Source organism: Paroedura picta, chromosome 2 (genome assembly GCF_049243985.1).
Source record: "Paroedura picta isolate Pp20150507F chromosome 2, Ppicta_v3.0, whole genome shotgun sequence".
Classification (NCBI taxonomy): Eukaryota; Metazoa; Chordata; class Lepidosauria; order Squamata; family Gekkonidae; genus Paroedura; species Paroedura picta.
Genome location: NC_135370.1, coordinates 40,107,991 through 40,161,358, shown reverse-complemented (window position 1 = coordinate 40,161,358; position 53,368 = coordinate 40,107,991). Strand labels below are relative to the sequence as shown.

Sequence of the window (53,368 nt, the reverse complement as noted above, 5' to 3'; positions counted from 1 at the left end):
GTTTTATACCCTGCTTGGGTTTTTTATACCCTGCTTTTCACTACTTGAAGAAGTTTCAAAGTGGCTTACAATTGTCTTCACTTCCTCTCCTCGCAACAGACACCCAGCAAAGTAGGTAGGTCAGAGAAAGCTCTATGAGAACAGCTCTAAGACTGGACACCAAAGTAAAATATGAGTCCTGCAAAGTCTCCTCCAATATGTGTTCCCTCAGTTAGTTAAGTATAAATCATCAATCAAAATTAAGGATCTTAAATCAGACAAAGTAAAATATTTGCCATGTGAATGTATAAACACAGATTTTCAGTTCCCATGCACACACATGGGCATTGAAGCCATTTTAAATTTGCTTAATCTCATTCAGCGTATAAATTTTGGCTCATTATGATTGAAGCCTTTTGCCAGTCCTTCAAGGAAAATTACAGTTTTGTGAGTGAACTGGGGTGTGAAACACACAGAGGTCATCTTTTTATCGAGCACCCTATGATGACAAACATGCCTTTTACTATTAACTAATGAGGGCTCTCTGAAAGTCATTATAGGCATTTGAACACATTCTGTGTCATATCTATGTATTAAATATCCTGCTTCTATTATTTTATCGTGGCAAGTGTTTCCACATGGCTCCCGTAAACTGTAATCGCCAGATATAAAAACTGGGAATATATTTTAACTTTTTGTACATTATGCATTAAAGCAGCCTTTCTTTTTTGCCATTGAGAAACCCCTGAAATATTCTTCAGGCTTCAAGAAAGCCCAGAAGTGGTGCAATCGTGCAGAACATGGTTGGGAAGCAGAGCCAGTCCAGTTTTAGAAGTCCAGGTTCAAGACCTTTTCTTTTCGAAAACAGGTCATAAAGTCCCAGCCCACAGAAGCTGTAATGCCAGCTTCCAATTTGCATTTAACCACACAACAGTCAGTGGTAAAATAAAAGACAAACAGCAATAAAGGGCAAATCTGGAATTAAAATATGCCAGATAATACAGCAGCCATCTAAAAATCACTGTTTTTTAAAAAGCAATAAATGGGTACAAAACAGGTTTTTAAAAGCTTAATGAAACATAAACATCAACCAAAAGCCTAGGCAAAGAGAAACATGCTTAAAACAAAGTCAACTAGGACCAGAATCTGTGTGGTGAGAGCATTAGGAAGGCCAGGGCAACTAAGGAGGAGGAAAGACTGAAGGAGACAAACTTCTGTGTGTGTGTGTGTGTGTGTGTGTGTTTGTGTCTGTGTGTCTGTGTGTGTGTCTGTGATTACTATGGGAAACCCTCGTTGTTGTTGTTAGGTGCGAAATCGTGTCCGACCCATCGCAACCCCAATGGGAAACCCTGGAATTGACCAAATCATGATAATCCCCCCCCCATATGAAGATTTAAGTCTGAGTGGTATAAAGGGAGGGCAAGATGGAATCTTCCCAGGATTTCCATCCTCCAGTTCTCTCAGAATTACAAGTTACATCCAGACTACATAGATCATGTCCCTGAGACAAATTGGCAGTTTAGGAGGGTAAACTCTATGGAATCACATTAACACTCAGCTTCTCCCTGCTGCCTTCAACTCAGGAATTTCTCAAGATAGAGTTGGCAACCCTCCTGGGAGCCCATAATGGTTCATGACAGCCTTGTGACAGAAGCAGCACGTTGACTCAGAATGAGAGTATTATGAATCTACAGCAGGTAAGATATTCCTGGAAAATCCAACTGGCGCAAAATACAGCCACTAGGGTTCTCATTGGAACACCCCAGAGATCCCATATCCAGCCAGTGCTGAGGAAGTTGCGTTGATTACTAGTTGAATACCGGATCAGGTTCAAGGTGCTGGTCTGGGCCCAATGTATATAAGGGACCATTTAGCCGCCCATGCCCCTGACAAGATCTTGTGCTTTGCAGGCAGAAACAGACTGGAGATTTCTGGCCCTCATGAGGTTTGCCTGGCCTCGACCAGGGCAGGGCCTGGTGGAATGAGCTCCTGGAAAAGCTGAAGGTCCTGATGGAACTTCTTCAGTTCCGCAGGATCTGCAAGATGGAACTCTTCCACTAGACGTTTGGTTGAGGCCAGGCCATGGAAGATCCAGCCCTCCTCTAGTGTCTTTGGGTACTTTGCCTGTTTTTGATCTTGCCAGACATATTTGGGGAGGCCACCCATAGATCTGGGCTGAGCAATCACCAATATGCAGATGACACTCAGCTCTATCTCATGCTACCAGCAGATCCCAAGAAGGCTGTGAAGAACATGAAATGATGCCTGGAAACAGGTTTTGGAATAAATGAGGGCTAACAAAATGAAATTTAATCAGGACAAAACAGAGGTGTTACTTGTGGGGGGGAGGGGAATGGGTTATCCCCTGTTCTTGATGAGGTTCACTTCCCTAAAGGAGCAGGTTCATAGTCTAGGAGTGCTCCTGACCTGGGCCTCCTGTTTGGTAAAGAGGTGGCAGTAGTCATAGAATTATAGAGTTGGAAGGGGCCATCTAGTCCAACCCCCTATTCAATGCAGGACCAGGGGTGCTTTTCGGCTGGTAAGCCAACTGTGGCCCTTCCTGGGAGAAAAGATATTTTCCTGGCAGAAAAGAAATCACCACGGTGGTGCATGCCCCGGTAACATCTAGATTAAATTACTGAAATGTTCAGTACATGGGGCTGCCCTTGAAGACTGTCTGGGAGCTACAGGCAGTACAGGACGCTACAACCAGACTGCTGACCGGAGGGACTCCAGTCTCGTTCTATCTATGCTAACTTCCTATTTGCTTCCAGGCTCAATTCAAGGTGCCGGGATTGACATTCAAAGCCCTATGCAGCCTGGGACCAACAAATAAATCAGGTATGTCACTGCCCATCACTTTAAGTACTTCCAGTTGAATACTTAGGCAATGCACACATGTTGCAATCATTGTGGAGTCTTATTTTCTATTACATTTGTATTCCACCTTCCTTTTATCATGGGATTCAAGTAATACCCCAGTCTTAGTACTGTGAAGACTCATTCCATTCAGCATGTTAAGAGTAGTTTGGGAGTTGCTGCCCCAGATTAAGCAGTACTTATATATGTCTATGGCTGGCCCAAGACTTTAACAATACCATTGAATTTTGCAGTACATCTAAGGTTTTCATGCACATTACCTTACACTTCCTTCTCCCCCAGTCTCCCTGGGTTTGTTGCCATGGCCACGGCGCCTGGCCTGTGCCAGTGATCTTCAACCTTTCAGCCCTCTGATCATGTGACCCACTGAGCTGCAAGCACATGACAGGAAATCATATGACAGGAAGAACAGACTCTGAGCTATGACCATACCAATAAAGGCCAAGAGCCTGGGCAGTAGGCCAAAATAACTGGAGACAGGAAACATAAAGCAAGCACCAGGAGCTGGACATCATAGCAAGGGACAGGGGCTATGGAGGAATTCTCTCCAACCCTGAATAGCCTCTTCAGCACTGAATGCTGCTCTTCTAAGCATGCATGTGAAGCCACACGGGATACTGCGCTCACACTGTCTCCCATCAGTCCTTGCAAAAGAAAGTTTTCTAAAGGCTCACAACTAGGGTTGCAAGCTCCGGGTTGGGAAATTCCTGAATATGCTGAGGGTGAAACCTAGGGAAGAGAAGGTTTGTGGATGGCAGAGATCGCTATAATGCCATGGAGTGCACCTTCTGAGGCAGCAGTTCAATGTGGGAGAACTGATCTTTGTTGTTTGGTGACATTATTACATATCTCAAGCCACCAGCTTCTGCAGTCCGCCTGAAGGTGGTAGCCCAGTGGTTGAAGTCTATACAGTGTGCTTCTGCTTAAGTTATTTGTGCATTTATTTGTTTCAATCCAGCCAGGTTTGATTCCCCATTCCTGCTCCACATGCAGCTACCTGGGACACCTCGGACCAATCTCAGTTCTTTCACAGCTCTCTCAGTCTCACCTACCTCACAGGGTGTCTGTTGTGAGGAGAGGAAGAGCAGGTGATTGTAGGCCGCTCTAAGACTCCTTTGGGTAGTGAAAAGCGAGGTACAAAAAAACAGCTCTTCTTATAGATGTATATACTGCATCTCCAGAGAACTGCTTGAAGTGGTTTACAATTGAGAAAACAAACCCAATGTCAACCAGGGCACAGCAACAGTCTAAAATTCACAGGATGTAGATGCAAGGTTGCCAACCTCCCGTCAGGGCCTGGAGCTCTCCAAGAACTAAAACTGGACTCCATATAATGGCTGCTTCGTTTGGGTGGACCCCATAGCAACACAGGCCTCCTGGAACCCCCCTCCCCACCACCATCTTCCTCAGCTTCCCCAGCAATCTCTCTGTCCAGAGTTGGCCAATAATTTGGGGTCCAGAAGTAATCTGGCAAGCTGGGTTTGATTTCCCGCTCCCCCACATGCAGCCAGTTGTGTGACCTTGGACTAGTCACAGTACTGATAAAGCTGTTCTGTCTGAGCAGTAATCAGGCCTCTCTCAGCCTCACCTCCCTCACAGGGTGTCTGTTGTGGGAAGACGAAAGGGAAGGTGACTGTAAGCCGCTTTGAGATTCCTTCAGGTAAAGTGGCATATAAGAACCAAATCTTCATCTTCAGTAATATCAGGGCTCTCTCAGCCTCACCTACCTCACAGGGTGTCTGTTGTGGGAAGACGAAAGGGAAGGTGACTGTAAGCCGCTTTGAGATTCCTTCAGGTAGAGAAAAATGGCATATAAGAACCAAATCTTCGTCTTCAGTAATATCAGGGCTCTCTCAGCCTCACCTGGCTCACAGGGTGTCTGTTGTAGGGAGAGGAAAGAGAAGGCAATTGTAAGCCTCTTTGAGACTCCTTCAGGTAGAGAAAAACGGCATATAAGAGCCAACTCTTCTAAACCATAAAAGATAAGCCCTTTTAGTTAACAGCCCCTAGGTTAAAAGGAATGTTTTTGCCTGGTAACCAAATGAAAGTAAGGTAGGCATCCTGTAAATCTTTTGACCACGAAGGAGCCCTTGAAATATTTTTCAGACTTCAGGGAGCCCTAGAACCTGGCTGGAAGTGATGTCAGCTGGCCATGCCTCCCTGCCATGCCTGAGGACAAGGGAAGTAGGCAGCTTGAGGCAGGAACATGTGCCGAGGTTTCGCCCCCTTTCCCAGGCACAGTAGCCACACGAGAACACCTCCCCCAGGGCAGTGGAAGTGGCTGGTTCCCTGCTTTCACGGCAATGCCGGAAATAGCTTGTGGCTGAGTCCATTAAGGCAGGATATAGGGGAAAGTTCAGGAACCCAAGGAGAGCTCTCACAGAGCCTGGGTTGGGAATCCCTGGATTCGTATAATGCTCATAATGCCTTTGCTAACGGTTCAGAAACTTCCATTGATCCCCAAGGTGGCAATGAGGCCATTGCCTGGGCGTTGGATATAGGCATCATATCACCCCCCACCCCCACCCCCACCAGAAAATCTGCACTCACTGACTGCCACTCTGTTTCTGGATGCAATGCAACGTGCTGGTCCCTACCTCTAAGACCATAAATGGCTTGTGACTTGGGCCTGGTAAAAGAGGGAAATGGAGCCTCCAGTGGCAGTGTAGGATTCAGAAGCATCCTGAGGCTCAACCTGTGCTCTGGAATAATGGTGGAAGGAGCCATTTCAATCCACTGTTAACTGGACTTGCATTGGTCTAGACCTTGGGGAAACCGTTCCCACAGGACAGATGGGGCCAAGCCTTTAAAACTTACAGCAAAAAAGAAAAAAAGTTATATACCCAAGGCGAGTCTATTTATGATGAGAAGCCTCTTAATTCAACCTAAAATTTTCCACAAAATTCCTCATTTAGAGTTCCTAATTTAAATTTCAGGAACTGCCAATGATCGCTGGCTCGTTTGCTGAGCTCTGGCTCGTCCACCTTGGCTTCCTTGCCTCGTTTCCATCCGTTAAATCCCATTAAATCAACCCAAATGTGTTCTGTATTTCCTTAACAGCGTTTTGTGGCACGAGGAAACTGCCTCACGGGCTTTCCTCTGATGGCCTTGCCAGTGAAAGGGAGGGCAGCGGTTTCAGTCTGAGACTAAACTAAAAATGGTGCAGAAAACACTCGTAATGAGAGAGTCACTCAGCATCTTTAGACCAACAATAACTAAAAACACGATTGTAAACTATATTTAATGGATTCCAATTTACAATAAGGAGTTGTTTCCTGAAACTGTTAAAGCTTGGCTTGATTTTCTGAGGGCAGCGTTTTATATATATGGCATTTCAGAGTTCCTGCTCTGAGTTCTCTCCATGTAGCGCTGCCAACATTTACTTCTGTATTAAATAAATTAGAATACGTCACTGTGCTCTCTTTGTTGTTCTAAAAGGGGGAGGGGGACAAGACTACAGCCCTATATTTTCCTTGAAATTATTCTTTTGTAAAATGAATGGCGCTCCTTTGCAAGTCAAACATATGCCGGGCAAGGGACAGCAGGTTCTGGGGCAGCTCAAATTTAAGAACCTGACACCAGTGAATGCCCTATGTGATGCCAGCATCTCAGTAAGTCAGTGTCTTATGTTTGCTCTGATGAGGGGAGACATGTGACAAACAAACCCATCAGTAAGATTGCACTAGAATCCAAACCAAGGGCCATTCCGCACAAAGGGCAATGTGGCTAAATCTGTGCGCTATTGAAAAGCGCTGCAGGCAAAAGCGGCAGATCGCGGTAACGCACACAGCCGTTTCTAGCGAAAAAAGGCTCTCCCACTAGCGCTGTTCTCATAACACACAAGTTTCCGGTCTCACCGAAATTGCAATAGGGGAGGCAATATTTTTCCACGCTTCCTCCCACCCTTTAAAAGCTAATTAACTGCTGTGTTCATGTTTCCCTTTAAGAACTTTTTTAAAAACCCGGGAACACCTGTAGCAACGCATATTTGTTCCTTCAGTGTATTAGAAAGGCCTTTTCCGCAGGCGTAGGAACTGGCGTTTACAGGCTCCTAAAGTTAACCCCCCCCCCCATGGGCGAGATTTGTGGCCGAAATTATGTGCAGTGTCAAACAAGGGGCTGTATTGTGCTTGGGAACTTTAAAGACACTTGCAGTAGGGAGTTTTGTTTAACTTTTAATCAGTTCTGTGGAGGAACTTTAGCCGGAGAAACCTCTGAGAAGCCTCGCTCATTCGTTGCTTTCCCCATCTAAGGAAAAAAAATGGCGATCGCTTCACCGGAAGTTCAGCGGCGAGAGCGGAGGAGGGACTTTCTACCGCTAGATTGAGAACACACATGCCTTTCGCTGATGTGTTGCAGCTTGTGCGCAGAAGTGTAGCGGTTTTCTCAGGGGGAATCCACTTTTCTGGATTTCCTGAAAAGCGCTACAATGAAGTCTTGCAGGAATGTTGCAGATTGGGTGTGATGTCATGCGGAACCTTGAATTAGTAGCGTTTACCAAAGGTAAGACTTCTGCTACATTTAAGTCATGCGGAATGGCCCCGACCTTGCCACAAACCACCATTTATGGGGTGATGTGCCAATAATGCCAGGCTAATAACCAGGCCACATCTGCTGATGTAGCCAGACTTCCCAATGTCAGGACTCTGCTGGCAATTCTAGCGGGAGAAGATCAGCAACACTCCTGGACCGTTTTCATACTGGGAACTTTGCTGCCCTGGCTTCCACGTCGGAGCACAAATCTGGGGTGGATGAGGTGCACCAGGCCAAATGCTCCCCTGTGCGGGAGCAGGAAGAGACAAGGCCAGCTCATACTCCAGGCTGCACGAAGGCTCTAGTTCCAAAACAGTCCTGGTGTGCACACGGAGGCATTTCAGATGCATGCACTGGCTTTCATCAGGTGTAGAAAGTTTTTCTTCTTCACATCAGTCCCCCTTTTCACCTGCTCATGACAACATGTGTTGAGTATTTGCATTGAATGGCTATTTTTAACTATTTCAGGACTGAAACCTGCTCCGCCTCTGGAGTCCAAACATTTCGAGGGCACTGCTAATAGTCTTTTACAGGCTTTGCCTTTATGCAATAATATTAAACTGATTTCCTGGTTGTCCACAGGAACACCCTGTATGTGGGAATCGGTCTGGTTTTTCTAAGCAGCAGGTTGTGGGCAGCACAGTGTATTGTTCAGCATTTAACTTCAGGATCTGGGATACCCAGGTTTGAATACAGTCTCTACCATGACCTTGAGCCAGTCATTCTCTCAGCCTTACTTAGCTCACAGGGCTAATTTTGTTGTGGAAAAGATTTGGTTTTATACCCCACTTTCCACTGCCCAAAGGCGTTTCAAAGCAGCTTACAACTGCCTTTCCTTCATCTCCCCACAACAGACACCCTGTGAAGTAAATGTAGTTGAGAGAGCTCTGAGAGAAACTGCTCTCGGAGAACAACTCTAACAGGACTGTGAGTAGCTCAAGGTCATCCAGCTGGCTGCATGTGGAGGAGCGGGGAATTAAACCCAGCTCTCCAGATTAGAGGGTGCTTCTCTTAACCACTACACCAAGTTGGCAAAGGGAAAAAATGGAGGAGGGGTGAATGATTGGCAAGCCGCTAAGGGTTTCCCACTGGGGAGAAAAATGGACAGGCAATATGCAAATGAAATGAAACCGTGTGATTCGAGACTACAGACGACATCTCAACACATCCTCACAGGTGGTACTTTTAGACAGTTGCCATGTGCTTCCTGGTTGCCTGAATCCATCCCATGGACTATTTAACTCATTTCAGTATACAAAAGTTTCTTATTTCTGTATACAAAAGAGAAAATCCCCCCAGATTTAATATTCCTTTTTGTAAAAGAATGACGACAACACACAAACTACAGTTTTACACACAGATGTAACCAACAAGTATTTTGTTGGCTGTCATTAAAAACAACATTCACAGTCCTTGCTCAGGAGGCTGTGCTTAAACCGAGGGCTGATGAGTTGGCTGGGAAGACGGAGGTGTGTTATTGTAGAGGGAAGAGTTGCCCGGGAAGCAGTACGGCATTTCTTTTCCGTGGCTGCACTCCTGGGGATGCAGGACTGTCATCACGAAGCCAACGATCATCACCAGCACACCTATGAGGAGGATCAGTGTGGAGAGCAGGCTATCGGGATGGGTCCATCGCTCTTCGGACAGCTTCAGGTAGCAGGCAGCTGGCAAGATGAAGACCAGCGGAGTAGCACTGAGGACTCCCTGCAGGTAGGAAGAGAAAGGCTGAAGGGAATTACGCAGCAAATCTGGAGGGTGCAGCAAGGATAAGCAAAATGTATCCAAGCCAGTGGAACTGGAAAGCAATGAGTAAGAACCTCCAGCAGATGGCTGCAAGAGAAACAGAAACAGCCTAGACCAGGATTTCTCAACCAGGGTTTTGTGAATTTTCTTGACATCCCTGGAATAGTTTCCTGAATGGGTGGGAGCTGATCCACCTGCCCCCCCCTCCCAAAATGGCTCATGCTGGGCCTGGAGGAGGTGGGAAGGGGAGCAACTCTGGGTGGGCATGTACACAGCTATGCTTCCCAACCATATCCTTCACAATTAGACCACTTCTGGGGTTTCTTGAAGCGTGAAGAATGCTCCACAGGTTCCTCAACAGTAAAAAAAAAAAAAAGGTGAGAAGGGTTGTTCTAGTTTTCCACATTCTCATTTTACTTGCTGGCAAGTTCCTGTTTCTTCAGGCAGGGGGTGTCTGTTCCACATGTGTTTTGCACCCTCTGTTGGTCGATTTGCTATAACACATTCCTCCCCCCCCCAGCATAAACACTAGGGGTGGAAATGGCAAATTTTTCCAGGTCTAATTGATCTAGAAGAAAAATACCAATTATTTTAAAGCCTGCAGTGCGGTTTAAACTGTGCCACAGGAAAAGCAGGCCCCAGGTCTCTCCCTGCCATACACAGGCCTGTCTGGCTGTCCCAGCAGATCTTGGCCTGGCTCCTCTTGCAGCTCACTTTAAACCAAGCTGCAAGTGGGGCCAGCCTCAGCTGATGTGGTGCAGAGCTCACAGCCCCAGCCATTCTAGCTCATTTTCAGTATAGCTGAATATCCTCGGAACCCCCCCCCCCAATACCAGAAGCCCAGGGGTGAACTGCTGCTGGCAGGGGGTCATGGCAATTATAGTCCATGGACATCTAGAGAGCCAGTATGGCCACTCCTGCAGTAGCCAATCAGGTTATCTGATCTGTAATCAGCTTAAATAAAAACCCCAAAATACCAGTAAGGTATATTTGGGGTATTTTTTTGGCTCGTTTTATGCTGAATTCACACCCCTAATAAAAACATGGAGTTTAAATCTGAAGAAGAAGAGTTGGTTCTTATATGCTACTTTTCTCTACACGAAGGAGTCTCAAAGCGGCTTACATTCGCCTTTCCTCTCCCCACAACAGACACTCTGTGAGGCAGGCAAGGCTGAGAGAGCCCCAATATTACTGAAGAAGAAGAATTAGTTCTTATATGCCGCTTTTCTCTACTCGAAGGAGGCTCAAAGCGGCTTACAATCACCTTCCCTTTCCTCACAACAGACACCCTGCGGGGTGGGTGAGGCTGAGAGAGCCCTGATATCACTGCTCGGTCAGAACAGCTTTATCAGTGCTATGGGGAGCCCAAGATCACCCAGCTGGCTGCATGTGGGGGAGCAGGGACCAGATTAGAAGTCAACACTCCTAATCACTACACCAAACTAGCTCTCTGCAGGGAGATATGCTGGGAAAAAACCCTGTATGATATTAAATTTACTAGGGAGGAAAAGACATGTGCAGAACAGGGGGAGGGGGGAAGCCCTGGAGAAACAAAAACTTACCAGTAAGTAAAATGATAATGTGGAAAAAACCTAGTAGGGAGGGAAATTAATTTTATCTTGCTGGAATGGGGAACAAAAACACCCGACAAGTACTTCCTTGAACTATATGCAGCAATTCTTACTTAAGAAGTATTCTATTTCAAAGAAATCACTTTTATCAGCAAAAGATTTACGAATATTTATATGCTTAATCTTCAGATTTAGTGCAGCCAACAGATTATGGTCTTAATTAGGATGTTCCTGGTTCTAGCCTTGCCAATTACAGACTCTGTTCATGCCTTGCCATTGCAGAGACCTGCCGTACAATGGGGTCGGATCCCCGTGGGTGGTAGTATTTTGCTGCTTACCTCCCTGGCCCACCACCTAGTAGTCCCTCTCCAGAAGGCAAGTTCCCAGGATAATAAAACCCAAATCACCCAGTTGGGTGGCAGCAGTGGGGAGAAGCAAAATCAGCCTCTTGTTTCTCTTCTGTCATCGTAGGGCTACGATGGATCCCAGCCCACAGGGATTTGCTATCAGAGCAAAAGGGAATTTGGTAAGCATCTGTGTTCCCTTCCACTGCTGAGAGTTACAATCCAACCCAAGGCTATCACAAGGATCCCCGAGATATTCTACGTGAAACATTTCTGTATACACAGAGAAGTGTATAAATATGAATGGTTACTATTGATTCATTACATTTGTAGCCTTGCCTTTTCTCCAAGGACCTCAGGGGGAGCACAGGCTACAAGGCTCTCCCCTTAGCTGTTATATAGAAGCAGTGAGGTACATAAGGCTGAGGACAGGGACACAAACACAATACTGATTCCCCCCTCCCCCCCTAAAGCATATTTAAGCACCCACTCAGCCATCCAATGGAGACCTGGGCCCATTCCGCACACAAAGGATAATGCACTTTTAGTGTGCTTTGGCAGCTGGATTTTCCTGTGCAGAACAGGAAAATCTACTTTTAAAGGGCATTATCTATTGTGTGTAGAATAGGCCCTGGTCGATATGGGTTCCCACTAGGGAGAAAATCAGGGCAAGAATTCTTGAAGTAAGAAAGCACCTTATGGAGTCAATTTCCAATTGAAGAAACAATGCAGGGAGAACAGTTAACGCCACCCTCCTTCTACAGTGCCATGACCCTGATTCAGATTGCTCCCCACCCAACAGGTGGTTTTCAGGGGCAAAAAGTATTTCTGGAACGCCACAAGCCTCCACCATTGTGTACCTCTTGACACTAGGAAATTGTCACTAGCCCATACCGAGCTTCAGAGCAGTGCTTGAACCTGGCCTGCCCTCAGCTGAACTCTTCAGCCCCTTTCTACACCACACTTGGCAAACGAAAGCAGGCTTCATTTATTCATAGAACTGAGTATCCCAAAGCTGGATGTAAACTGTATCCTTGGTCAATAAGGATCAGCTTTGCTTCAGCCAGCGTAGCAGAGTAGTCAAGGTCTCAAGATTACCCCCAGGGAGATCTGAGTTCAAATCCCCACTCTGCCACGGAAGCATCTTGAGTGATCTGGGGCCTTTTAAAGTCCCACAGAGGCGAAACGCTGTAAGGATAAAATGGAGGAGGGGAGAGAATACCATAAGACCCTTTGGGTCCCCACTGGAGAGAAATTCAGACAACTGGGTTCCCTGATTCAGCAACTGGCAAGGTAGCATGTGTCACCTTCCTTGGTCACAACATGACACATAAGCTGATGGGTTTCTCAAAAGCAATTTAGTAGTTAGGTAGTAGTAGTTAGCGCTTGGGACTACTTACATTCAGCTCCAAAACGATTCCCAGGCAGTCGTATGCTAAAGAAATGCTCGCCGCTACAGCCACCACCACGACTGTCAAGGTGGCATGCCGAGCCGTTGTGAGTTTCCCATTGAAAAACACATTGGCTATGACCTAAAACAGAAATGGAGTTTTCAACACTATCGTGACAGGCAACTTATTCTAATGAGTGGCATCTCTTAAGAACCCCGCATAGATAAGGGCAAGAGGAAGGAAAACTCAGAATGCAACTTAGAGACTTTAGGGGTGCTGAGACTTAGCATGTGCTGGGGCTCATGGGAACTGTAGTCCATGGACATCTGGAGAGCCACAGCTAGTGAAATGCTCCCCCCCCCCCATAACTGCTCATAGTGTTTCTTTGTCAAAGATTATTCTAGGGTTGCAAATAACCAGATCCGACTTGGCCAAGTCAGGAGTCTTTTTAGACATCTGGAGCAGAGATTGATAGTTCGACTTTAAACACAACGCTCATACTCCAGCAAGGTGTTAAGAACTATTTAAGCACCCACTCAGCCATCCAATGGAATATTAAGCCCACGGATTTCTATGGGCTTAACTATCCAGATCCAGGCCTCTGAAAGGATTACCAAGGGATTCCAACACAAGCGTCATTGTAGGGTGCCAAAGCAACCTTCAGATTTTCTGCCTGGTTCTTGCAGTGTGTAGTTTTGAAGTACCAGAGAGCGAAAGAAAGGCCCACTCCACACGGGTTGGATAACGCACTTTCAGTGTGCTTTTGCAGCCGGATTTTCCTTTGCAAAACAGAAAAATCTACTTCGAAAATGCATTGGAAGTGCATTATACAATGTGCGTGGAATGAGCCTCAACACTCAGTGTATTTATGCACATCCTAAGTGTTTCAAACAGGGCTCATTGGCAAGGATGACCGCACAGGCCTGTGACTTTAGTAGCAGGCCCTTGACTAAGGAATGCTCTACATTTTGTACTGAAGTGACGCAGTCTAAGCACGTTTGTCTTCCTGCTCCTCTGCCTTTGCTAAAATAAGTGTTTGGAGCTCTGTATTTGAAATGCCACGACTCAGTTTAAACACACAGGATATGGTTATTATACACAGCGAACAGGCTAGAGCAGGGGTGGCCAAACTGCTCTGGCAGGGACTCGTGGTAATTGTAGTCTATGAACATCTGGAGAGCCACAGTTTGGCCACCCCTGGGCTAGAGTAGTTGGTGTAGTACCTAGCTAGACTCCAAGAGATTAGAATCTGGAAGATTCCAATTGAGATCCTTAACCTACCAGGTAAGATTCCTGGGTAATCTTGGGTCAGTCACACGCTTTAACAGCCTAAACTACCTCACAGGGCTGCTGTGAAGATAAAAAGAGGGGAGAACAATGTTTTAAGCTGTTTTGGGGCCCTCAATGGGATATGGACATAAATATTAGCCTTGATTTTTTAAAAGTTTCCAGGAACATGGGAAGTTGCTTACAGGCCACTAAAAGTACCATACAGCTAGAGATGTCTTTGCAAATCTCACTGAGGTATTTTTTATTCCTAATGAGACAGTTTGGTGTAGTGGTTAGGAGTGCCGACTTCTAATCTGGCATGCCAGGTTCAATTCTGCACTCCCCCACATGCAACCAGCTGGATGGCCTTGGGCTTGCCACGGCACTGATAAAACTGTTCTGACTGAGCAGTGATATCAGGGCTCTCTCAGCCTCACCCACCCCACAGGGTGTCTGTTGTGGGGAGAGGAATGGGAAGGCGACTGTAAGCCGCTTTGAGCCTCCTTCGGGTAGGGAAAAGCGGCATATAAGAACCAACTCTTCTTCTTCTTCTTCCTCACAAAAGTACCTCTTTAGGCGTGAAACTCCAAAGCCCCAAAGGAGAGCTAGAACTTTTACAGATATGTAGACGGCTTTTTTGAATTGTACTAATTGCTTCAGACTAGGGTAGAAACACAAAACTGGCTTGGTCTATGCCTATTATAAATGTGGGTGGCATACAAGCTTTCTATAAGAGTATTGTCAACAAAACGGCAGCCATCACTAGCCTTGTGGGCCAGGGCAGAAAACATTAACTCCAGCTTCCTGCATCTATCACAATGTGCTGTGCTGGGATTTCACAAATTTTAGGAGATTAGGATTTTTGGAGAGCCACAGTGGTGTAGTATTTAAGAGCACTGGGCCAGCTTGTTGGGCTGGGGAAACCCAGGTTCTAATCCACCATCTGCCGGGGAAGCAGACCTTGGGCCCGTCTCACCCTTGCCTATTCACAGAGTTGTTGTGAGGGAAGAAATGGAGAAGAGGAGAATGATTTGTAAGCCACTTGGGGCCCCGGGGAGAAAGCTGAGGTACAAATGTATGAATGCATCAAATGTGGTACAGTGCATCCTAAGAATATAACTAGTTAATGCTCACCTCTCGGGTAACAAAACACTCTAATGGGAAAGTCAGAATGACCGTGACCCCGTAACAAAATCTTCCAAACGTAGCAAGGTCATCTTCTCTGCAATAATTTTCAAATATGTCTCCTGGGGAAGTGGAGGACAATAAGGTTAATTTCTTATGCGTGACAGACAGGTCGATGTGTGGTGGGGGGCGTGTGAAACCAGCTGTACTCTCCCCACATGCTTGGGTGCACCAACCCTGCCTGCAGAGCCAGTGGGTTCCCATGAGTCAGTCAATATGGTGGGGGTTGGCTTAAGCCCTAGGTGAAATGCAGAATTTCAACAGCATAAGGGACAGCCTGTGGGAAGTGGGGCAAGCATGCCAGGGAGGTGGAGCATTACCATGTTCCCTTCCACCCATCTCCCTGTAGACAAAGGGTTGATGCATTGCTCAAACTTGCCCATGGCTAACAAATGAACTGTATAAATTGGTGCATGGTTACTCAGAGGTAAACCCCATTTGGTTTAACAGGGTCACTCTCAGGTAAGTGTGTACAGGACTGTAGTTGACATTTCAAACAGGATATGGATCCAGGCATTCATGAGAATTGTGTAAGCAGTAGCAATAAAACTCATGCAAAAATATACAACACGCTATAACAGGGTGGCCAAACTGACTCTTCAGGTGTCCATGGACTACAATTCCTAGGAGCCCCTGCTAGCATGTGCTATATACAGACTATATATATGGACCATAGAAAACTGTTGTTGGTCTTTTAATTTTTCAAGACTCCTTCTCCCCCACCCGGCACTATTTCTGTCCCGCCAGAAATGCTAGGCTCACAGTGTTTGCCTGAAGGGAAGGGGAGCTTGTGTCACCAGGCTCTCAAATGCATGCGCATGATTCAGATGTTGCACGTGCAGGTGGTGGAGGGGCTACACTGAGGGACCCATGAGGAGATTGGGGGGGGGGTCAGGGAAGGCGGGAAAGTTGTGCATGCCCTTCATTTCTTTACCAGGCTGTGTTGTGCTTCTTCCTTTAAGAAGTGAGTCGTCGCTGACTCAATTACTAACTCAATTTTAGTGGTTCAATGTGTCTTGTGATGGGATAAAACCATAATAGTTATGAATACTAGGCAAAATAGGTTTTGCTATTTAAAAAAAGAATTATTTCAGAATCTGACGTTGTCGACAAACTGTGTTTTGCATTCTTCCTGCTAGGATAGTATTGTGAAAATATTTCTGGCGTTTGTTTTTAAGCCAGGGTGTGAGCCAGTTTAACATGAAAAACACATGGTCCAAACAAAAAGGGATTTCCTTTTTAATTGTTATTGTTAGGACAAGAACAATTGCTTAAGGAATGGCAGAGGCAGACGTCTGGGGAAACATGCTTCCTATGCAGCCGGATCAAAGCTGGACTGGAGGACTTCAGGTATGAATTAATCACAGGAGCCTTGGTAAATATATGATTGCAGAATGAATCATCAGATTGGATCCTGCCAATCACTTCCATGCAAGCGTGGGTGATTTTCTGATTCCTGTCTCCCATGCCAGACGGCCAACTCTCCCTTTGTGCTGCTTCTGGGGCTTCTCTGCATTTTGGGGAGACGTTTTGGGCTCCAGCAGCAAAGGCAGGGGAGACAAAGAAATCACGCTCCATGGATGAAATTCATACGATCAGTGGAGATTTTTTTATTAGCAGGAACCAAGACAAAGTCTTCATTGTAGGACACTATCCTGGGGACATTTGTAGCTGGACAAGTGAGAATGTGTTGTAGCTACAGCAAAAGGCCGGAGGTCCGTGCCGCTTAAGAGCTAGTTTTCTTAGAGCAGTCTGCACAAGCTGCTTGCTTTTCAAACATCCGCAACATTTTTCAAGAGGCAGGTAGCACATTCAGATCCCTGCGAGCATGAAAGCCGTTACATATGGGAAAGGCAGGTTCCAGATTATCCTTTTGCTTCATCTGAACGTAAGTATTAATAGCATATTTTTTTCCTTCCAAGCCAAATTTACTTACAGCAAATTTCTGCCTAGCAGCAAAAACCCAGAGATGGACTCGGACTCGGACGTCCCCTCCCCACCTCCCATCTGGTGCCTTCAAAAAGGAGGAAATGTAGACCCAACCAACCAGGTGGAAGGGGGAGCCCTACCCACTGAGACACATACAGAGATAGGAAGCTATGGGGTAATGTGTTTCTGAAACAATTCATTTCTGACACAGAGGCCTGAAGCAAGCTCTGTGTAGTGGTAAGAGTTTCATACTAGGAACTGGGAGACCTAGGTTCAAATCCCAATACTGGCAGGGTGATCTTGGGCCAGTCACAGAGTCCCAGCCCAACCTACTTCTCAGTGCTGTTGTGAGGGCAAAAGGGAGGAGGGAAATAAGCCACTTTGGGTCCCTGCAGGAGTCAGAAGTCAAGTACAAATGAAGTAAAAGAAAAATATACTTAAGTATTCATAAAGAACTAGAAGAGCCTTTTTGTACTCTGCTTTTTACTAGCTGAAGGTGTTTCAAAGCAGCTTACAATCACGTGCTCTTACTCTCCCTGCGACAGACACCCCTTGAGGTAGGTGGAGCTGAGAGAGCTCTGAGAGAACTGTGACTGGCTCAAGGTCATCCAGCTGGCTGCATGTGGAAGAATGGGGAATCAAACCCAGTTCTCTCTTAACCACTACACCAAACTGCCTCTCGAGAAGCTGGTTCTTTAAAATAAATAAGGGAAAAATTGGATTCTCCGTGTCACAGAGTTTTATTTTGTGTAAATTGGGCCAGCCTAAGTCCAGTTATGTTCCTGTAAGGACAGTGACTTCAACGGAAGAACACTGCTTCAGATGGCCCTGTAAATTCTGCGCCCAGAGGTAAACCCTACACCAGGGGTAGTCAAACTGCGGCCCTCCAGATGTCCATGAACTACAATTCCCAGAAGCCCCTGCCAGCATTCGCTGGCAGGGGCTTCTGGGAATTGTAGTTCATGGACATCTGGAGGGCCACAGTTTGACTACCCCTGCCCTACACATAGTCCAGGCGATTACTAGCAAAAAACCCCGGAATCCCCATACAAAAGGGTTAAACTGGGTGTTTGGAGTGGGAACCCAGGAGTCGAAGTAGATGAGAAACGAAACACCTGTCAGAGCAACTTACCTTCTGTGTACCCTCTAAATGTCATGTATCCAGAAATAGCAAACACCAAGCTGATGAACACAGCGAAGGAAACAGACGCATGTGTGACACGAGTCCAGTTGCTTAACGTGGGCTCTTTCAGAGAGCCAAAAATTAAAAAACTATTGTGGTGGCAGATGAATGCTGAAGAGAGACAAGACGGTTAAATGGTCATCATGCACCTAACACGTCTGGAGAAAAATAAAAGCAAGAACAAACCACCCAGAGCCATATGGGAGGGCGGTATAAAAATGTAAGAAAATTAATTAAGTAAATAAATACATTGCAGCGAGGCACAAAGACCAGTGCGAAAGCCTGAAGACCACAAGCACAATCCAAACCAGGACTGATTCCTGCTGATTACCATGGTAGACTTGATCCCATGTTTAATGGGCTCCAGATGCGACCATCCATGGGTCTTGGTGCTACTTCAACTGCTTCCCCCAAAGGACACTTAAGATCTAGTGATCAAAACCTGCTTAGGATCCCCGACCCTAATAAAATTAAACTGGCCTCAACCAGGGACAGGGCCTTTTCTGCCCTGGCCCCCGTCTGGTGGAACGTTCTTCCTGATAACATCAGAGCACTGCTGGACCTTGGACAGTTCCACAGGGCTTGTAAAACAGAACTGTTTGGTTGAAGCCCCCAAAATCAACATACTTAAAGGTAAAGGTAAAGGTATCCCCTGTGCAAGCACCGGGTCATGTCTGACCCTTGGGGTGAGGCCTTCCAGCGTTTTCATGGCAGACTTAATACGGGGTGGTTTGCCAGTGCCTTCCCCAGTCATCACCGTTTACCCCCCAGCAAGCTGGGTACTCATTTTACCGACCTCGGAAGGATGGAAGGCTGAGTCAACCCTGAGCCGGCTGCTGGGATCGAACTCCCAGCCTCACGGGCAGACAGCTTCAGATAGCATTTCTGCTGCCTTACCACTCTGCGCCACAAGAGGCTCAACATGCTTAGGGAGGCATAAATGGTTTTCTCCATGAGAGGTAGTTTAGGCTGAAAGGTTGTGACTGATGCAGGGATTGATCCAGTAGGGTTGCTGGGAGATGGGAAATTCCTGGGAGGGAATCTTCGTCCATGCATGATGATGCAACATTTGGTGCGACCTTTGAGTGACATTACTGTGCTGGCAACAACGTTCTAGCACTCATCTAAAACCTATTTATTGTATGCATTCGTTCAATTTATCTAACAGCCTGGATAAAGAGCTCCGTTTTACAGGCCCTACAGAACGCTTTGAGTTCCGATAGGGCCTTCATTTTGTCGGGGAGCTCATTCTGCCTGGGTAGGGCCATGGATGAAAAGGCTCTTGACTCTAGTCGAGGTCAGGAGGATTTCTTTGGGGCCAAGGATCACCAGATTGCTGGAGTAGATAGAGCAAGTCGCTCTTTGGGGAATACAGGCAAGTCGACAGTCCTAGTCCTGTTATGCATGCACTGCTTTCCTCCACAGTCAATTCGCTGACCCTTTTAAATAGTCCTCTTAAAAAACATTTTTAAAACATTCCCATTTATACATGAGCCCTGATTCCACACTGTTGGTTTTTTTGAGCGATTATACATTCTAAACTGTTCTGACTGTAACTGTGGGAGGGGGAACTCCCTCTATTATGCTGCAAAGTCACCTGACCGCCACTCTGGCACATGCTGCTGGCAGGGCCTTATGGGATTTGTAGTTCATGGACATGGGGACTTTTCCATAAAAACACACAGCCTTCTGCATGTCAAAACCACCACCTTTCCCACTTTGAGGTATACTGTTCCTCATAAGAGAGTGGTCAGGATGAACCACAGAAGGCCGCAGGCTCTCATGCAAACTTAAAGCCCCCACCATACCATCCCTTCCCCTGTGAAAGGTTTTTTAAATCACTTGCGAGCCCAAAACGGGAGTCTCTGCTCGTAGCCTGAAGCAGCTCTGCTTCCTCATTCTTCCACAACCTGGAACTGGCATTTCAGACCCCTTCGCTTTGCCAGCCTGATAAACTTTCACACAAGTGCCCCCCAATGGTCACTGATCAGAGGTAGAGCTTTGAAGTCTCAGGCGCGTTCATAGGAGACTGTGGAGGAAATGAATACCACAGGGTAATTTCTACTAATTTACAAAGCAGTACGGTCAGCTCAGTTGCCAGGGCAAATGGCGTGTTCACGTGATTGCTAACAAAGGCAGAGTATCAGCGGCAGGCATTCGAGCTCCCATTGGTAGATGAGGGACTGCGAGCAGAAAAGGGGAGGAGATCAAAAACATGCTAACAGTTATGCATCAAGAAAGACCGTCCTCAGTGCCATCACAAAAGAAAAGTTGCTGTAAAACTAGTTTCAGAAGCCTGGTTGATAAAACAATGTCGGGACTGTGGGCAGCGTTTGCAGTGCAAAAACGAAAATAACACAATGGGTTTCACCCTGCGAAAAGAGTGCAAGGTTAAGAATTAAAAAACAAGATCTTGTTTTTGGCAGTGATTTTGCAAATTTTTGATGCTGCATAATACACCCTAGAGTGGCAATGTCACTTTTGAATAGCACCAGAAGTTGCATCATTATACGGGGATAATGATTGTGCCTCCTCTGTTTCACCAGCCAGTTTCCTCCCACTGCCCAGGTGAATAGCAGCTGACAATGAAGTGGCAGGGGCGGGAGATCTCCTGCCATAAGCAGGTAAATGGGAGCCGTATTACCTACTGGTCTTTGTGGCTGAATGGGAATCGGAAGACAGGCATCCCTGGTCTCTGATGTTTTAAAATGATCCTTAAAAGATTCTGGCAACCTATCTCCTCATGTACTGATAAAAAGCCTGGTGCAGGTGGTGACCTTTCCCCTCCCACTAGAAGAATATGGTACAGTCATATGCAGACGAACTGAGACGAACTTAGCAAATGCTCCACTAAGCCCAAGAACACTGGAAAGTGGAAAATCAGGTCCTGTGGGGAAATGGGCAGAATCATCCACTGCCCAAACTAAAATGCAAATGTCATCCAATATGTTTTCCTTACACACTGAAAGCCCAACTTGAATTGTGTTGACATATACATGAGTTACATCTCACAACTGTGAGCCCTCAGAAGCTAAGTGATGGGGGGGGGGGGGAGAAGGAGAATTTTTTCTTGCACTGCAATTTTAAGAAAAATATGCTTACCAAAGGACATCACCCCGATGGCTTGGATTGCATTTGGTTTTGCAAACACCCAGGCATCTTCTGTCTGAGGTCTGGAAAACAAAACTGTATTGAAAGATCGCTTGCCACCTTTCCCTTGAGTTGTCCGATAACTTCTCAACAGCCGACAATGAACAGCAATGAGCGCTAATAACGCTTGGAACACAACTAAAGAGGATCTGGTGATATTACGAATTGAAGAGCAAAAGGAATTGAAAGAAGAACTGAAGAGCAAAAGTGTATTCTGTAGTTACAACTGTATTTATGAATGTGCAATTTTTTTTTAAATGGTGACACAATATGGATATTTATTATTTTAGTAAATGTACTAAATATTAAACACATCACATTTCTATTATGCAAACTCCAACATACTAAATATATAATTGACAAAAAGAATTAAAATATGAAATAACCCCCCAAAGTGAATAATCGAATGAATACAATAGCAGTGAAATCCTATGCACTCTTCTACACCCACTGACTTCAATTGACTTTAAAAAGCTGAACTCTGCTCAAGAAGCCTGCACTGTAAACGCAGTTCAAAGGCTAGCAGCTGTGATAGCCAATAACCTAAAATTCACGGGCTCCAGTTCGGACTCCCTGGCATAGGGGGTGGAGGCTGCTGCCACCTGCTGGCACACTTGATGTACTTTGGGGAGCTCAAAACAGCTGGGCACAGCTGCAAAGCTGTCCCTGCCCACAGAATGCTGCACAGCTGCCCTTCTCCATTTCCACAGCTAACAAATTAGCTTTTCTAAGAAGAGTTTTCCTTGCCTGATACCAGAAGATGGTTTACTCTTGCCTTTCTTATCCAGAGTGTTTCCATATTCATCACGCCTGAGGACCATCAATATCCCACAGGGACAATTATTCCTAATAATGATGTTACAGTTATTCTCTTCTGCTTGCAAATAACTGATGGCGTCATTTAGAGGGGCATAAAGAGAACTACATGGTTCATAGGAACAAGGCATGTACATTTTTCTTAGTCATCTACAAAAAACGCAGTGTTTGTGGGAGGGGACACAAGACCTTCCCACATGTTTTGACTCAGACAGGATGCTTATCGTACTGTTCAGGCCAGTCCTCTGCAGCTCACATCCTTTACATGAGTTTATTTCCTCTCAAAAGACAATCGGAGAGAAAATTAAGCCAAGTCTATTAAGTAGCTGAGTACAGGTAGAAATACGCATTCCCTTGAGTATTTTTCTGAAACAGGAACCCTATGAATACCTTATTGTGGCTCCAGACAGATTCATGATTTGAATTGTGCACTGCAAATAATCCCGCGCAGGGATTTCAAAGGGTGGTGGGCTGTGCAAATATTTGTCATGCTAGCTATGTGCAAGGCCAACTAAATTTGTCTGGAAACAGGCCTACTAAAGTTCAAGGGGACGACGGACCACAATTCCCTGAGTGGTTGGATGTTCCGCAATAACATGACCACATTTTGCTTTCTTTGAGACGAGAGACTCCCAGGAGACTTGAAATCTCTTTATCATATGTATTTTATTTGTGTAGATATCTATAGCGTATTTTCTTCCCCAAGAGGGATCTGAAGTAGTTTGCCACATTGTTCTCCATTCTGTCCTCGCAACGACTGCCCTGTGTGGTAAGTTAGGCTGCTACTATTGGTCAAAGGTCAAGCTTCCATGGCAGAACTGAAGATTCAAACATGGGTTCCCCAGATCCTAGTCTAATTCTCTAATACACCACTGTTGAAATAAAGCACAAGTGGAGAATAAGAGGCTGCCCCTACAGCCAATTTACACAACCTTCTCTAGAGCAGTGGTCCCCAACCTTTTAATCACCAGGGACTGGTCAACGCTTGACAATTTTACTGAGGCCCGGGGGAAGGGGTAGTCTTTTGCCAAGGGATGTTGCTGCCGCTGCCTGAGCCCCTGCTCCACTTGCTTTCCCGCTGGCGCACCTGACCTCCTGCCGCCCACTGGGAGGCGCTACCAGCAGCAGCTGCACAGTGCCATACCGAGGGAGAGCCCCAGCCATGGCGGTCACTGGAGAGCACCAAAGGTGAGCCAGCGGCAGAGTGGCAGGGCAGCCCCTGAGGCAGCAGCCAGGGAGGAGGACGAGGAGGAGCCGCAGCCCAGTACCAACTGATCCACGGACTGGTACCGGTCCCTTGCCTGGGGGTTGTGAGTAACTGCTATAGAGGACTTTTTCTTTCAGTCCTCCCCAGCCTCATTTAAGAACACAGCTATCAACCATCTCCTAAGAACCAAAGCCCACTTAAGAAGCATCAGCCACTGCTAAGGAACATTAACATAGCTTTGTCTTGAGCCTTGGTGACAGACTCATTTGTAGGACTAGAACAGAAATCTCCCAGCACCAGATCTACCCTTAGTATCACAACTTATCAGACAGGGCACAAGGCACTGTTGCAGAATTTGGTTTTAATCTATTTTATGCTGTCAACTGATAAGAGAAAATAGAGAAATGCTAAGGCCATAGTTCTTTTGCGTTTTGAAAAGATCATGGGGACGGAAGACGGAAAGTCATGCAACCCTGCCAGTTGGGTGTTGTGACTGGGATGCATTCCCAAACTATAAACTCCCCTCATAGAGCAGCCCACCGTCATCTGTTCATCACATGTGAAATTGCCTTACACCGAGTCAAGCCACTGGTCCACCTAGCTTAGTTCCATGTGCTCTGACAGTGGCAAGAGGATCTCAGGTAAAGCAGGACCAGTTGCAGCATCAGCCCCCCCATAGGTTCTTGCTTACTGGAGATGCCAAGGTCTTCTGCACTCATCTGGGGCTGTCTGCACACAAGGTATGTGGCTCTGTCACTCAGCCAAGCTCTTGAGGCAATGAGGAGGATGAGGAGAAGGAGAAGGAAGAGAGTTGGGTTTTATACCCCGATTTTCACTGGCCAAAGGAGCCTCAAAGCAGTTTACAATCGCCTTCCCTTCCTCTCCCCTGGGAGAGCTCTGATAGGACAGCTTCTAAGGGGGCTGTGACTAGCCCAAGGTCACCCAGCTGGCTGCATGTAGAGGAGCAGAGAATCAAACCCAGCTCAGCACATTAGAAGGTGCTGCTCTTACCTACTACACCAGGGGTAGTCAAACTGCGGCCCTCCAGATGTCTGTGGACTATGATTCCCATGAGCCCCTGGCAGCGTTTGCTGGCAGGGGTTCATGGGAATTGTAGTCCATGGACATCTGGAGGACTGCAGTTTGACTACCCCTGCCCTACACCATGAGAAGAAGTAGTGACTGGTCTTCTGTTAAACAGATATTAAGAAGTGTGCAGCAACTAACTGAATGATGAATAAACCAGATTTGAACGAACGTTTACTTCAAATGCCTTCCTGGATTCTTAGGCCCGTATTTTGTATAACTGTCTTTTTTGTAGAGAAGAGTGATGAACTATCCTATAACCTGACTGCACAGTTTTCCTGTCACAATTATCCTTTGCTGTACTGTGTGCGAATATATGTGATTTTAATCCTTCCGTTTGCCTCTTTTGTCACATTCTTTTCGACATTTTATTGAAAATGCCAGTCTGAACTGCAGCTGGGCAAAACCCAGCTGGAGGAAGGTTGGTTCTTCAGATCACTAACAGATTTGACTGTTGTTGGGACAGTTTGGCCCTACTGTAATTCAACAGCGCTGCCACATTCCTGCAATTCACATCTATTGTACCAGTTCTGAGGTAAAAACAAATGAGCTTTACATTGTCCCTGTAAAAACAAATGAGCTTTACATTGTCCCTGCAGACACTGCTTAGCAAAACGTCGTTCCAGAGGGTGCTATTGGATTTGATTCTAACTACCTAGCAGAAGGTATGTTATATAATGAACTTACACATAAACATCTTAAGTCACCACAGGAAGCAGACTTAAACCTAGTCAGACAGCTGGCCTGCTCACACTGCCAGTGGCTCTTCAGTGTTTCAGGCAGAACTTGTTTGTATCACCCACTGTCTGATCCTTTTAACTGGAGATGTCAGTGACTGGACCCAGAACTACAAAGCAGATGTTCTGTCACTGAGCCAAGGCCTCTTCCCTGAAACAGAAAGGAGTGTAATTCGCAGGATTCCCTGCAGCCAAGATTCTCACTAATACATCATGGAGATCCCACATCCAGCTTGTACTCCAACAACTCGGTTGGCACCCAGCTGAATTCTGGATTAATCTTAAGACTTTAGTAATCACCTTCCAGGCCATATGTGGTCTGGGCCCAGTGTACCTGAGAGACCGCCTCCTTGCCTATACCCTTTACGCTCTGCCATCTCCAACTGGTTGTGGATCCCTGGCCCCAGAGAAGGGATCTCAACAAGGGCCAGAGCCTTCTCAGTCCTGGTCCCCACCTGGTGGAACGAGCTCCCTGAAGAGATCAGGCCCCTGTCAGAACTCTCACAATTTCACCGGGCCTGCAAAAGGGAGCTTCTCCACCAGTCATTTGCTTGGGGGTGACCGACCCAAAAACATCCACTGGTGTCCATCCCCACCCCCAAGACACCCCCTTCCATGAACGAACAATCTGACCTACCCAAGGCTTTGTCAATGTTACTATTCCTATTAAAATATTATTCTGGTTGACATGTTATATTATGATTATTATATTTGTTATAATGTTTTATGTAATCACCCTGTGATATTCTATGTAAATCGCCTGGAGCTGTATGGAAGGGCAGTATAAAACTCTAAATAAATAAATAAAATAAATATGTGCAGAGAATTATATGGGGGAGAATTGCATATTCAGGCAGAACCACAATATTTTTGTCACTGCAGTTCGCACTTCTAAAAATGCTAGTCCTTCAATTTCATCCTACCTTTTTAATATAGATGTTAAAGAATTCAAGCCAGTGTGGGATTATCACATAGACAGCATTTCAGGGCCCAAACTTCTATTAACTTCACCCCAGCATGGCATAGTCGGTGCTAGAGTTTCAGATTAGACACTGTGAGATTCATGTTTGAATCTCCTCTATGCCAAATAAGCTTGCTGGATGTCCTTGCTATATGGCCAATAGTGAGGCTCCTGACTGTACTGAATTTTTCTAACTTACACAACTGAACCCTTACTAGAGAAAAGTGTACCTTAACATGGCAACAAACTATAAAGAATGAGGCCTCCAATATTTGCCTTTGGTCACACACAATAATCATAACAAATTTCATCCTGGTCTATTTATAAGAAATTAAAGTAGTATTGTAATGGTTGAGGCCAAAAACTTGTGTTTATTACCCTTTCTCATTAGAGAGAAGGAGGTGGCTTCTAGAATGATTTGATTTTAAAGCTGATATGTTGTTGTTGTTAGGTGCGAAGTCATGTCTGACCCATCGCGACCCCATGGACAATGATCCTCCAGGCCTTCCTGTCCTCTACCATTCCTTGAAGTCCATTTAAGTTTGCACCGACTGCTTCAGTGACTCCATCCAGCCACCTCATCCCCCAGCATTAGGATCGCTGCCTTGACGTAGCGAAGGGGGCTTGCATAGCTCAGTGAAGCTATGAGCTATGCCGTACAGGGCCACCCAAGATGGACAAGTCATAGCTGAGAGCTCTGACAAAAGGTGATCCACTGGAGAAGGAAATGGCAAACCACTCCAGTATCTTTGCCATGAAAACTGTATGGACAGGTTCAAAAAGCTGATATTTAAATTAATTTATGACTTCAAAGTTAATGATTATTACATGATTATGTTGTTACCTGCCCTGTGCTTTCAGCGAAGGGCAGATTGCAAATAACGTATTGTCATTGTTATATTTTGTAATATCAATTGTTTGATCACTGAGGAATAACAATGGGCCCAAATGTGTATGGTAAAGATCCATAATGATAATTTTGTCACTTTACAATTTGTCACTTTACAAATTGCTTTACAAATTAAAATTGTCACTTTACAATTTGATTCTTAATTAAGGCTATCACCAGGAGCCAATATCTGTTTTTTAATCTACTTTCTAATAAATACATGTATATTTTACTATATGTCAGTTCTTAATGTTTTCAGTTTGACTAACAGAATTATTCAGTCATTCAGTTCTTCTTAACCTTGAGGTTCTTAACTCAGTTATGTTTGGGTTAAGTTCCCCATTTCTTTTTTTGATGTGGAACATCTCCTGGAGCAGTCCCACCAACGGAAGTCCCGCCACCAGGGGCTGCGCCAATAGATGGGCAGCAGCACCAGAGCACTGAGGCACATTCAGTGCTCTGGCGTTGCCGCCACCAGTCTTCCAAGGCCGCTCCCGCCCTCCGGAGAGTGGGGGCAGCCTCTGGAGACTGGCGGGGCAGGGCCAGCCCAGCAAGACACAGTGCTGTGTCACACTGGGATGGCCCTACCCCCGCTATACCTCCCAGGCTGCTCCCACCCTCTGGAGAGCGGGACCAGCCTCGGGAGACTGGCAGGGGTGGGGCCAATCCCAGAGTGACCCACCACCAGGTAAGGAGAGGGGGTGGGGTTGGGAAGAAGAGGGAGGGGGCAGGGAACAATGATTCTCACCCCTTATGTGGAATCCTTGTAGATAGATTTATTTTTAAAGTTTTTAGCTGTTTTCTTTCCCTTGGACACAGTCCACAGGGTTAATCAAAACAAGAAACTTTTATTTAGAACAAAACACTGAGGAACCTAAAGTCTAAGAAACATTTCACTTTCATTGAACATTGAAGTTCCAAACCTACACCTGGGATTTCAGCCTGTTCCAAGCAGCTCTTCTATATTTTCCCTCATTCAAAAAAAAAACACCTCTTTTCATTTCAGCCCCTAATCTATCAGTTTGTCTACTATTAACACCTAACTGTCATTTTTCAATTTCTGTTTAGAACGTCTCCTTCTGTAAACATTTTAACCACTTTATTTGCTTTCTCCTAGGGAGACGCTGAACCTAGCATGTTCACGTGCTCACAAATATATTGGGGAGGGGATTTCCTGTTAACTCCCTGCAGATCACCTGAACAGCTTGCAGTCTTTATACCAGCACATTAAAGATTCAGGAGGTCCATGTCCCTCCTTGCCCACCTGTGGACACCCATGTACCCCCACACCCATTTTCACATTCCCCTCCTTTCACTACATGCCCTCTGCTAGTTCAAGCATTCAAAAAGGAAAGAAGATTGACACACTGGAGAAATCAACATTTTCATTTGCAGTAATAAACCACATTAAGAAATAAGGTCAATCTAAACCCAAAAATGTCACAAAACATTTCAACGCTGGCATGCCTCCTGTTGTAATAGATTACAGATTACACCTAGGCACCCCCCCCAAAGCCCCATCTGTATCTGTTCATTAAATAATTGGGGTTTCTTTTCCATTACCGACATGATTACAGGCGTGTCACACTGAACAGCACTACAGTTCAAATAGGAGGTTATCATAGCAACAAAGTCATCATCAGGAGCTATTCTGTACATCTTTTTTTTACCGTATACTTAGCAATCATGCTTTCAAATACGCAGGCAGCAATCTTCAGCAGAATGCGGCAATGAAGCAAAAGGAAGACTCAGAGGAAGAGAGAGAAGGAAAGCGGACTATCAGATCAAACCATGAAGAAGATTATTTAGATTCTCACTGCAATACCGGGGGGTATTTTTGAAAGGTTTATAAACATGTGCAATTACTGAATACTCCCGGACTCAGGTTTAATTTGATGTCGGAAGAGGCAGGAGGAGCGATCCCATCCACTCTCTCCCTCTCATTGCAGCCCGCCAACTCCTGTTGCTGTTAGTCTAATGTCACACACAGAAATCCAAATTCCTGGGGTCGGAAGGGGTGCTGGAAGGAGGGGATCCAAACCCAGGTGCTTAAAGAGGCCCATGGAACTTGTTTTGGCTTGCCTCTCGCGATACACGCTATGCTCCAGACTGTAACACATCATGATCTTCTCAGTCTTTTAATTTTTTTAATGATACAGAAAACCATCTACAAAAAATGGTAGTAGGAAAGAGAAGGAGCACCAACAGAAAATGAACAGTGAAAAGCAACAGCTTCCTACCCAACAGACTGCTGGGGGATGAAATGCCTCATGCTTGTTTACCAAGTCCGCAACTTTAACAGGAAGAGAAGAATTCTACATCCTCCCTTTGTTTTGAGAAGAGATCTGTTTTAGGCAGATGCAGATCCATCTTGAATCTTCACCATATAACAGCTAAGGTGTAGAGCTCCCAAATGAGCTAAGGAAGCTATATATTTTTCTTGTTTTATCTTCCAGTTTCCCCAGTCCTGTTAGCTAGTAAAACTGTCTTTTATATACATTACTAGTCCAAAAGCCCATTGTACCCAGGAATGCAACGGGCGCTAGCGGTGGGCCCCAATGGTGCTACCGCTGCCCTACCTGGTCGTGTTGCTGGCGGCTGGGCTAATGGCTCCACAGCCGGCCAGCCTGCTGTGTGTGCTGGCAGCCAGTTTGAGCAGTAGGCGGGCCAAGGTGCCATGGGAGTGCCCTCTTAGGCAGCCAGGCAGGCAGTGTCTAGCCATGAGGCTGCATGAGCACCTTGCAGCTAGCTTCTGGGGGCAGGTGCTCCAGGGACCAGCCCAATCTGGATTGGCCTGTGGAGCCAGAAGCGGAGTCCGGATACCTGGGCGTGCCCTGGACACCACACCTCCCATAGGGGCTCTTCACAAATATAAGCGCAACTACTGGTACAGATAACTGCCTTGTCTGGTCTCATCATTTATACATTAACTCTGCTACTTTTTATACAATATAAACCCTCAGGGTACCTCAATAGAAATGCTATTTGCCAGCAATTCAGTTAGCAGATAAAGTACTTGGAAATAGCAGTGATATTGAGGGCTGGGGGGGGAGGGGGAGGACTGTAGACCACAGATAGAAGATAGTGCCACGTGGTGGTCGAATCAGGACCATGGAGACTAAACTTCAATCCCTGCTCAACCACAAAGCAGGTTGAGAGACCTTGGCCCATCACTCTTGCTCAGAACAGTCTATCTCATGGGTTTTTTTGAAAGGGTAAAATGCGTGCGCATTCTAGGCATGTTGGCTTTTTCCCCATGATCAGGAAAATTTGCAGATATGCAAATGGAGGATGCACATATTTAACTGGTACACAAAGGGGCACATAAGGAGATCAGATAACAAATGCTGGGAAAGCTCTCTCCCCAAGACCTTAGAAAGCCATCAGCAGTCTCATCTGACAGACAGACTAAGTATGAAGCAGCTTCATGTATTTCCTCCCAAAATTCAAATTCCAGTTGGGACACTGTGGGAACATCTCACAATAAATGCTGGGGTATGCTCAGTAACCTCAGTGTACCATAATTCCTGAACAAAAGCTAAAGTGCTCAGAAAGGTCCACAGGCCCAAAATATATATGCATATAAACAAAGCCACCACAAGTTTATGGCAAATCTTTCTTTGCTGTTCATCATCACATTGGTATAAAGTAGCTACTATTAATCTTAGTTCTTGTCTACATGTGCTATGATCATTGTTTTAAATGGGTTCTAAGCAGTTTTGAATACTGATAATGGCAGGGTCTACATCAGGGGTGGGCAAACTGTGGCCCTCCAGATGTCCATGGACTACAATTCCCATGAGCCCCTGCCAGCATGGGAATTGTAGTCCATGGACATCTGGAGGGCCACAGTTTGCCCACCCCTGGGGTCTACATAAACAAAACCTTTTCAAAACCGCTTTAAATTCCCAGAAGAATTACTGAGTGCGTTTTGCAGAACCAAAAACAAGGTTACTCACATCTGAGAACTGAATGTAATTGTTCTTATGATCCCAATAACCAGGATGACGATTGTTAAAACCAGGGAGAGAAAAGATACCTGCAAATAACCATACAAAAAAAGTTACTAATTTATCTGGTACCAAGCATGCTTTCAGCTTTTCAGAAAGGGAAAGCTTTATTTTTTTTTTTTAAGAATGGGGAACAGTTTAGGACCAAATCCTGGCTTGAATCCACATTCTGCCCATCTCTCCCTTGCACATGTAGCACAGGTAAGGACTTCCTGGGTTCAGAAAATGTCCAGTCAAACACACAAAACAGGATCAGAGTTAAAACATTTCCGAAGAAGGATGGGAGGGCACAGTGCCCATGTGTGTACCAGCTGCATGCGTGCATGCTCTGTTCCCATGTGTGCACATTTTCCTGATCTTAGGGGGAAAGCTGCCATGCACACATCTGGACACTGTCCCCAAATATGTGGGAAACTGCACAGCTGAGGTCAAGGCAAGGCACTCCACTGCATATGCGGGCAGGGCCAGTGAGCTCACACTCCTTCTATATGCATATCCTTGCCTTTCACCTACTGCCTTAATGGACTCGGCCACCAGCTGCTTCCACTGCTCCCCGACCCAAGAACGAGTGAGCCAGCTTGGTATAGTGGTTAAGAGCAGCAGCCTCTGATCTGGCGATCCAGGTTTTATTCCCCTCTCCTCCACATGCAGCCAGCTGGGTGACCTTGGGCTAGTCATAGTCCTGATAGTGCTGGTCTCACAGAGCAGACCTGACGGACCTCTCTCAGCCCCACCTATCTCGCAGGATATCTTTTGCTGGGAGAGAAATGGAAGCCAAGTGTAAGCCACTTTGAGACTCCTTCGGGTAGTGAAAAGCAGGGCATAAAAACCAACTCCTCCTTTTTCTTCATGATGGTTTCTGCACCTGAGAGGGGGTGGAGCCTGAAGACTTACTCCCACCTTAAACTGCATCCTGTCTCTCCCCTGCCACTTGAGCTTGTCTGTTAATGCAGGTGATATAACTTCTGATGACACGTAACTTCTGGAGGTGTGGGAGGGAGGCGTGGCCAGCTGACACAAGTTCTGGGGCTTTCAGGGGCTCTTCCATGATCAAAAGGTTGAAAAAGGCTGATCTAAGTAATGGATTGAATTCAGCTGTAATTTCTGCAGACAGAAGGGACCTCCATCATCAGAGAGCAGATATCTTTCCTCTCCGCTCCTTTTGCAGTGCAAAAATAACCAGATAAACACCACAGGTGTTTCTCCTGGGAGAGGGACCTCCCCTGGAAGAGCACAGGGGGAGCAGGGAGTTGAAGTTCTACACCAGGGAGGGGGAATCAGTTCCAACTGCTCTGTGTTCCATTTGTGCAAATGCTTTGTTGAATCCGGCCCAAAGCTATTAACTGATATCAAGAAGTTCACTTGTGTACCTTCCACAGTTTTGATATGTTCCGGTAAAGAGAAAGGGGAAGAGTGAAGATGAGGGTGGTGCACACGATGATGACATGGCGACTAATAAATACATTATCTTGATCAACTGTAAAGCGAGAAAGAGAGAGAGAATTAATAGGTATTTTCTCCCCAAAAGGATTAAACATCAATGAATTTTTAGCTTAAATAGTCAGAAATCTGAAGTCTGTATAGTGGGAGGTATAGGTGTCTAAAAAGAAATGAAACAATTCTTAAATAGAACAGAAAAAGCAAAATAAAGTAATAGCTATGTAACATGTTACATTTGACACATGGCTCAGGGAAGGGTTGGGAGGTAGACATCCCTCATCCCTATGCACTGCAGCCCTGATCTAAATCACGGCACCACGTGTTTGAGAACTGAGCCCCCTACAGGAAACTCAAAGCTGATATCTGCTTGCAAGCCCCCGGGGGGAGTACATGACATTTGCTTCAAGCTAAGATAAATTCATCCTAATAAAAGACACTATACGCCCATGCACACACACAGACGCACGCACGAGGGAGCGCTTAAACAATATTCTCGTAAGTCTTTCCAGGGGGAACATTATTTAGCTCTGTTTTCAAAACTTTAAAATCATGTTTAAAACATTTCACTTACAAAGGAATGGCTTCAAAGTGGTAGCGAACATCAAGCGCAGCTTCTGTAAGACAGCTTTTCTTTCATTTTTTTTTAAAAAAGGAAATGAGACCTAGAAAATTCTCCTATCAAGAATACTCACACTATACTCGGAATAAATAATAGAAAATGCATTTACGAAGCTGCCTTATCCAGTCACCAGACTACCTGCGTATCTTGCAGTGGCTCTTCGGGGTCCCAAGTAGAGAAAGTTCCTTCCTAACTCCTGAGTGTGTGTTGTTGTTTTTGCTGGAATTGTAAGGGATGCGTGCTTTTTCAATTTTTTTCATAAACAGTCAAAATTGTCATGCTTTATTCCAAATACAAAGCATTTCTTGTTTTTGTCAAATTTGTACATTGGTGTAGTGAAGTAATGAGGTCTATGTACAGTGGCTAGAAAGTGCCAGTTAGTAGGAGGTAAAATGCATTTAGCACAACACTTCCTACATATTTTGAAAACTGTGTCGAACACAATGCAGTGGTTAGGGCACTGGACTCGGGATCAGAGAGACATGAGCTTAAATTCCCAATTTAGCCACAAAGCTCACTTGGTTGATCCCCAATTTAGGCCCTCTTTCTTAAAGGGTGGTGGAGTCTCCTTCACTGGAAGTTTACAGTGGATGAGCGATGGGGTTGTGCGTGTCCTGCATGGTGCGAGGGGTTGGACTAGATGACCCATGAGTTCCCTTCCAACTCTATTATTCTATGATTATAAGTCGGGTTAGGTCAGCCTTTCTCAACTTTTTTACCACCGAGAAACCCCTGAAAGGCTTCAAGAAACCCCAGAAATGGTGCAGTTGTGCAGAATATAGTTGGGAAGCACAGCTGTGTACACACCCACCCAGAGCCCCCTCCAGGCCCGATTGGCCTTTTTTTGGGGGGGAGGTGTCAAGATGATCATATATGGTTGTATCAAATGTTTTTTTAATTTTATTAATTAATAAATAACAATCAACATAAATGCCCCAGCAAAAACAAAATTCACCCCAACACAACTCTGTAGCTTCATAAACCTTTTGAATCCTGTAAACAATGTCCATTTCATCTATTACATTTCAACTGTTCATCATAGTCCAAGTCACACATTACAACACTAGTTCACATACCTTATAGTCTGAAAATTTCCTTAAGTAATTTGCCAAATCAAGCCAAATTATATTGAAATCATCAATCTTTTTCTCCCCTTGAATTAAAGGTAAAGGTAAAGGTATCCCCTGTGCAAGCACCGGGTCATGTCTGACCCTTGGGGTGACGCCCTCTAGCGTTTTCATGGCAGACTCAATACAGGGTGGTTTGCCAGTGCCTTCCCCAGTCATTACCGTTTACCCCCCAGCAAACTGGGTACTCATTTTACTGACCTTGGAAGGATGGAAGGGTGAGTCAACCCTGATCCGGCTGCTGGGATCGAACTCCCAGCCTCATGGGCAGAGCTTTCAAACTGCATGTCTGCTGCCTTGCCACTCTGTGCCACAAGAGGCTCTTCCCTTGAATTACTTTAATGTTATTTGTTAACTTTTCCAACATCATAAACTGCCTAATTTTCTTTCGCCAATATCTGCATTTTTCTAGTTCTAGTAGCAATTAACATACTGGCAGCTACAATTCTGAAAGTTCACCAATATTTTCTGCTTACACTGAGAATTTTCATTGAGAAATAAATTGAAGAGAACCACCTGGACTGAATGTTCCAATTTCACTTTTATAATTTTACTAATTTCCCAAAAAATATTCTCCCATTCAAGCCCTCCCAGAATTTCATTATTGCTGGATATTCCCACCACATATGAATAAAAGTTCCTTCCTTTCCACAGCCTCTCCAACATTCTTTATCCCCAGATTTCTTCATTCGAAAGAAGAAGACGAAGACGATGACAATGACGAAGACGAAGAAGAAGAGTTGGTTCTTACATGCCGCTTTTCCCTACCCGAAGGAGGCTCAAAGCGGCTTACAGTCGCCTTCCCTTTCCTCTGCCCACAACAGACACCCTGTGAGGTAGGGGAGACTGAGAGAGCCCTGATATTCCTGCCCGGTCAGAACAGTTGTATCAGTGCCGTGGCGAGCCCAAGGTCACCCAACTGGTTGCATGTGGGGGAGCGCAGAATCGAGCCTGGCATGCCAGATTAGAAGTCCGCACTCCTAACCACTATACCAAACTGGCTCTCTCTAGGGATATACACTAATTGGGGTATAATACCCTTTTTGTATTACCTTTATTGCATGTTCTTGGACTTCCCTTGATATTGACTTAAATGGAACTTACCTGATAAATGTTTTAAAAACGTTTAAAAATATATTGAAAATAATTAACTCTCACCCAGTCGGGAAACCCTTCCAGGGATATCAAGTAACTCCAGGGTTTGACGAAACCCTGGTTGAGAAAACCTGGGCTAGAGTGACAAATTGCCTGCAGGAGTACCAAGGTGGCTACAGAGAATGGAGAGTAAAACCAGCCTTCTGCATTGTGCCCAGCTTGCTCTTTTCCTGGGTGGCTGGCTAGGGTAGCGGTGGGGGTGGTTTTACCCTCTGCAGGCAACTGTCAGATCTCCTGGCATCCACCTGAGGGCTCGGATGAGAGGACCAAGGCTGCATAAAAGGATGGAGGATGCTGGAGAGAACTGGCCTTTTACATCCATCTCTGTAGCCAGGTCAGTCTGCGACTCAAAGAGGTTCGCAGCACCCCCATCCTCCAGCAGCAGCTGTTTCATAGTGTGAACTACCTGACAACCACACCCCAGCTGGGAGACAACTTTTCCTCCTTCCCTAGAACTTGGCCAGGTATCACATTGGTGAACAGAGCTCAGAGGACCAGTGAGTGACCTGTCAAAGACACACATGTGGCTCCCAAGCTATTGATTGAATGGTACTGTCATATGCTACCATAATCCCCAGTAATAAAACCACAATAGTAATAATATCCTCAGTACCCTGGGCAAAGTCAGATTTTGTGTGTGCATGTATAAACTCTCATCAAGTTACAGCCAATTTGTGGCAACCCCATAGAGCAGAGGTGGCCAAATTGTAGCTCTCCCGATGACCACGGACTACAATTTCCATGAGCCCCTGTGCTGGCAATGGCTCATGGGAATTGTAGCCCATGGACATCTGGAGAGCCACAGTTTGGCCACTGAGTTTTTCAAGACAACAGAGGTGGTCTGCCATTGGATTTCTCTGCATATCTACCCTGGATGGTCTCAAAGTACCAACCAAGGCTGACCCTGCTTAGCTTCCCAGATCCTGGGTCATTCAGGTCAGGGCTCAGACTTTGTACCAGGTACCGAATCAGCAAAGATTGTCACCATAAAATAAGCACCGTACTTAAGAGTCAGAAAGGGTCAGTACAGCCACTTCATGCAGAAGTATTTTTGACCAACATTCCTAGTATACAGCAGAAAGAGAAAAATTACACTCACCTCCAGGAATTCTCTGAAAAACTTTTGTCAAGGTATCTCCTGTTATAATGTTGTAGCTAATCATGGCTTTCGAAAAGAAACAGAAGGCTCTTTATTACTAATGCTTTTAAAATGGTAAACAAGATCCAAACACACATTTAATCTACAAAATTATATGTATCAAACTGTGCTTTCCCCATATTTGAAGCTCTGAGTCTTATAAGTTGCTAGTTTGTGCTGACTTACTTCCAAGTAAGCCACAGTGAACTCTATGGGGCTTAATTCCAGATAAACATGCAAAGAGCCAGGCTGATATTCTCAATATCCTCCCTCATCAAGTAGCTCTTCACAAGCCCTGATAACAGTTTCAGACTAGTTTTTACAATTGGAACCTTTCTGCTCTCCCTTCTTACAGTAGTCATAAAATCCTGAAAAAGCAATCAAAGCAGTTAGACGATCAGTCCCCTTGAATTGTGTAGCTGCTTCAAAACATTTTTTTAACTGCTTTTAAATTGTGTCACTTTCAACCCAAATGACGAACATTCAAAGCTTTAAAATAACTCCCAGGCGTCTAGACATGCTGAGAAACAGGGAGAAACATCCATAATTGAACGGTGAACTATTTGCGTTCCAAGCCAATCTGTTCCCTCGCAAAACAACCAGTCACTTCCAAAACTGAATAAGTCAAAACCTAAACTAGCATCTCTTTTCCTAGCCATTGTGCAAAACCTAAACTAGCATCTCTTTTTCTACCCATTGTGCAAAATGTTTTCTTAACCTTGAAGTCGGGCCTTACCAATAAAAGGGTATAAAAACTGAAGAGCTGAAAGAAGAAGGTACCCCAGAAAGCCGTATGTTTTATTGACCAGCGACTGATAGCTGTTTGCCCCAGATAGGCTTCCTCCTTTAATCAGCAAGATAATAGAATAATCTGTAATGGAGACAGAAATGATATGATCCTATTAATAACAACCTCTTTCTGGCACTATTTTCTTAGGGATAACAAAGAAGAAGGGGATGTGTGCCATAGGCTAGATCTGCTCTTGGGGAGGGGTGCAAAGTGCCATTAAGTTGTACAGTTTTCAAGGCAAGAAATGTTCAGAGGCGTCTCTCTACACAGAACAATGGTATTCCTTGGTGGAATACTGACCAGGGACAACCTTGCATTGCTTCCAAGATCTGACAAGATTGGGCTAGCCAGATCAGGACATCTAAGGCGCCCCACTTTTCTTCCCCAACCTCAGGGTAGAGGAATCAGTTTTGATTGGCCAAACTGCACAGCATCATGTGGAGAGGAGCATTAGAAATGACAAAATTCTAGGGTCATCCCAGAGACCCACAGAACTAGAAAATCCAGCTTGGTGTAGTGGTCAAGAGCAGTGGCTTCTAATCTGGGGAGCCGGGTTTGATTCCCCACTCCTCTCCATGCAGCGAAGCTGGGTGACCTTGGGCTTGTCACAGTCCTGTCAGAGCTCTCTGATGTTATAAGCTGAGCACTATAGCCCTCTAACTGCACCACTGGGATCAATTAATCAGTTTATAAGGAGTATTAAATGGTGCTGCTATAAGCACTCAGTTTATAATGTTTCTTTAAAATATCTGAGGCACCTTGCTCAGTGGGGGGAAAGCAGCATTGCAGGAAGTGAAATGGGCATTTTACACAGCACATCACAGTGATTTAGTGGCGCAAGGGAGAGTTGAAAACCAGAAGAAAGAAGTTTTCGTCAACTGTGGCTCAGCCACGCTTTGCTAACCCAAGGCAAGCAGATTTGTCTGAACAGGTAAATAAATTCTGCTGAGAACCTAAAAAGGCAGAGAAAACTAAAAATGTGTTTAATGTAAATATATCATTTGTATTTTAGTTAAGGAGCTCAAATGTATAAAAATACTAAAAACGATCAAAACAACAGGAAGTGATATTTACTCCTATAGATCACACCCACATTAGTTACATATACCTAGACTTCTAAAAACCTTACACATTTCTACCTTTACAAGTCTTCCTCAGAGGTCAGTATTAAGCACACACAACTATTTTAAAACACAGATACACATAACGTAAGTGTCACTCCCTGCTGTTCTTATCATCTTTCCTATTTTTATATATTTGAGCTCCTTAAATAAAATACCGTTTTAGGTACTCAATTGTATTTCAGGTCGGTTTTGTTTTCCCTTCTTTTTGCTGCAAATGAATTCTGCTAGCAGCCAGTTACTAAAACAGGTCTATGTGAAACGACAGGAAAAAAATCCACTAGCAACCTGTTACTAAAACTGAATGCAAAGGCAGTTGAAAGGCAGTTAAAATTTAATGCAAAGGCTCCCTGGATTCCCATGTAGTCTCCCACCCACCTATGAGCCAGGTCCAACTTGGTTAGCTTCCAAGTTCAGACCAGACTGGACATGTTCATGCTGGTTTGGCTCATAACTTGCTTCCTTTCCATTACCAATGGAAAAGCCAGAGTTCTTTCTAGGGCCTCTTTATTTTATAGGTAAGAACGAAGGTGCCTTTATTTGATATCTTTCTTTTTATTTGATATCTTTCTTTATTTGATGTCTTTCTTTTGGGCTCTGTCTGTCCTGCAGGTTGTCCCAGTTCTCTTTGTCGTGGCATCCATCAGCATCTCATCTACCTCTACCTAGTCACCTCATCTTTCCACTGCTTCGTTGCCAGGAATACAATGCATAATGCAAGAAGTAGCATCACTCTGGTGAAACTGCATTGTCGTGTGGGAGGACACTGCACTGCAGTGCGAGATCGGCTAGTTTGGTCTTCACTCCATCACAAAGACTGAATGTTTTTTGCAGTTCTGCTTGCAATCTACCGCTGCAGTTTGGTGTAGTGGTTAGAAGTACGGACTTCTAATCTGGCATGCCGGGTTCGATTCTGCACTCCCCCACATGCAACCAGCTGGGTGACCTTGGGCTCATCACGGCACTGATAAAACTGTTCTGACCGAGCAGGAATATCAGGGCTCTCTCAGCGTCACCCACCCCCACAGGGTGTCTGTTGTGGGGAGAGGAAAGGGAAGGCGATTGTAAGCCGCTTTGAGCCTCCTTTGGGTAGAGAAAAGCGGCATATAAGAACCAACTCTTCTTCTTCTTCTTCTGCACTATGGAATCGAAGACATGTAAGCAAATGTGCAGTTCCACTGTGGCTTTTTAAGTTCTGTTCACGGTAGGATTTGTTAGAAAATGCTAAATCCCTGAAGCACATAGAATTCTGTGCTTAACTGGCAGCACATAGAACCTTTTTTCCGAAATGATGTTATGCCCTTAACTGACACTGGGTATGGTTTGGACAGCCTGAAGCACATGGAAACTGCAGAGCTGAGGGTAATATATTCTAGAAGTATACAGCTGCCATGCCATGCTGCTCTGACGCCTTTTGGATTACAGAATGACATCCTTTGGACAAGTTCCTTTGCCTTAAGCTCTGGCTCCCAGGATGATATAGAGCTGATGTGAGAACTTCCTGTATCATTGAAACACTTCATGTCATCGCTGAAATGTTACCAGAATTATGCTAGTCTGATCACAGGGCAGTGACCATGCCTTTCTAATAATGTGTGGATTTGGAACTTGGGAATATTTATGTTGTTGTTATGTGCGAAGTCGTGTCCGACCCATTGCGACCCCATGGACAATGATCCTCCAGGCCTTCCTGTCCTCTACCATTCCCCAGAGTCCATTTAAGTTTGCACCTACTGCTTCAGTGACTCCATCCATCCACCTCATTCTCTGGGAATATTTATATATCTAGTATATTACTGTGCTGAACTAAAAAGAAAGATGGTTATTCCCGAAATGTTAATTCCCGATTGTTAATTGCTGCAGCTGGAATCAGCCCCATGGCATAAAACAATTTAAAAGGATCCTTCTAGAGCTCTCTGTATAGTCAATATAATGGCACACGAATTTAGAACAGCATTAACATATTTAGTTTGATAAATATAATAAACAAACACACAAACACACACACACACATACATACAATGCCATGAGCTATGCTTTCTGGGAACCTCTGGGTCAATGGCACTGCATATATGGGAATTTAGTTTTGGAGGATATCCCCAACCATGTTTTGCCCGTTGCTTGTACTCAGAGCCTAGAGACAAATTCCTTGCCAAGATAATATCCAGTTCATATCTTCTTTCTCATTCTGACACATGAGACTGTTATCAGATACTGACTCCCATGTCTCACATAGGATGGGACTTTTCGCTATGGCCGCCAAGTAGATCTGAGCTAAAGTACTTATAGAATCATGGATTTGGAAGGGGCCATACAGGCCATCTAGTCAAGCCCTCTGCTCAATGCAGGAAAGTCGCCAATCTGAAATGTTGATCTTGTATATCTTACTGGGAGACGTTCTGTTTTATTCTGTTGTTTTTATATATTACTAGTAGTAAAGCCCGTTGTGTTCTGTAATGTTCATGGTTTGGTGTGGGTTTAGTGCCTCACTTGGATGCTGGCAAGGAGGTCTCTCTGTGCACAGCAGTCTTGACTGTGGAGGCATCACACACTTTTGAGGCCCCACTTCCAAACTTCAAGGAATATGTTCAGACCACGGACGGCCCACCTCCAGGTGGGGCCTGGAGATCTCCTGGAATTGCTGCTCATCTCCAGACTATAAAGATCAGCTCCCCAGGCAAAAATGGCTGCTTTGGAGGGGTGGCTCTGTAGCATTGTACCCCACTGAGGTGTAGGGAGGCCAGCCTCTAGGTGGGGTCTGAGGATCCCCTGGAAGGACAGATGTTCAGGCAGTTAAGCTGAAGGTCAGAAATGGCCCCTCCTTCCTCTTTCATCAGTGGAAAAGCTGAAAGGATCCAACTCAATGCCTGATGAAACTGAGAGCTGTACTTATCAAAACATATACAGAAAACACCTTTCTTGCTCAGAATGCTAGGGCCCCACACAGCATGTCCAAACACACACACACACCATATGTTGATCACCTATTCCTGAAAGAGAATGCAGCACCATTTACTTCAGTGTTATACATCCAAATAAAGCCAGAGAGCCTGCATCTGCTGCTGTGCCAGCTCAGGCGCTCCATCCAATACTGGAAGCACTCTGTCTCCTTGTAATGGAAGAAGCTTGTGTAGCCGTGCTGTTGCTAAGGAGTTCGCTTTGTCGGGAGCAACTGGTTGGCAGCAAGGGCAAAACTCCGCTGTTACAGAAGGGAAAGCAACAACCTGGGATGAACCAAGAAGCAGCAGAAAAGATTGAAGAGAGACAGATTGTTGCTCGTAAGGGCACAGGTAGCCTTGCTGATTTGTGCAATACATAAAAGAACCATAGGATTCCTGGGTGCTTCACTAGGGTCTGTGACATGTTTGAGGAGAGAATACAGCTCAGTGATCGAGAATCTGTAAATGCAGAAGGTCCCAAATTCAATCCTTGATATTTAAAAGCATCAGGTAACTGGTGATGGGAAAGACCTTGACCTCAGACCCTGGAGAAATCCTGCCAGCGAAAGTAGACAGCGGAGTAAACTAAATTTTTTAAAAAAATAATAAACAATCCCCAAAATTATTAATACTAATACTAATAATATTAAGACTTATTACTGATTTCACTAATCTTAATTCCTAGATGGAGTTCTTTTGTCCACTGCTACTGCTTTCTGAAAACCTTTATTATACATTTTCACCTTATGACACCAAAAGCTTTTAAAAGGTACCTGTGATGTAGGCCACACCCAACAGCAGCAATATTCCTAGGGGAAAGCCAGCTTCCCTCAAAGAATACGGCAGGCCTGTGAAGACAAAATTGCATGAGAAGGATCTTTTTTTGTTTCAGACTTCTTGCTGCTCATTAATGTGAATCATAGAAAGTGTGAGTTCTCCATACCTCACAGCAGTAAAGAGCACATCTTATACACCTCTCCACTAGGGAGAAAGGTAGGGTGTATAATGAAGCACAACGAAAATAAATAAAACACATAATATAGAACTCCTCATCCAACATTCCCCCTCCCTACACACAATGAGCATGCCACCCATCAAATCACTCTTTTGGACTTTGTTTTGTTCTATTCATCCCAATATCCTCCATTCTATTTACTAGTATGAGGTCTCCAGAGCCATTATATAATGTGATAACGCATAACTTTTGCTCCCCACTCTCGGGCCTTTCCTCAAACCTTCAGGCTGTTCTCTCTTCTAGGGATCACCTTTGCCCTTCTTCAGCCTACCACCTTCTCCTAAGCCTTTCTTCGGAAGGGCCTTCTGCCTGTCTTGCCACTTTTCAGACTCAGAACAGTTCAGACAATGGCAGCAAATGACTGTTCCCAGGTGACATTTAAAACAACTAGGGTTACCAACCTCAAGGAGCTGGCTGGAGACCTCCTGCTGTTACAACTGATTTCCAGGCAACAGAGATCGGTTCGCCTGGAGAAAATGGCTGCTTCGGAAGGTGGACTCCATAGCCTTAGACTCCACTGAAGTCCTGCCCCTCCCCAAACACCAACTTCATCATCAGGCTCCTCACCCAAAATCTTGAGGTGTTTTCCAGCCTGGATCTGGCTATTCAGCCAACTATTTGCCAGTGTTTTCATCACCATAAACCCACCCACCCCCAAATTGTGAGCCACAATAAAAATGATTGGAGATGAAACAATTCATGTTATGCAAGGTATTTATACACCCACTTTCCTGCTGCTCAAAGTGCTTCACATAGAATCACAAAGCTGGAAGAGGTCATCTAGTCCAACCACCATAAAACTAGTTCCAATGTATAATAAATTTAAAGTCATTATCCTTGTGAATGAAGGCCTGAAATTTAAAAATCCACAGGCCTTCCTAAAAAGCTGTCTTGCACATCTTTCTGAATATTTAATATATTATTAATTAATATATCATTTTTTAAAAACTTCATTTATAATCTTCCATTCTCCCCATTTCTCAGTCACAGCTGTAGGGTTGCCAGCTTTACGTTGGGAAACACCTGGAGATTTGGGGGGCGGCTTACTCTGGGGAGGGTTGGACTTGGGGAGAGGTGGGACTTCAGTGGGGTATGATACCACAGGTCTACCTTCCAAAGTGGTCGTTTTCTCCAGGTGAACTGATCTTTGTCGCCTGGAGATCAGCTGTGATAGTGGGAGATCTCCAGCCACTACCTGAAGGTTGGCAAGCCTACGCAGCAACCTTAATTTGCCTCTCCTCCATTTTATCCTTACAACTATCCAGTGAGATAGGCTGAGCTGAGAGTGTGCGATAGACCACGAGTAAAGGAACAACAATGATAGAACTCTCACTTCAATGAACATCTCATTCCATGAAGAAAGGGGCTGCCGCAGAAAATGGTCTGGACCGCTTTCAAAGAGGCAGCATGGGAGGGACCATAAGGCTCCATGCAAGTCAAATGTGGTGGGTACTGTTGCCAACCTTCAGTTGGCACCTGGAGATAATAACAATGACTACTTTTATAGATCAGCCTTCCCAGTTGGCTCAGGGGATCTCCTGGAATTACAGCTAATCTACAGACAACAAAGATCAGTCCCCTGGGAGAAAATGGCATCTACATACAGTGGACTCTATGGCCTTAGGCCCCAATGAGGTCCCTCCTCTCCCCAAACTTTGACACACATCCCAGTGTCCAACCCTGCAACTTAGGGATTTGTCCATCCCAGATCTGAAAACCCTGTGGGTACCAAGCCCTAAAGGTGGTTAAACATTCAGTGCAGAAACGAATCGGAAGCCACAGTTTTGGCTATGTCTCATCAGGCATAACAGCATGCCATTCACAGAACATTTTACAAAATGTTTCATAGAATGTTCCACAAACTGTATCTAACACCTACCTAACAACAGCTTCCAGATGTATTGTATAGGGATAATTAAACAAAAAACCACTACACAGAATCCCATCTCAGTAAAAATAGGAAAGAAGACCTGGGTGGGGAAAACTGCAAATTCTACCATAAGAAGTATCAACTATTTTAATGTCCATTGCCTCTGTATGAGTAGAAAGGCAGCACAGAAATGTTTCAGATAAATAAACATTAAAGAAAAGGGATATTTTCTTCAGACCACTTGAAAACCTTACATTTCCGTTTACTAGCCCAAATTGCACAGAAGCCACAGTGGCGAAATCTAAATTAAACCCAGACTCAATGCAAGTCAAATGTGGATTATCTCACTATGTGTGGGTCAGCTCAAATGTTATGTTTTTAAAAAAAATAAAGTGGATTTGTGTTGGAACCCACCTCGATTGGGGGAAAATGTTGGTTTTTCATTTTTAAGTAAAATGTGCGTTTCTTGGGATCCTGACACTCTGTATCACTGTAGTCAGATGAGTATAAATTACTACTATCAGTAATAAACCCAGAAAAACATTAAACATTAGGGGATATGTTTACCTATTATACCAGATCCTATGATAGAGTTGATAATGTTAAAAGCAGCTGATGAGAGGTTACTAGTTCCTTGTTTATTCCTCCGCTTATAAACCAGGTCTGTCTTTTCATCTGTTTCCTCCTATTTCAATACAGTAAAACTGATGTCAGGGGAAAATTGTCAGCACGGACACATAAGCATACAAATACGTTTTCTACTCCAATTTCCCCTGAAATAGAACTATTTGAGCTTCATGGGGTACCCAAAAAACAACACTCATAGTTTTGGAGTCTGAAGACAAATCAAACCATGGGGATCCAAGCAATACCAACATGGAACACAATCCCATTTAGAATGTCGAGGCTGAAATTCTGTTCACACACTTACATACAAACTTACCTCTGAGTAAACAAGAAGAAGAACAATTGGTATTTCAACACCACTTCTCTCTACCCAAAGTGGCTTCCTATCACTTTCCCTTCCCCTCCCCTCAACAGACACCCTGTGAGGTGGTGATGGTGGTGCTGAGAGAGCTCTGAACTGCTCTGCAAGAAAACCTCTAACAGAACTGTGACTAGTATATTGAGGAGTGGTGAATCAACAAGAAGAGTTGGTGTTTCTACGCTGCTTTTCACAGCCCAAAGGAGTCACAAAGTGGATTTCAATTGTCTTTCCAGGTGCCAGCACTTGGCTGGTAAGCGTTGGCACCAGGAAAAGAGGCTTAAAGCTGACACTTGACTTGACTTCTGTTTGGGCAGCTGGACTCCACCATAGGCAGCAGCCGATGTCACATGATGTGATCCTTCCTTACACAGCAGGCTCAGGGAAGCTGCATACTGTCCCGGTTGGGCAGATGTGCTTCGTTGCTCGTACCTTTCCTACCCAGCCACAGGACCTCCGTCTTTGAAGGATTGAGCTTCAGATGACACTGCTTGAGTCACCTCATCACTGCTTCCAGCTGCTAAAGCTTCTGGGGGAGAATTAGGGTGGTCATCCATCAGGAGGAAGAGCTGGGTGTCATCCGCATATTGGTGACAACCCAGCCCGAACTTCCATACCAGTAAGGCAAGATGTTAAAAAGGATTGGAGAGAGAACTGCTCCTTGCGGGATTCTGCATGTGAGTTGGTAGCGGCGTGAAGGTCTCTCTCCTAGTGCCACCCTCTGTCCGCGATCCCAGAGAAAGGAGATCAGCCATTGAGCAGCTGTCCCCAGAATTCCGGCATTGGCAAGGTGGTGAGCTAGAAGCTGATGGGCAACTGTGTCAAATGCTGCTGAAAGGTCTAATAATACAAGCAGCACATAGAATATTATATGTCTCAGGTCATGTTGAGATTAGCAAGACAACCCTGATGATAGAATTCGAGTCTGTTTAAAAAGGTGATTTGCCAAAGTCAGCAACCAATCATTTTATTTTATTGTGACCTGCAAGATAGGGGTCTTGGAATAGCTTATTTTGAAACGGTTGTGTCTACAATGAGATTGACTGGACTGTGTGGAACAGCTCAAGAGGATGATGATGTGATGTAGGAAGTGTGTAGAATTGGGAAAGTGCAGGATAAATATGAGTTATGGATAGAATTAGGGGAATTCCAGAAGAGCTACTATTTTTATGGAAGAGGAGGGAGGATGAAGGTAAGGAGATTGATGAAGATAGCACTTGGCATTAAGAACAAGTTAAAGAAATATTACCAAGGCCCTGAGATTATAGGAATACAGAATTTGAAAGATGGATGTCATTAGTCTGTCAGGGAAGCAAAATGGAGATGTTTAAAGATTATGTCACTAGTAATAGCTGGATTATGGGTAGGAATGGATTTTTTAAAGACCGTTTATAACAGCTTTGAAGTTAAGATCTGATGTGATCCCTGAAAGAGTTTCTTGGTAGAGGAATCCAGGAAGTGCATAGAAGGTATAGAAGATGCCTGGTGAGATGAATAAGGGTCCCACATTTTAGGTCAATGGCTGATCCTTCAAGAGATGAGGATCAACAGGCTCAATCAAATCTGTGGTATTTCAGCAAATGAGGCCAAGAAGCAGGGCTGGATAATCCCTCATGAACTCCATTTTAGGAATATAGATGGAGAATTGGTTTTTGTGCAGCATAGAAAGGCAATAGTGGTGGATATCATTGTTTGGTCTGAGTGTAGAAAAGAAGAATTAAGTGAGGCATCTAGAGAGAAGGTAAGATATTACTAAGAGTTAGAAGAACAGGTATCAATTAATCAATTTTTATTTACTTATTTATAGACCAACCAGTAGAAAATATAAAATTACAGATATAAAATCAATTATGAGTGGATAAAAACAAGACATAAGAACAATTGCATATGGATCCAGTGTAAAAGTATTAGGATATAGGGTTGGTCCAGCTCTGCCTTATTTTTATAGCTATCCAAGCAAATTTGGCAATCATTTTCGTTAGGTCTTTGTGTCTGACAGTATTAGCTTAAGACACTGTTTCCTCAGTCCTCTGGGGCATTCTGCAAGCAATGAGGTCAGTGAATCTGTACAGAGGTGACGATAGAGTCCACACTCAAATAGGACATGTTCAGCTGTCTCTATTTGGCCTTCGTCAGAGACACACTTGCATGCTTCTATCGGTAGCCCCTTAAACTTTCCTTCCAGAAAAGCGGAAGGGAGAGCATTATAATGAAGAGGAGTGAAAGTTCTTCTTTGTTCAGAATTTAGAAGATCAGTTAGATATGGCATCAGGACAGTCTTGTTAAGAAGGTTTTTTTCCAAAAAGTGGGTCCAAGATCTTATTGATATCATGCTGTCTATCTACATCTATTACCCTGCTCCTTATTCATTCTTTCGCCTTGTCATGTGCCAGGTTTCCTTGTCATGTCCCAGGTAAGACCCGGTAAAATTACTGACAAACACCAAAAAAGTGGAATTCTATGGCTTTCCTGTGAGAGATCATAGTAAATGCCTGGAGCTTTTGGATATCCTAGGAACTCTTGAATATCCTATGAAACCAGTAGAAAAATATTACTCAGATACTCAGTAGATACGATTCATTCACTCATGAGTGGAAGTACAGTCTACGATAATGGATAGAAAACTGATAAAACTGGCAAATACAGAATAGCAAAATTTGACTGCAGCTACTGAGTATTTTGGGATATTAAATCACAGATTCTATATAGCGTATATACGGTCTATTATGTTTAATAATTTTGTTATTGTTTTACATTTTATAATATGAGGTCTTAATTATTTTAATTAAGACTATACTAATTTCTAATTAGGCTACCTTGCAATCACTGAGGATTAGCCTTTATTATTAAATTGTATGAAAACACACCCAGCAGGTGGGATTGTCATAATGATCACATCCATAGTGTCCTTTTTTAGGTATAAGGCTAAGGAACCTAAGGACAGAATAATTTTTCCACATACATTGTCATATTACCCACAAACATTGTGATTTGGTCTCCAACATCCCAGGCTAGAAAGAATGCTAAGATTCTCTAGAAATGCTAAGAATGCTAAGATTCTCTAGAAATATTGAGGGCGGACAAAGGCCACCAACAAAGGACTTTACAGATAGTACGACCTCTTCTTAGGGACAATTTTCAGTGTGGTTGGTGCCAGGTATATGGATTGGGAGAAAGAAAGAAAGAAAGAAAGAAAGAAAGAAAGAAAGAAAGAAAGAAAGAAAGAAAGAAAGAAAGAAAGAAAGAAAGAAAGAAAGAAAGAAAGAAAGAAAGAAAGAAAGAAAGAAAGAAAGAAAGAAAGAAAGAAAGAAAGAAAGAAAGAAAGAAAGAAAGAAAGAAAGAAAGAAAGAAAGAAAGAAGCTATCCTGTCCTTTCAATTTCAGGGTCTTTTCACCTCTCTAATGCACTTCTTTAATAAAAAGAAGTCTCAGGCACAGGCTTACTATATATTTCAAAAATTTACTCAGAAGAGAGAGAATGCTAGGGAATACAAAGAAGACCCATTGCACTGAATCTGGCAAAAAAAGAGAAAGAAATAAGAAAGAGTCCACTTCTCTGTTGCAATAAAAAGAAAACTTAATAACTCCAACATGGAGCAGAGACACTGGTGAGCTACATCCTGGCTTCCACAGATACAACTTTGAGTCTGCTACTTTCTGGGAGGATGATGCTGTTGGGAAAGATGGAGTCTCAATGCTACAAACACCCTCCTAATAGGCATCAGATGTAGGTTGTTGACCTTCCTCTCCTTCACTGTCAGCAGTTTTTCTTTACAGGAGCCGTCCATCAGCCTGAAAGACTCCATCTCAGCAGGGAAGGCATTCTTGCACAACTTTCAGACTCCACAGTCCCCACTGCAGCTACCATCAAGCCCCAAGGGAAGTTGCCAACTTCCTTACACCAGGTCTGTAAACTTTTAATGGAATTTAAGGAAGTTTAAAGATGTTAACTTTACAGTGTACATTACTGGCATTGTCAACTGTAACATTCGGAATGTCATTTATTGTGTTTTTGTACAGGCCACCCTGTATTGAGTCTGCCATGAAAATGCTGGAGAGCGTCAACCCAATGGTCAGACATGATTCGGTGCTTGCACAGGGGATACCTTTACCTTTAGGAACAGGCATTAAACAAGCAATAGTACTGCAAACAAACAATAGTACTACAAAAAAACAGGTTAATAAGTGTATGATATTTATGTGTTTGGATTTTCAAAATATTAAGTGGAACTCTTCCCCCCTTTATTGACCTGTTCTGGCCCCAAATGCCTCTGGAACACCATTGAACAGGCATTAAACAAACCAGAGTACTGCAAAAATCAGGGGGATGCATTATAGACACTCAAGGACAATAGTTTAGAAATGAAAAAGGGACACTTCCACACTTATAGTAACACTTTCCAGGTCAAAACATCTCTGGACCAACATACTGAAACAGCAAAACACAGTGGGACTTGTTAAAGGCACTCCAGAACAATATTTTGGAACTCTAAATACAGACATAGCATACGCTTACTTTCAGCATCTCTTCTCAGGATGCCTTCCTATGTAGCCAGCAAGTTTTGTGAAGCTTCACATTTTTATGTAAACCGCCACGAGCCAGCTGGGTGGTCTATAAATACAAATACAATAATAAAATTCCTGGGAGAGGTGCTGCAAATTTGAAGTTTTTAGTTGACTCAGGGTTTGTTCTGACTACTGCTGAGCCCATGAGCAACAACTATCCAGCACCTCTCCGAAAACCTCTGCTCAGGTTAGTATGCAACCACTTAACTGTGGAATAGTTCGTCGCCCCCCCCCCATTCTGGAGGCATTTTGGCCTAGAAAGGGTTAATCTGCGGACAGTAGTTCTGGTTTTGATTCCAAAATATTGTTCTGGAGTGCCTTGAATGCATCCCACTGTTTTTTGAGGAACTATGGGTTGTTTAATGCTCATTCCGGGGTGTTCTGGAGGGATTTTAGCCCCAAACTGGTGAACGTGCACAATATTTCTACATTCAGAGTTCCAAAATATTATTCTGGCGTGCCCTAAATATGTCCCACTGTTTTTTGAGATACCATTTGTTGTTTAATGCCTGCTCTGCCCTGTTCCGCGATTCTAAAGATATTTGGCCTGGAAAAGATTAATAAAAGTGAGGGAGCTCTACTTTTTCATTTCTGAAATAATGTTCTCAACTGTCTGTAATGCATCCCACTGTTTTTTACCATACGGTCACTTATTTAGTGCCCCTTCCAGCCTCTCCAAGGCAGTTTAACCTGGGCGTGATGAATGTGTGGAATTTCCACCTTCTCATTTCTAAAATATTCTTCCCAGGTGTCTGTAATGCAGCCCGCGGTTGTTTGTGGTACTCTTGTTTGCTTAATGCCCATTCCGGGGTGTTCCAGGGGCATGTTGGCCCGGAACCGGTTAATAAAGTGGTGAGAGTTGCCCTTTTTCATTTCTGAAATATTGTTCTCCCAAGTGTCTGTAATTAAGGTGAGCAGATTGTCCCACTTTTGGAGGGACATCTGGGGGTACCTGGCAAATTATGCTGAAATTAAAAATTTATATATATTACAATACTATTTTTGCGTTCTATGCATTCTATGAAATTGTGTTGCTCCATATAGACCAAATTTTTAATCAAGACCCCCCCCCCCCGGGGGCAATGGTGTCCCGCTTTACAACTGTTAAAATCTGGTCACCTTACTGTGATGCATCTCTCTTCTTTTTTGTAATTATTATTTGGGGGGGGGGGGTGCTCTTGCTTGCTTGATGTTGCTCCCGGCCATTCCGGCACTTACCCCGTCCTCAAAGGAAGAAACTTTCCGCAGGACTGCATCCGCTGGCAGAATTGCTTCCTCGGCAGCGGTAGTCAACCTGTGGTCCTCCAGATGTCCATGGACTACAATTCCCATGAGCCCCTGCCAGCAAACGATGGCAGGGGCTCATGGGAATTGTAGTCCATGGACATCTGGAGGACCACTTGTTGACTACCCCTGCTCGGAAGGACTCCCAAGGAAGAGGGCAGACCGAGCCTGGGATCTCAGTGATCCCCAACACCCCCACGCCATTCCCAATTCACATCGCGAAGGTCCCTCGCCGAGGCTCCCGGCCGCCGAAAAGCTGCTTTGGGGAGGGAGGGCAATACTCGCCCATGAAGTTTCCGGACGCCGTGAGCCCAAGTTTGCAGCCGGTCGCTTACCTGGGGCAAAGGCAACGGGTGGGGCTGCCTAAGCTCCTCCATGGCGGCTCCGGCTCCCCTTGTGACCCCCGGGCCAGCTCTGGGCCGACGGCTCCACCCGCGAGCGTGGCCAAAGCCGGCAACTGGCTTGAACTCCTGGGCCGGCGAGGAGGCTCCCGGGCGGTCCGGCTCCAGAGGCAGCCGCGGCCAAACGCCCGCCGCGGGCCGCCAAGGGTTAAGCTGCCTCGCGGGGATCTCACGAGCACGTGCGTGTGGGCGCGCGGCGGGGAGGGCAAAGGTTCCTGGGGTAGTGCAGACGGGGAGGCTGGTCAGGGCAAAGCTTGGGGGGAGAGAACAGAGAAAGCTCATACGGATGTACCTGGGGATCCCCTGCAATTATACTCCAGGAATCTCCAGGCACGGAGATCAGTTCTGCTGGGGGGGGGGGGGGAATGCGATCTAGGGATGCCAGCCTTCAGGTGGGACCTGGAGATCTCCTGGACTTGCAGCTCATCTCCAGGCTAAAGAGATTAGCCTCCATACCTGGAGAAAATGGCTGCTTTGGAGGGCGGACTGTATGGCATTGTAGCCCTGTACAATGTAGGGATGCCAGCCTTCAGGTAGGACCTGGAGATCCCCTGAAATTACAGCTTAGGAAATCAGGCCCCTCCCCTGGAGAAAATGGCTGCTTTGGAGGGTGGGCTCCATAGCATTATACTTCATTGGGGTTCCTTCCCACTCCAAATCCTGCCTCCTTCCACCCCCAAAGTCTCCATGTTGCCCTCACAACAATCCTGTTAGGCGAATCACTACACCACACTGTCCCTCTTGGACTGCTGGGCATAGACTGAAAACAAGAAGGTACCTTACAGAGAGTCCCAATCAGCAGTCTGGAGATCCACATGTTACAGAGAACAAATGTTGGAGACTAAGAAGAAATATGTCTCTCTCTGTGTTCCCCTTTATTCAGATTTAGGGAATTTTTATTTACCCCAGGCTGTGAAAAGCCTAGGCCCCATTAAGGCCCTATTCAAAAGGTAGGCATTTGTCTCCAGGTCTGTTGGCAGTCCTATCTGGGCCCTGAGACAGTTTGGTGTAGTGGTTAGGAGTGCGGACTTCTAATCTGGCGAGCTAGGTTCAGTTCTTCAGGTAGAATCAGTCCCATGGTGTAAAACAACAGAAAAAGAGCGTATAACGGAATATGTATAACGGAATATGAGCTTAGAATGGCATTAACATCTTTACAGCTTGACACAGTGCCATCAGCTATGCTTTCTGGGCACCTCTGCCTCATCGCCACTGCATATGTGGGAATTTAGTGTGGGAAGCTATTTTTGCCTGTTCCTTGTACCTTGAGACAAATTCCTTGTCAAGATAATACCCAGTCGACAGCTATGATTCTGACAAATGAACCTGTTATCAGATACTGACTCCCGTGTCTCACACAGCCAGGAAGCTCCGAGCTAAAGTACTTTCAATGAGAACTACCAATCTGAAATGATGATTAATGATGATTAATAATCCTTGTTTGGTAAAAGCTTTTGGCTATATACAGTCAAGTACTGTAATATACAGCTTTCATCATTCTGTGAGACAACATGGTGTGTAGTGGTTAAGAACGGCTGCTTCTAATCTGGCCAGCCAGGTTTGATTCCCCACTCCTCCTCCACATGCAGCCAGCTAGGTGACTTTGGGCTTGTTGCAGCCCTGATAGTTCCGTTCTGACCAGTCCTGTCAGAGTTCTCCCAGCCTCACCTATCTCACAGGGTGCATGTTGTGGGGAGAGGAAGGAAAGGCCATTGTAAGCCTCTTTGAGGCTCCTTTAGGCAGTGAAAAGTGGGGTATAAAAACCAACTCTTCTTCTCTTTGCCTCCATTTTTTCCCCTCACAACCACCCTGTGAGGCAGGTTAGGCTGAGAATCAGTAACTGGTCCAAGGTTACCCATGAAGCTTCCATGGCAGAGTGCGAATTCAAACCTGGAGCTCCCAGATGGTCCTAGTCTGAGACTTGAACCGCTACGCCACACTGCCCCTCTTGGCCTGATGGGCATAGGCTGAATACAAGGAGCAAATCCTGCTCTGGTCAATGGAGTTTCCTTCCAAGTAAGCATGCTGTGGCTGTGGCATTGAGCTAGAGGTTTGT

General features: G+C 44.9%; 1 protein-coding gene across 3 annotated transcripts; it reads right to left on the bottom strand.

Annotated features, from left to right (window-relative positions):
* Window positions 1-8,567: 8,567 nt before the first annotated feature.
* On the bottom strand, window positions 8,568-51,468 carry SLC38A11 (solute carrier family 38 member 11). Of its 3 annotated transcripts, none has more exons than XM_077319858.1 (12): window positions 50,747-50,776; window positions 44,645-44,762; window positions 41,966-42,040; window positions 37,079-37,213; window positions 36,304-36,369; window positions 32,234-32,340; window positions 30,813-30,892; window positions 21,110-21,180; window positions 17,957-18,118; window positions 14,845-14,957; window positions 12,451-12,582; window positions 8,569-9,096 (listed from the first exon to the last, which is right to left on the bottom strand). In XM_077319858.1, exons 1-12 carry the CDS (start codon window positions 50,759-50,761, stop codon window positions 8,824-8,826), a joined length of 1,347 nt encoding a protein of 448 aa, XP_077175973.1. In that variant the 5' UTR covers window positions 50,762-50,776; the 3' UTR covers window positions 8,569-8,823. The 3 variants fall into 3 exon arrangements, with proteins under 3 accessions (XP_077175975.1, XP_077175973.1, XP_077175972.1); XM_077319857.1 differs by lacking the exon at window positions 50,747-50,776 and adding an exon at window positions 51,247-51,468 and having other exon boundaries at window positions 8,570-9,096; XM_077319860.1 differs by lacking the exons at window positions 36,304-36,369; window positions 37,079-37,213; window positions 41,966-42,040; window positions 44,645-44,762; window positions 50,747-50,776 and adding an exon at window positions 32,875-33,529 and having other exon boundaries at window positions 8,568-9,096.
* Between the last annotated feature and the right edge of the window lie 1,900 nt (window positions 51,469-53,368).

Excerpts from the sequence above, each read along its gene's own strand:
- SLC38A11 (XM_077319857.1), bottom strand. The coding sequence starts at position 51,288 with ATGGAGGAGCTTAGGCAGCCCCACCCGTTGCCTTTGCCCCAG. Across the intron at positions 44,763-51,246 it reads ACCCGTTGCCTTTGCCCCAG|GAGGAAACAGATGAAAAGAC; the intron begins GTAAGCGACCGG and ends GTATTGAAATAG. Across the intron at positions 14,958-17,956 it reads ATTTAGAGGGTACACAGAAG|GAGACATATTTGAAAATTAT; the intron begins GTAAGTTGCTCT and ends CCACTTCCCCAG.